A 72,089-nucleotide genomic window follows, 5' to 3' on the forward strand; every position below is an offset into this window, starting at 1 on the left:
GAGAAGACTCCATGCAAAGAGGTGAAGGCACAAAGGCTTCCTTGCCACAGATAGACACACTATAACCAAGCCTGAGAGATGGGGCAGATATTATGGGTATGGGACCAAAGCTAGAGTCCACAGCCCACACTGGGAACCAGTGCAAGGACTCCTGCCAGCACAAGATAACTTTCTCTCCTCTCCTCCTACTGTGCTCCCCACTCATGTTGACTCAGAGGGCAGGTCATGAAAACCCCCCAGAACTGAAATGAAGATGGGGAGATCATTCCGTTGGGCAGTCAGGAATTCAGGAACGTTTCTGTTAGCAACGCTGAATTCTTTCCACAATGTTAGATTTGTCAGATCATTTTTTGGGACGTTTGACAGCATTGAATAAACAGCAAATCAATTACTCACTCTGAGTAATCCTGAATTATTATTTTTTAAATGATGTTTAAAAAAGAAATATAACAAATTGAGAGAACAACAAAAGTTTATTCACTGCCTGAAAGCTAAGCACTCTCCCTCTTGTTAATATAGAAATTGAGGATCTGAAACAAACAGATGGATGGCTCTATCTTTCAAAACAGTTAATATTAAAATCATTAAAATGTTTGTTTTTTTAAGTAAAAGACATGGAAATGGCATAAACATTGTTATCATGGAACTGATTCATTCCCTCTGGAAGGCTCAAGAGGGTTTCACTTGGAGGCAGTTTGGTACAGAGGGTGGAACAATAATAATGAAGCCATGTTTTGGCTTTAGGGATTAATGTTTTCTTGACTGCTTCCCGGAACAGTACATTGAAATCTGTGGAGAAATGGATTTTCAGAGTGAAAGGAGAGGGAACATTACCTAAACTGAACTAAGTGGTTCTTAGGTTTCCACCCGAATGATGAGCTGCAGGTTGTTGTGGATCATGTGTGTGCGCATGTGTGTACAGGAAGAGAATGTTCATTTGCAGAATATAATTCATGTGAACTAAAATTCAATAGTTGCTAATTGTCTAAGGGACAAATTACATCTTGCACAGAAGACACTAGGGTGAATGTGCCCATGTTTGTTCATCTCAGTTTCCCATTTTCCTTACTTATTTTAAATCCTCCATATTTCCACATAGGTTTGTGCATTAGCATTTTACTACGAATTTCTCCTAATACAGTGGTACCTCAGGTTACAAACACCTTGGGTTACAAACACTTTGGGTTACAGACTCCGCTAACCCGGAGTAGTACCTCAGGTTCAGAACTTTACCTCAGGATGAGAACAGAAATCGTGCGGCAGTGGTGCGGCGGCTGCAGGAGACCCCATTAGCTAAAGTGGTGCCTCGGGTTAAGAACAGTTTCAGGTTAAGAACAGACCTCCAGAACGAATTAAGTCCTTAACCCTAGGTACCATTGTACACACATTTTTGTATTTACTTTTTGTACATTATAACAAATTTTGCAAAGCGATTTTCTCTCATATAAAGCACTTTTGCACGTCATTTTCACTAATATGGGCCTCTATATGCACACTTTTCACCAGCATATGCCCCTTTGCACTTGGTGGGAGAACTACATTGCAAAATTCAGAGGCGTGCGAATTTCAGAGGGTTTTGACATTCGAAGGTGGTTTTTTTTTCTACAATCAAGCGGTATTTACATTTTATGAAATGGGAAAGAAAATAAGGGATGCCTGTGTTTCTGTTCAGTGTTTTGAATTTTGTTTTGGAAAATGCAAATCAGACACATTCATTTTTAAAAGGTGAACTGAATCTTACTTTCCGACACATACTGAGCTGCCCTCCTGCAAGCGGCACCCAGAAATATTTGCTTGTGGTGATGGCAGTGTTGATGGTGTGTGTGTGTGTTTAGGGCAACTGGTGGCTGGGGAAACCCAGCCAGATGGGCGGGGTATAAATAATTTGTTGTTGTTGTTGTTACTAGTGCAATAGTTGGAGATAAATGAAGTGCTAACACCTCCCTGGGAGTCATTTGTTTTGAAGAGTATGTTCAATTTGACTAGCTCCTTCCTGTGACATGGCCAATTGTACACAGACCACCCAGTTACAAGGGCAAATCACCCTGTTTCCCTCCCAGTTTTTACTCTCTTCCAGCCTGGTCTCAGGCAGCTGCTGTTTTAAAAGCCGCTCTTGTTTTCCCAGCTGCTGACTGTGCCTGAAATGAGGTCGCTAAAAGCCAAGAGCGGGTTTAAGAAATAAAACAAAAGTATGAGTAGGCCCAGCAAGAGGGTCTTGTTGCTACTAGCAGCAGCGGGGGGAAGAAACTATGTTGGAAAAAGAGAGCTCCACAGAAGTCCATTTTTTTTCATGGGTCTGGATAAGGGCAGGAATGTATTAGCTCCCCTAAAGTTCTCCTCAAAGAATGTTGGTAACATGCATCTATACCTTCAACATTGACCTAGAATTTACAAATATATTTGAATATCTGTATTTGAAATTGTATTTCAGCATTTGCCAGTTGGACAGTTGTCGTTCAGTAGGGGACAGAGTTGTATAGATGACATGCAATGGCGTTTCGCAGCTTGTGAGGTTTCCTATGGGATGGACGCCAAAGAAATCAAAAGACGTCAAGTCCGAAAACCTGAGGTAATAATTCACATTCAGAATGTAAATCTGAACTTTGAAAATTCATATTCAAAACGTAAGTGAGAAATTGGCAATTTTTTTAAAAAAGGGAATAGCTAGAAAACTTTACCCAGTCTAGTCTGTCGAACAAGGGCCTCAAAGGACAAAATAGATTAAATTCTACTGCAATGTTTAAAAAAGGGAGAAATCTCCTGGAATAGCCGAGTCACCGCTGTGTATCCTTGAATAGCCCTGACTTGCTCGGGCACAACCACACCGCACATTTGAAGTGCACTCAAAACACACCAGTAGGGCTGCCATACGCTTGGAACTTCCCTGACATAGCTGGGAACCAGCCATCAGAAGAAGAAGAAGAAGAAGAAGAAGAAGAAGAAGAAGAAGAGTTTAGATTTGATATCCCACCTTTCACTCCCTTTAAGGAGTCTCAAAGCGGCTAACATTCTCCTTTCCCTTCCTCCCCCACAACAAACACTCTGTGAGGTGAGTGGGGCTGAGAGACTTCAGAGAAGTGTGACTGGCCCAAGGTCACCCAGCAGCTGCATGTGGAGGAGTGGAGATGCGAACCCGGTTCCCCAGATTACGAGACTACCGCTCTTAACCACTACACCACACTGGCTCTCACTGGCTCTCAGAAGCAGAAATCGCTGAAATGCACAGGAAAATCCAGACGTATGGGATTTGAGATATGGTGGAGGGGGGAGTTCTACAATTTTGTGTTCAAATTTTCACTTTTTGAAATACGGCAACCCTACACACCAGTTGCCCAAATGGATATTGGGAACTGTAGTTTAATCAGCAATCTACAGTTCCCAGTACCATTAAGAAACCGCAGTTCCCAGGATACTTTGGGGGAGGTCCCCTGCATGAAATGCATGTTGGTTGTGCTAATAATAATAATAATAATAATAATAATAATAATAATAATAATAATTTATACCCCGCCCATCTGGCTGGGTTTCCCCAGCCACTCTGGGCGGCTTCCAACAAAACACTAAAATACAATAACCTATTAAACATTAAAAGCTTCCCTAAACAGGGCTGCCTTTAGATGTCTTCTAAAAGTTTGGTAGTTATCTTTCTCTTTGACATCTGGTGGGAGGGCGTTCCACAGGACGGGCGCCACTACCGAGAAGGCCCTCTGCCTAGTTCCCTGTAACTTGGCTTCTCGCAGCGAGGGAACTGCCAGAAGGCCCTCAGCGCTGGGCCTCAGTGTCCAGGCAGAACGATGGAGGTGGAGACAATCCTTCAGGTATACTGGACCAAGGCAGTTTAGGGCTTTAAAGGTCAGCACCAACACTTTGAATTGTGCTCGGAAACGTACTAAATTCATGGTTCGGACCTGACCTGCTGCTGGAGCGAAGGAGATCGCAGAATCACAGATGGCAAGAGGGAGGTTGTGCAGGGAGGGCGATGCACAGCAGAAAAAAACAAAACCACTTTGGAGTGCATGCTACTTGATAGCTTCAACATTGCAATCAGGAGAAACTTCCTGGCTTCATATTTTCCATCTAAACACTCCCACCACTGGCTCGAGTTAATGGCTCCCTTAACTGCCGTGTAGAAGAGCTCGATTCACTCGATTGACGTCACCGATGCAGCGCGTTTCAGAGAAATGTGCTGAGCTTCCCTCATTTATATGTTTGACCCTAAACCTCCACCAGATGTTTCACTCGTTGTGCACACCGATGTGCGTGTGTGCATGCACAAAAACACACATGGCTGCCGGCTGGAAGCTTTCAGAAATCTGTACTGAAATGGAAATAAAATTTCTCTGGCAAAAGCTTTTCTTGTTTTTGTTTGAAGAGCTCAGCGCACCCTGCTGTGATGGGACGGGGAGGGGGAAAGGGGCTCTGTTCTGCCATCTCCCAGTATAAAGGATTTGTAAGTGTGAGGCAGGCCTGCTGTCAGGCAGGCGGGAAGGGATATGTGCAGCTGATCAGAGAGGAGCAAGCCCTTTCGCCAAATCCCATCGTTGCTGAAGTAAGATAGCTGCTTCCACGTCACCAAAGAGAGAAGAAATATATCAACAGAAAAGAGAAAGCCTGCGTACCAGATGGAGCTGGTAGACAGCTGCCCTGGACACAGAACTAACCTGCGTTAATAGTTTTAATGGATCATTAAAACAGATTATGAATTGGGCAAAATCTGTGACAAGATGAATCCTATTCCAACAAATCCATGGTGATGCAAAAGAAGGGTTTAATAATAAAATTGGCAAGAATTTGTCTTGCAAAGTGGCCTGTCAGTTTGCGAAATGAATAAATATATCGATTGTAATTCAGTGTAGCACTAAGTGGGCTTCTATGAGTAAAGCAGGCATCCCCAAACTCGGCCCTCCAGATGTTTTGGGACTACAACTCCCATCATCCCTAGCTAACAGGACCAGTGGTCAGGGATGATGGGAATTGTAGTCCCAAAACATCTGGAGGGCTGAGTTTGGGGGTGCCTGGAGTAAAGGATGAGATCTGCTCAGGCAATGAGACTTCCTGGCTACTCTTCCCTCCTTGCACCCATAGGTCTCCCTAAACGTGTTCTCAGCTTCCCCGCAACCCTCCAGAGCAGATTTGGGGAGTGGGGCCAGAGGGGGGAAGGGGGGAAGTCCCATTGCACAAGTCTCATTGCACATTCAGTAACTTAGCTCAATCCTGACCGGTGCCTGTAATCCATGTTGATTTTTTAATTTGAAAAACCCAGGCTGAGCTCCCTGCTCTACTGTTTGGTTAAAGGTAAAGGTAAAGGGACCCCTGACCATTAGGTCCAGTCGTGACCGACTCTGGGGTTGCGGCGCTCATCTCGCTATATTGGCCGAGGGAGCTGGCGTACAGCTTCCGGGTCATGTGGCCAGCATGACTAAGCCGCTTCTGGCGAACCAGAGCAGCGCACAGAAACGCCGTTTACCTTCCCGCTGGAGCGGTACCTATTTATCTACTTGCACTTTGACAAGCTTTTGAACTGCTCGGTTGGCAGGAGCCATAGCTGTCAACTTACAGATTTGAAAATAAGGGACCAGCAGCCTTGAAAATAAGGGACCAGCAGCCAAAATAAGTCAACCAGTTAAAAGGGATCAGATAATTTTGGAGAGCAGCACCGGTTTTTAGCCCTTCGTTTCCAGAGGTTGCTGCTCAAGACACCAGCCGATGAAACACTGCAATTAAATAACTACAAGCAGCAACCACTTTTCGCTCAAAACGAAGTCCAAGCTACGAAGATGCTGCTGCAGTTTTGTATTTTCTCTCTCGTGCTCCATCTGCAGCTCTCAATTCCATCAGGTGGGGCGGGAGGGGGGGGGAAATAGAGCCTGAAGTAAACCCGCAGATCAGACCTTCTATGCTAGTCTACCACTACAAATCTATAGGAGAAGCGCTTGCGGTCCTTCCCTTGTAGCCCTTGGAACACCTGCCCATGTCTCCGCCTCCTCCTCCTCTCTCTGAACTGCTTTCTCTATGGTTGCCCTCGCTCTCCTCTCAAGGCTCCTCATCAATTCATAGACCATGCCAGGCTGCCCATCTCATTCGGGTCCTTCGGCGGCACAGCCTAAGGACAGTACAGCCGCACAGCTGCAGTACAGCCTAGCGGGAGCGGGAGCGGCGGTGACGGGCAGAGGGGAGGCCCCAGGCAGAGACGCCCAGTTCAGGGCTGCAAGGAGGATGGTGGTGGAAGGGCCCAAGGCTCCCGCCAGTCCCGGCGGGGAGGGGTTCCTGGGGGCTGAGGCTGGTGAGAGGAGGCCGGAGGGGGGCGGGGCGGGCAGCCAAGCAACACAGTTGGAGCCTCCCTCCTCCCTGGCTGGCAGGGAGGGAGGGAGAAGAGCTGCTTCCTTTGAAACCTGGGAAATTTAAGGGACATCCATCAATAAGGGACAGCAGCGGGACATGGCACTGGGATAAGGGACTGTCCCTCCAAATAAGGGACGCTTGACAGCTATGACAGGAGCAGGGACCGAGCAACAGGAACTCACCCCGTTGCGGGGATTCGAACCGCCGACCTTCTGATCAGCAAGTACTAAGCTCTGCGGTTTAACCCACAGCGCCACCTGCGTCCCTACTGTTTGGTTATTCTCAACCAAATTCCTAGTTACACACTCTCTCTGCTTGATAATATATCATCACTCAATATGGACACAGAGAGTTAATCAGCCGCTTCTTAGATGAATAAAAAGACAGAATTTTAAAACTGAAATCTACACTTGACTACATGGAGATTCATCTTAAGAATATTTCTAAGATACTGATTTAATTCTACACCAGAGATAAGATTTGGATGTACTGTATTATGCTGGCTTGGCTTGTGAATGGACACAGAAAGTCAAACAGTGTGAAGACATGCCAATTTCAATAGACGCTTGTACTGGAAAAAGCAATGCTCCCTGCACAGTCCCTTGCTGTCGCAGGTTGATAGCCAGCCCATTCACGCAAATGCTTTTTATAGCAGGAAATCCTGGACCCTGACATCAAGATGGGAATGTAATCACACGCTGAGTTTTGACAAAAAGGTAGCATTTGGACTGAGGATACACTTAGTCCTGGGGCTTTAACTGTAGCAGGGGACAGGGAGGGGGAAATCCTTCACGTATGACCAGCTGATGAATGGGCCAAGTCTTGCAGCATGGGCCAAGTCCCATCAGCTTGCATCTTCTGTATTTGCTTTCACAAGCAGATCTTCATTGCTGCACCTTGCTGCAAGTCTTTGCTTTATGCTATATGGCGGAATCTAGAGAGGGAGAACAAATCTGCTGGAGGTTGGTGGGGTTTTTTAGGTCAGTTGCTACTTTTCCAGTGATGGGAAGCAAGCAAGACTCTAAAACGGCTGCCCTTGAGACTGACCCAGAAACTCCACCGGGTGCAGAATGCCGCGGCGAGACTCCTTACGGGGTCCTCGCTGCAGGATCACATTCACCCAGTGCTATACCAGCTGCACTGGCTCCCAGTGGAGTACAGGATCAGGTTTAAGCTGCTGGTTTTAACCTTTAAAGCCCTATACGGCCTAGGACCCTCGTACCTACAGGACCGCCTCTCCTGGTATGTCCCACGGAGGACCTTACAGCCTTCAAACAAAAACATCTTGGAAGTCCCAGGCCACAGAGGTTAGGCTGGCCTCAACCAGAGCCAGGGCTTTTTTGGCTGTGACTCCAATCTGGTGGAGACACTCTGTCACAAGAGACTAGGACCCTGCGGGACTTGACATCTTTCCGCAGGGCCTGCAAGACAGAGCTGTTCCACCAGGCCTTTGGCCAAGGCACAGCCTGACCCCCTCCTCTGGCAATCCTCACAGAACTCTAGCCCAATGGTTGCCACTAATTTGATTTGAACTGATTTTATAATGAACTGATTTTAGAATGTTGTATTATTGTACTGTTGTTAGCCGCTCTGAGCCCGGCTTTGGCTGGGGAGGGCGGGATATAAATAAGTTCTTCTTCTTCTTCTTATTCCATAGAACATGGCAGTGCCACAGGTAAACACAGCGGCCTAGCGCCTGGTGCAGACCCTAGTTGCCGAGCTTTTTTAAAGGAAGGTTGTTGTTTGATTCCATAGCTGCTGATTTCAGAGATGGCCCCCTTCTTGCAGTACCCAAAACATCAAGCAACTGCCACACAGTGATGGAGCCTCAGGCAATGATTGGTGGAGCTGCTCAGATCCTGGAAAGGTGTGCTGGTCCCGGGGGGGGGGGGTTACCGTGCAGCGTGGTCCAAATCTGGTCCTAGGTCAAGGGTATGGAGGCTGTCCATCAAGGGCAAAGCGAGGTCCAAGGCAAGGAGCCGGGCATGGTCAGGAACTCTGGAAGAGCAGGACAGGGTGCTGGCAGGAACAGGTTTCCAACGACGCAACCTGGGACTGGGCTGATTGGCCTTTATCTCCTCTGGGGCCTAGGGCGGTCCCGGCCCACAGGTGACTCGCCTCTCCTGGCCTTAAGGTGAGCACTCCTCCTGTGAGAATTTAGTTCCCTCCGCCTCTCCGCCCTGAGCCTCTGCCGCTCAGGAGAGGCTGGAGGGTTACTGGACCCAGAGGCAACCTCACCTTCCCCTGACAGGGCTGGGAGAGGAGACCTACAGGCAATGGGTCCTTGATCACCTCTGGAGCCAGAGCGGATTCAGCTGGTGTCTGCTCCTGAGGATCTGGCACAGGTGAGGGCCCTTCAGGTTCAAGCCCTTGCCCCAGCTCAGCCGGCCCTGGAGGCAGGGACTCCTGTTCAGGCTGGGATTCCTCAGGTTCAGCCTCTGAATCGGATTCCCAGGCCATCACAAAAGGTGAAAGAAGAACAGTCAGTTTCTGAGAAGGCAGCAGGGCAAGGAAGCAGAAGAGAGATCTGGAAGAGGTGGTGGCCCAGAGGGATGGGGGTAAGGGTGGAAAAGGCCCAAGAGAGGCGTCTTGAGAGGAGAAATAAATGGAGGGAAAGAACAGGCCAAAGGAGAGAGATACATGACCAAGAACTCAACCATCATGGAGAAAAGTTTTAATTTGGAAATAGCCTGCCAAATGTTTGGCTGCATACCTCTAGATTCCTCCTACTGTATATGTTAACAGTAGATTACACAGGTCTGCAATGTTATCCCCAGAGCAGGGGAACGTGTTGTTGATGCCTCAAATTGGCTCCGGCCTGCAGTAAACCAGAAGAACGGACCTGCCCTTCCTCTTGCTTCCTCCCAGATTTATTCAGCTGTGACATAATTACAAGTGTTTGACATTTAGAGTATTACACTTGGCACTCGGATCGAGCACCTCATGGAATGACTGGATAAATCCACGCAGCTGCGTCAAAGAGCCAAAGGGCCTTTACATTTGTTCTGCTCGCTTCATAGTGGGAGGGAACAGGTGAGGGAGGGAACAATGTAGAGAAGCTACAGCCATCCATGGGCGTAGCCAAGGGGGGCAGGGAGGGCCAGCTGCCCCCCAATCAACAAAAATCAAGAAAAATACATAGCTAACTGAGGTTCTGCCCCCCCCCCCACCAACAAAAGACCTGCCCACCTAGCAAAAATCCTGGCTATGCCCATGCAGCCATTGGCTTTCATTCCAATATATATACAACTACCTAGGTCTCCTGGCATGAGATGGACAAATCCCATTTTTCTGATCTTAAATTCAGTTCATTACATTTCCACATCAGTCTGCATTTTTTATTTTATTTATTTATTTTTTAAAAAAACAACCTTCACGAACATTTGTTAGCCTTCGACTGCACATTTCTCCTAACAGGCACATTTTTGTATGGTGGCTAATATACACATTTTGGCAAGCCATTTCCCTGACTACAATGCAATTATTTTCGTTAACACGTGCAATTTTGCACACACTTCCCCCTGTGTTTTTGAACACGTTTTCTCGGTTGGAGAACGGCGTCCCAAAATGCAGAGAAGTGCAAGTGTCAAAGGACCGCTATGTTTTGGTTCACATATTGCTTCAGGATGTGCCAATTACCGTACCTAATTTCTGCTCCATTTCATATTTCCATTTCCCTTTTAATTTGTATACCGCCTTTCTGTATTGCTATCCACAAGGCAGTTTACAAGCTGAAGCAACAACAAAACCTTCAGCAAAGATCACATGCCTTATAACAATCTGATCCAATACAAAAGTCACAATATAACTTTAAAATAAACAACTTGCATCAAATGAAGTAATAATGTCAGGTGAAGTGAGACAATGTTCCAGATAAAAGCTTTGAAGCTGGAGAAACACTATCATGATTGAGTAATAATAATTTATTATTTATACCCTGCCTATCTGGCTAGGTTGCCCCAGCCATTCTGGGCGGCTCCCAACAGAATATTAAAACCATGAGAAAACATCAAGCATTAACAACTTCCCTAAACAGGGCTGCCTTCAGATTTCTTCTAAAAGTCAGATAGTTGTTTCTTTCCTTGACATCTGAGGGGAGGGCGTTCCACAGAGCAGGCACCACTACCGAGAAGGCCCTCTGCCTTCTAACTAATAACCACACCTTCTGAAAGGAAAATAATTGCCCAAAGCCTAGGGGGTAACAAAGGATGGATATTGACTCCACCTCCTGGTGGAGGCACGTCCATTCCCAAAAGACTGTGATCTACTCCCAGTACAGTGGTACCTCCAGTTACGAACAGGATCCGTTCCGGAGGCCCAGCCATAGCCTGAAGATTTCATAACCGGAGGACCGCTTCTGCGCACATGCACGGTGCCACAGAGCACTTCTGCACATGAGCGAGGTGTGCAGAGTGCTTCTGCTCACACGCAAGCTGCAAACCCACTTCCAGGTTTGTCACGTTCACAACCCGAAGACTACATTACCTCAAGTAACGTAACCTGAGGATCCACTGTATAAAAAAATGGGCAGTGATCTACCCATTATCACTGGAGGGAAGAGGAGCGTGTGTGGGGTGGGTGGATTGCCCAGAGCTGTTGAGCTTTTTTAAGGAGGACATCTCTGGTCTAGGAGAAAGCAGAAACTTAAAGTAGCCAACTCTGTACTCCCAGATGGTGCTTGGCTTCAGCTTCTATCATTCCTATGTTGGCTGGGGATGATGTGATTTGTGGTCCAGCAACATCTGTAGGGCACCATGTTGGCTATTCCTGCTCTTAGGAGTTAGCAACAGCTGCAGCCCAACAGGGAACTCACATTAAATTGCCTTCACAGTCATAAATCTATGGCAGCTTGTCTCATGAAGAAGCTACCATACACAAAACCCAGACTTGTGTCTTTTGCTGGTCCCTACCGACTTACAGCTGCCGGTGGACATAGCTTCGACGAATCTGCCTGTAAGAAAAGCTGAAATACATTTGGGAAATGGGAAATCATTGCCTGGACAACAGAGTCTTCTGGCTCGTCTTCCGCTTAGCATCACCGGAGAAACGTTACTCCGAAAGCTTCACACCCATTCTCCCCCACGCACATGTGGACAGAGCTGTGACTCCATCGAAGGGTTCCTTCCAGACTTCCCAACTGGGGACATGATCAAACCTCAAAGAAAGCCCAATAAGGATGAGGAGATCCGGAGAAATTCATTCCTGCTTTTATTACACCCGGGCGCAATTACTGTAATCCCTTTTCCCGCTGGACTTCCTGCTGAGCTGTGATTTACGATCTGTTCCTACGAAATGCAGCTGTTTGGCTTCTTGCCAGCCTCTCCCTCCCTGATCTGGAAGGAACACCTCTTTGCACGAGGGTGGGGCTCCAGGCCTGAGAATAGGTGCGTGAGCTCTTAGTTCCCCCCCTTTGTCAACAGAAGCCCCCCGCTGCATCTTGTTGTTCTCACCAAAGATTTTGTGGCGATCACACAGGGTCCCCGGACGTTTAACGGTCTATTGATCCCTGTGCTCGCTTCCCCGCTGCCACCAACCCGTTACTCTCGGGTAAAACACTGAGTCCAGACAGTTGTTAAAAGTGAACCAAACATTTACAAACATTAACAAGTTTATGGTTTCTCAGATAATATTCCTGTCAGTATCTTAAACTTTAGTTTCTTTACCGGCCTATACCTTCCTAATACCTTCTGACTGATTATCTCAACTGTTTGACTGACTCCTCTTAACAAATTCTCTCACACCAGACTAGCCCAACCCACAGACTTATCTTCTCTCTCTCTTCTAACTCCAGACTGTCTTCTCAACCACCCTAACTCTAACTCCCCCCAAAAACCCTCTGTGCTTAAACCTTATACACAGTTAACTCTGCCCATTGGGTTCCCATTGGTTAGTCATTTTACAATTAGTTAACCCTTTCCTTATGAACCCAGTATGATGTCACACACTTAGGAGAGCAAATGCCACAGATGGGTATAAAATGATTAAAGTTCCAAAGCAGGAACAATGAGACCCAGATTCAAATAGCCACTCAAGCCATGAAACCCACTGGTGTCAGGAGCTAGAAGGAGAGTTATTTTGGCCCCTCTAGCCTGCTTTTTCTGGTATGTTTTTTCCCATCTCCAGGCCCCCTAAACATTCAGACATAGACAGATCATTTGCATGGGGTTGATTTGGCATAAAATGCAATGCATGGATGCCTGAACTTCTCATAAAATCTAGGGAACAGTCACAACCACTGCATGTACTGGAATTTGTACATGCAGAAAAGCACCACAATCACACATGGGCCTGGAGACTAAAACCCATTCACCTCACACATATTGCTTCTGCGCACATTGAAATCTGCCCGAATCAAACCCATGTCATGAAGACATACCATTCAGCCGTGGTCCAAAATATGTGAGTGGTGCTATGCAATTCTAGAATCCTGTGGATGAAAGAGATTTGAAATAAGCTGCTAGCTGAGAGTTTTGTTAGGCAGAGTACTGGTAAGGAGCCGAGAATGATTGGCTGAAGTTTCCTCAGGAGGAGGTAATAACGTGGTATGGCTCCAGGGCTAGAGGCAGAGGTAGGCATTATTGGGTACCTACTGAGGCAAATACATACCCTCCAACATTTCTGCACTGAAAATAGGGATGTCCTATTCAACAACAACAACAACAACAACAACTTATTATTTATACCCTGCCCATCTGGCTGGGTTTCCCCAGCCACTCTGGGCGACTCTCAAAAGAATATTAAAAACACGATAAAACATCAAACATTATAAACTTCCCTAAACAGGGCTGCCTTCAGATAGTTGTTTATATCTTTGACATCTGATGGGAGTGCCAAGGCGGGTGCCACTACCGAGAAGGCCCCCTGTCTGGTTACCTATAACCACACTTCTCGCAGTGAAGGAACTGCTAGAAGGCCCTTGGTGCTGGACCTCAGTGTCTGGGCTGAATGATGGGGATGAAGACGCTCCTTCAGGTAAACTGGGCCGAGGCCATTTAGGGCTTTAAGAATGAAATATACTCGGAGTCCTGTAGTGATTTCATGCTCTTTATTGCAGCTTGGAAAACAGTGATTGAATTGCCCCCCCCCCAAAAAAAAACATCACAAGTCCTGTCCGATTGGCTGGTTCTGCTTCCCTCCTGGAGCCTGATTGGTCTTTTCCTGCAGGCCAATCAGTTGTTGAAGGGCCTCAGAAATAGAAATTCCAGCATGCTGTTGTCAAAGCCACTGTTACAAGCCGGGCAAGGCCATTAGCAGGCAGACAAACAAAGCAACTGTTATGAGACAGGGAAGGCCGTAGCAGGCAGACAAACAAAGAATGAGTAAATTAAGAAGTGTTAACCCTCAAAAGGAGAAACATGGACTCATCTCCTCTTTCTTAGGAGAAAAATGAACTGGAAGAACCACTGTTCACCATTGGTCATTTTTCTCCTAAGAAAGAGGAGATGAGTCCAGAAGACTTGCGTCTAGTACGTAGGTCTGAAAGGGCGACCAAAGGCAGACCTCCAAAGAGATTTGCTGATGAGTTTGCTAAGACAGCAATTGCTGTTCTTAGTAGCTCAGAGAAGGTGTGGGAACCTTCAAGCTTCAAAGAGGTTCAGGAGTTAACCTCTAAAGATGCTGAGCCTTGGCTAAATGCCATGAAGGCTGAAGTTGATTCCTTGAACAGGAACCAAACTTGGGAACTGGTACCGGTAGTCCCAGGAATGAGACTGGTTGGCAGCAAATGGGTCTTCAAGGCCAAGACAGACCAGAATGGCAAGGTAGTCAGACACAAAGCCATATTGGTTGCCAGAGGTTTTTCACAGGTACCAGAACAGGATTACTACGAGACCTACTCACCCACAGTCAAATATGAGAGCATTCGGCTGATGCTCAAGATCGCTGCGGAGGAGAAACTGCATGTTTCCCATCATGACATTCATACAGCTTTTTTGTACGGGATTTTGAACGAGGAGCTGTTCATGCTTCCACCTGATGGGATGGAGATACAGAAGGGAATGGTCTGTAAACTGCGGAAATCCTTATATGGTCTTAAGCAGAGTGCCAGGTGTTGGAACACAAAACTCACTGAGACGTTGCTTTCTCTAGGTTTTCACCAGGGCAAAGCTGATCCATGTGTGTTTGTCAAGGAGGAGGGGCAAAACAAACTGTATTGTTTATGTTTTGTTGATGATCTTCTGATGTTTTGGAAGAATCAGGCTTTTTACCAAAGCACCCTAGCTCAGCTGAAGGAGCACTTTGACATGAAGGATCTTGGTGAGGTATCCAACTATCTTTCTCTGCAGGTGGAGAGAGACCAAGCAGGTAATTTTCTGGTACACCAAACACAGAAAATTGCTGGTGTATTAACCAGGTTGAATTTGGTTGATGCAAACCCAGCAGACACACCAATGGTGACAGGTTACCAGGTAGACAGTACTGCTGAAGCGTTTTCTGACACAACGCTATACAGATGCATTCTAGGCAAGCTGAATTTCATTGCCAGATGTTCAAGACCTGACATAGCTGTAAGCTGTAATCTGCTTAGCAGACATGCCAACAATCCTACGGTTCAGGATTGGAAAGCTCTGAAGCTCATAGCCCGCTATTTAAAAGGGACTATGCACTACAGGCTGAGGTTCACCAGTCAGAAGACTGGAGGTCTTGAAATCTTTGCAGATGCAAGTTTTGGAAGTGACACCACGGATGGTACAAGCACTTCTGGAGTATGCTACATGTACAACCACTGCCTGTTTGACTGGTTGTGCAGGAAGCAAACAACAGTGAGCCTAAGTTCCTGTGAAGCAGAACTCAATGCTCTGTCATTTTCACTCATGGATTGTGAATGGTTGATGCAACTGTTTAAGGACATCAGAGTGTCTGTGAAATGTCCTGTACAAGTGTATCAAGACAATAGATCGTGTTTGGCTTTGCTGAACTCCGAGAGTTGCAAGCAAAGAACCAAGTACTTGCAGATTAAGCTACATCGTGCAAGGGAGTGTATTCAGAAAGGACTGGTTCAGGTGTACTACATGCCAGGAAATGAAATTCCTGCTGATCTGTTGTCTAAGGTTGTTAACAGAGAACAACTTAAGGTTTATGTACAAAGGTTGCAATTGGGTTGAACCACAGGTACTACAGGTTACACGGAAAGGGGGAGGATGTTAGGATATTTCCGTTCCACCTTAAAGGGAGCAGGCTTTGTGAGTCACAGAGTCTGCGCATGTTCTGTTCACAGGATGTTTATGTTTGCTATTCCTTTCGATTTCAGTCAGTCGGTCAGAGACGCTGACTCAGAACGGACATGTTTTTCTTTGTTCTGTTCAACGCTAAATAAACTGTAAATATGCTCTTCTGCGGTGCAAGCTTTCTGGCTGTGTTTTTCTGCTGAAAGAGGGTGCACCAGCCTAGGAATGTGGCAATCTAAGGCTTTGTGCCCCTAATTGCTGATACTGCGTAACTGCGTGACTACGGGAGGCCGATGGATCGTCCGGCAGCCGGCTTGGGGGCTCAGATGGATGTTATCTCCCTGGCAGTATCCCAACAACAACCTGATTGGATAAGAATGTAAAGTCTCACTCTCTGTTTTTTTGTATGGTCTATAAAAAGTGGCTGCACCCTGACTGGGGTGTGCAGATTGCGAACTTATCGCTCTGTATCTTTGTTCTGCATATGCATAAATCCTGTTGAATCCTGCAAGGTTGGTTGCCACTTCGTGTGAATCTGTGCTCCGGGGACCCAATAGCAGATGGGGAAAATGTCCAACATTGTGGCATTCTATGATCCTACCAGCCTAACAGGTTGATTAACCCTGGATTCTGATTGGTCTTCTCCTGCAAGCCAATGAGTTGTTGCATTCTAGGATCCTACTTGCCTATTGTTCTAGGATCCAAGGTTAGTACATAAAAAGTCAGCACCAACACTTTGAACTGTGCTCAGAAATGTACTGGGAGCCAATGTACCAGTGTTATAACAATAATATTTATACCCCACTCATCTGACTCGGTTTCCCTGGCCACTCTGGGTGGCTTTGAACATATATCAAAACATAATAAAACATTAAACATTAAAAAAAAACTTCCCTGTACAGGGCTGTCTTCAGATGTCTCCTAAAGGCTGTATAGGTACTTCTCTCCTTGGCTTGGGAGTTGCATAACTCCATCCCCTCCAACATTTTTGCAATGAAAATAGGGGCATCCTAAGGAAAAGGGACGTGGGTGGTGCTGTGGGTTAAACCACACAGCCTAGGACTTGCTGATCAGAAGGTCGGCGCTTCAAATCCCCGCGACGGGGTGAGCTCCCGTTGCTCGGTTCCAGCTCCTGCCAACCTAGCAGTTTGAAAGCACGTCAAAGTGCAAGTAGATAAATAGGTACCGCTCCGGCGGGAAGGTAAACGGCGTTTCCGTGTACTGCTCTGGTTCGCCAGAAGCGGCTTAGTCATACTGGCCACATGACCCGGAAGCTGTACGCCGGCTCCCTCGGCCAATAAAGCGAGATGATCACCGCAACCCCAGAGTCGGTCACGACTGGACCTAATGGTCAGGGGTCCCTTTACCTTTAAGGAAAAGCAGGAGAATCTGGGATCAAAACAGAAACTGGGATGGCTTCTGTAAATCCGGGACTGTCCCTGGAAAATAGGGGCACTTGGAGGGTCTACAGACACCCCTGCAGGGTGCCCACTGCCATTCATATGAAAAGCCCTTCTGGATCAGGCCAAAGACCACCTTGTCCTGCATCCTGTTCTCACAGAGGCCCACTAGATGCCCATGGGAAGCTCAAAAGCGGGACATGAATGCAGTAGCACTGTGCCCACTTGTGATTCACAGCAATGGCCATTCATTATTTTTTTAAAATGATATTTATTGAAAAAAGAATTTTAAAAAAAATTACAAGGAAAAAAGACAAAAACAGAAAAAGAAAAAGAAAAAAATAGAACCATCATTTTCAAATTCTCCACTTTCATTACCTTCTTTCCATGACCTCCCCCTCCTCCCATCTCTTGTATCTTAATTAATAATTATCACAGCAAATCCTTTCCATAATTCATAATATTCTGTCATTACATTACCTTACTCTATTTTCATCTTATTTTATAAAAAAACCTTAAAATTTAAGACTTAAGTCTTATTTTTACCAACTTCTCATAACCATTACCTTTTTACCTAATTCTTTAAACATTTTTACGAGAGCCAAGTAATTTCATTTCAACATTTCTCCAACGTTCATCAATTTTATAAAACATTCCTAATGATAGAAAAAAGAAATAAAAACAATCCAATCTTCTTCCAGCGTCCCCTCCCCCCTGTCCCGGGATTATCAGTCCTTTTTATCCCATTAGTCTGGCACATTAACCTGATGATCTTATATCCGAGGCCTTCAAATCTCTTCCATGTCCCTTCCGCGGCTCTTCTTCATATTTTCCTTTCACTCGTGGGAACTCCAGCTTGGTAGTGTTTTTGACCCTTTCCAACAAATCAGCCCCTTTCCCATAGTCCAGACTAGACTCCATGTGGTATTTTTTCAAATTCCCACCAAAATTGGAAGCCCCAACAACTCCAAACCTCTGACGGCCCATTGCCAGACTCGGAAAGTCCAAACATCTCTGCATGGGGGGGCCAGTCCAACCCCCCATTTCCAAATCAATCCAAACTTTGTCTTTCCAAATCTGGTTTTTTCCAAGTTCATTTGTCAAATCCAAAAGCTCATTTTCCTGCTGGGCCAAAAGTCCCTCCATCTCTGGCGCCTGAGATTCTGCAACATCCTCTTCTCTCATCTGCTCTGTCAGGACACACTCCTGTTTAAGTTCCTGGGTGGGCTCCAAATAGTTTCCCACTACCTGTTCAAATGTTCTGGCCACATTAGTCATCAAATCTGTCTTCTGACTTAACTGATCCAATTTATTTTACAGAAAGCACCCGACAGTGCTTCTGAAAACATTGTCCTGCAAGGTCACAAGTCCTTTCCCACGGTTGTAATCTGTGGCAGCTGTAAGCTCCCTAGAACTTGTTACAGTTTCATAGTCCCCCTCTAGAGGGAAAACTTCTGGTTGTTCTTTCTTTTAAGGACAATAGCAACACAGTTTCTTTTTGGATATTTTGTCAATATTGTGAAAATTGTCAAAAATGTGAAAGGAAACAGTGGAATCACAATGTTACTCTTCTTTTAACTATCTGTCAAAAACATTTGTCTCTGGTCAATGAGCTTCAAAACGTCAATTCTGACACCCCGCTCCAGGGTCAGGACGGTGGAAAGTTACTTTACTTTAAACTCACTTCTGCAGGTTTAAACAGTCCAAAAAAAGATCCCCCTTCTTCTCCTGCTACCAAAGGGGGGTTCAACGATTTTAAATGGTGAAAACCGATCCTTTAAAAGTGATTTTCTAAGCTCTAGTGTACGTTATCTTTGCTTTCTTCTGACTACAAGGAAACGGAAGGCTGACTTCCTGTTTAGACCTTCCCGTTTCAGTACCAAATTAAGGTGAATTTTTAAGTCCAATTCCTTTCTAATTGCCAGTTCTTATTTGAAGTCCAATTGTTCAATGTTTAAGTACTCACGGGTGATTATTTTAGATGCCAAATTGTCCCAGGAAAAAGGCAGCACTCTCCGACAGCGGCTATGTGGCTTCACTCTACGGAAAAAGCAGTTGACTCACAGCACCGCGCCACTTCCCCCTCTTCGCTTCGGAGCCCGTTAGTGGGTTCCTTTGCGGGTTGGGGGGCGCTAAGGGTGCCCGCTGAGTCCCACGGTCACAGGCTTCATCCACCTGTGATTTCTAAAAGGGTCCCCGCTTCGCCGCAGCGGAAAGGACCCGTTTCACGCGGAGCTGGTCCCTCCGGTTCAGAGGGAGTCCGCCATTGCCGATGGCGCCACCCTGGAAGTCCCCACAGCAACGGCCATTCAGAGGCAGACTGTGTCCAACAGTGGAGGTAGAACATAGTCATTGTGTCTGGTAGCCACTGAAAGCCTTATCCCCCCCATGAATTTGTCCAACCCCCTTTTAAAGGACCCTTGTACCTATGGGACCGCCGGTATGCCCCACAGAGGACCTTAAGGTCCATAAATAGCAACACCCTAGAGGTCCCGGGCCCTAAGGAAGTCAGATTAGCCTCAACCAGAGCCAGGGCCTTTTCAACACTGGCTCCGGTCTGGTGGAACGCTCTGTCTCATGAGACCAGGGCCCTGCAGGATCTGATTTCTTTCCGCAGGGCCTGTAAGACAGAGTTGTTCCACCTGGCCTTTGGCTTGGAGCCAATTTGATTCCCCCCCCCCTCTTTCTGTTTCCTTTCTCCTCCTGTGATGAGGCTGCATTTTAACATTTTAATGTTTCAATATTTTAATGTTGTATTTTAATCTTGTTTTTAAGTTGTATTCATTCAACTTGTTTTTTATTATTGCTTGTTAGCTGCCCTGAGCCCGGCCTTGGCTGGGAAGGGCGGAGTATATATTATTATTATTATTATTATTATTATTATTATTATTATTATTATTATTAACTATCCCTACTTCTTGTAGGGTGGTGAATTTGGTATCTTAATTCTGCCCTCCTCTAAGTGTTCTGAGTCTTGGGCTCTTTGTGTTTACGAATATTAATTCAGACACATATCGCAAAGTTTGAGGAGCTTTTGTGTGTTGGTCGTATCTGATTTCGACAAAGGACTTAGCCTGGCTCACTTGCAGTGGATGTGTTCCTTTGACTCTGGGGCTATTGTTCTATGACATAATAGGGCAAAGTTTATAATGGTCCCTCTGGGATAGTATATGTACTGAGTGAAAGCTTGTTGTGTAATGCTGCCGGCTGCCCCCACTGTCTGCTATCAGACAAGCAAAAAGCTTGCTTATTTATATGGATTCCTCTTCAGCTGGTTTTCATCTGAGAACCATATAAATGTCAGCTTGTTAAAATGGCCTTGTTTCTATTTAGAACAGCCATTTTGGCTTCTTGTGTGGATGCACACAGCTCTCATCATGGCAAGTTCCTAACTCCACTTTCTTTCTTTTTAAGTATCTGCAACAACACTGCGGAAACCCAATTCCTGTGCATCTTATTTTCACGGGTGCCATTTTACTTTCACAATGTCAGTTGAGATTCTGGGCCCTCTCACAGTTTGACCCAGTTTCTTGCCGCCGGCATGATTGCAACTTTCCAGGTTCTAAGGAGGCACAAATTTTAGCTGTGACTAACAAACTATCAACAAGTTGGAAATACATTTCTGCTCCTCTACAAATTGAGATGTATTCTTTTTATGTAATATATTTGTTATGTACTGAAGTTCTCACCCTGGGCTGGCAGGAGGATACTGTAGATAGTTATGCAAATGAAGGATCGAAAGTGACGTTCAGTGATTGGATAGTTTGTATGCAAATGAAGGATCGAAAGTGACGTTCAGTGATTGGATAGTTTTAGAAAGTTGCTACAGTTACCGTTGTTCTGGAGCTCTATATAAGCAGGCTGACTGAGCTCTTCAGTTCAGTTCTGTTCCGGCCTTTGAATAAACAAGAGCTGTTTGAAGAATCGCTGTGTCATCTGATATGTTCGCCCACAACTTAACAATATTCTGTTTACAGTCGTACCTTGTTTTTTGAACAGCTTAGTTCTCGAACGTTTTGACTCCCAAACACCGCAAACCCAGAAGTGAGCGTTCCAGTTTGTGAATGTTTTTTGGAAGACGAATATCCAACACGGCTGCCGTGTCTTGCGAACATTTTTGGAAGTCGAATGGACTTCCGGAACGGATCCCCGCCGAGAACCATAGTACGACTGCATATCATTTTTATTGGTCTGTGTCTGTAACATACCCTCCAACATTTCTCCGATGAAAATAGAGACGTCCTAAGGAAAAGTGGGACATTCCGGGGTAAAATCAGAAACTTGGATGGCTTCTGTAAATCCAGGACTGTCCCTGGAAAACAGGGACACTTGGAGGGTCTGTGGTCTGGAGTGGGAATCTGACTCTTTGCAAAGAAGATGCAGGATAAATCTATAGGGAACCAGACAGATTTACAGGGAACCAGGCAGAGGGCCTTCTCGGTAGTGGCGCCTGCCCTGTGGAACGCCCTCCCATCAGATGTCAAAGAGATAAGCAGCTACCTAACATTTAGAAGACATCTGAAGGCAGCCCTGTTCAGGGAAGTTTTTAATGTGTGACATTTTAATGTATTTTTAATCTTTGTTGGAAGCTGACCAGAGTGGCTGGGGAAACCCAGCCAGATGGACGGGGTACAAATAATAAATTATTATTATTATTATTATTATTATTATTATTATTATTATTACCCTGGGCAGGACACAGACCACCTTTCACCACCTGAAACTAGAAAAGCCGTATTGAGATCATTATAGTTTTATGTGATTGTTCTTATGTTCTGCTTCACAATCTGTTTTGCTCTGTGATTCTTATGTGCTGTGTCCTTTTTATTTTTGGTCCGTTGATTTTGATGGATGGATTGGGTTAAACAAAAACCAAACCAGACTGCAGGGGCCTTGATACAGCCAGTAGTTGCCACTGGTGGCAAGAAGTTCAGCTTCAGCATGTTCCAGCAGCAGCAGTAGACGTGGTGGAGCTGTTTACGCAGCAGATAGATGCAGGTCCCTGGAGGCCGCAGGGTCTCTCCGGTTAAAACTGCCCGCACTTTAAGCAAGCAATGTGTTTGTCTCGAGTGTAGAGCCTTTTCCCCAGAGGATATCCTGTCTGAGATTATTAGGATGTAAAGGGCAGACTGGCATCTGAAGGGAAAGTCTAGCCAATGTGGAAAGCACAAAGGAGAATGGCCAACAGCACTGGTTCAACTGAGAATGCTGAGAATGTGGAAACCAGACCACATGCCTTTTGCCTGCCTGATTAGCCAGCATCCGCATTGTGAAGGGAGCACGCAGCTCAGTTTTATGTTGCATTGTGTTCTTTGCTGGCACTTCCAGCGAGCCCCACTTGACAAGGAACACTCAGGACAGGAGAGCACTTGAGAACTCTCAATTCTGGGAGAGATCATCAGGGGGTTTGGGCTGGGTGTTCATCAATATGCGGATGATACCCAGCTCCACCTCTCTTTTAAATCAGAACGCGTGAAGGTAGTGTAGGTCCTGGAGGCGGTTGGAGGATGGATGGTGGCTAACAGATTAAGATCAAATCCTGACAAGACAGAAGTATTGTTCTTGGTGGACAGGGGACGGGCTGGTATAGGGGACTCCCTGGTCCTGATTGGGGTAACTGTGCCCCTGAAGGATCAGGTACACAGCCTGGGAGTCATTTTGGACCCACAGCTGTCCATGGAGGCGCACATGTGCCCCACAGCATAGCCAACCATTGGCAGACCCTCCAAGTGCCCCTATTTTCCAGGGATAGTTCTGGATTTACAGAAGCCACTTGGTTTCTGATTTGATCCTGGAATGCCCTGGTTTGATCCTGGAATGTGATGTGCTTTCGAACTGCTAGGTTGGCAGGAGCAGGGACCGAGCAACGGGAGCTCACCCCGTCACGGGGATTCGAACCGCCGACCTTCTGATCAGCAAGTCCTAGGCTCTGTGATTTAACCCACAACGCCACCCGCATTCCTTATTATTATTAAACCACAGAACCTAGCAGTTTGAAAGCATGTCAAAGTGCAAGTAGATAAATAGGTACCGCTCTGGCGGGAAGGTAAACAGTGTTTCCGTGTGCTGCTCTGGTTCGCCAGAAGCAGCTTAGTCATGCTGGCCACATGACCCGGAAGCTGTATGCCGGCTTCCTCAGCCAATAAAGCGAGATGAGCATCGCGACCCCAGAGTCGGCCACGACCGGACCTAATGGTCAGGGGTCCCTATTTTCATCGGAGAAATGTTGGCGGGTATGCATTCGGGTTATAAGTCTTCTTTTAAGTCCACACTCCTGCCAGGGCTTTAAAATCCCCGGGAAAAAGAGAAACTCTGGAAGACCCCAGGGCAGCCGCACTTGTTTCTTTTATGTGACAATAGGATGGGCATATTCTTTTACAAGGCAATATGCTTCCTTGAGAGATAAACTTAGACTGAAGGTCGAGTCGTTTCTCTCAAGGAGGCAACTAGATGACGGCGCAGATAAACCGAGTGCCCACCCTATTGTTAGAGTCCCCGCTAGAAGTGAAAAGGAGGAAGGCAGCGACAATGTGGCGTTCGCTGGAGATTGTTTTAGGGAACTTGCGCAGCTCAGGCTGAGGTGTATGTTTACTCAGAAGTAAGTTCCTATTCAATGGAAGAAGACTCCTACGTATTGCATTCAATAAACACGACGTTTTGCCTTTCCACCGAACTATGACTCTTGCTAAACTTGGGTTTCTGAATTGTGTTCCTTCAGAGTGCCCTGTGTGGGAGTGAGAGAGGTCTCTGACCTTTATTTTTGAATTGTATTCCATTAATGCGGTGCTTTGCCTCCCCACCCTTAATCCACCTCATATAAGAGCCTCACGACATTATTTCAGGTCAGGCAATAGACTGACGAAATGCCCAGCAAGAGTGCATAAGAGGAAAGCCTTGGTATGTTATCGTTCCAGTGGTACAGTGGTACCTCAGGTTACATATGCTTCAGGTTACATACGCTTCAGGTTACAGACTCCGCTAACCCAGAAATAGTGCTTCAGGTTAAGAACCTTGCTTCAGGATGAGAACAGAAATCGTGCTCCGGCGGCGTGGCGGCAGCAGGAGGCCCCATTAGCTAAAGTGGTGCTTCAGGTTAAGAACAGTTTCAGGTTAAGAACGGACCTCCGGAATGAATTAAGTACTTAACCCGAGGTACCACTCTTATCGACACTTTTGGGAAACATTGCAGAATTCATTTGGCACATCTCATCCATGTATGGTTTAATCAAATGCATTAAAATCAGAATAAATCAGAATATTACTATAAGGCAGGGGTGGGGAAACTGAGGCCTGAGGGCCAAATGTAACTGTCCAAGACTCTCTTTCTGGCCCTTAGGACTCTCTTAAGAGAGGAGGCCATTTGGAGGGCCTTAGCTGTCTGAATTAGGCCCTTGGGCAAAGATTGGGATGACTGGGAAGTTGGGAAGCGGACTTTACAAGGCTTTCCAATTGCACTACCGTCTATTCCAGTGTTTCTCAACCTTGGGTCTCCAGCTGTTTTTGGACTACAACTCCCATCATCCCTATCTAGCAGGTCAGGGATGATGGGAATTGTAGTCCAAAAACAGCTGAAGACCTAAGTTTGGGAAACACTGGTCTAGTCACCTGGATTTCTGCACAGCAAAAGTTGTGATTAATGTGTGGGTATTCAGCGGGCAAAGCTGGTGGGGCGTGTGACATTAGGGGAAGCCTGCCTCTGTGAGGGTTACTGTGAGAATTGGGGCTGCCATCCCTTGGAAAAATATCTGTAGTTCAAGTTGCTGCTGGTGTCACAGGAGCAAGGGCTGCTAAAATGTTGGCAGCCTTCCTGCCGGGCCAGTCTAATTTCCGGAAGTTTCATTTAGGAAATCAAGGGGTGTTCCTAAAAAACAAGCAAAGCCCCAACCATGGGCAGCAAGGCAAAGCTGATGCTGAAATTATTGCCACCCGTCTCAGTCTGCTTCCTGCCTTCTGCAAAACCTCTCCCATCTGCAGAACACATGCTGCAAATAAAAAGGAATAACTGTATTTTATTAACGAGAGCCATTTGAGAGCTCTAAAGCGAAAGCCCTCCCAAGGCAAACGCTGAAGGCTGAGAGACAAACAAAGCCCCTAATGTCTGGGACTCATCAAATTATGCAACTGCCCAGTTGCACAGCAGAGTGGAGGACCAAAGAGCTGGCTTGCTTTTGTGTTTTTGTGTTTGGTTTTTTTGTTTTGAGAGAGAACACAATAGAGAAAATCTATCTCTCTCTCTCTCTCTCTCTCTCTCTCTCTCTCTCTCTCTCTCTGTGTGTGTGTGTTTCTGTCTCCCCCAGTCCAGAGGCAGGGATCCCTGTTTCTGCTCTGGTTTTATTCACAATTACATCACCGAGAGGAGCCCAAAGCAATGGCAAAATATTGTTACAAAAGCTTGATGCCCACCCCTCTCTCTGCCAAGCGGTGGCAAGAAGGCATGGGGCCACAGGCACACACACAGGGTCTGTGTCCCTTTGGAGAACAGAAGACATGGCGGGGACGGTCGTGCTTTAAGAAATATTGTTTATTCATCTATTTACACCTTCAGTCTGCATGGAGGGAGTCCAATGCCCAAAACATTGCAGGCAACCTTTCCTTCTCCCTCGCTGTTATGTACTGAGTTGAATAGGATCCAAATTGTAGCAGTCTAATTGGTCCTAGAACAATAGGATTCAGAATGCAGCAGTTTGATTGGTCCTAGAACAATAGGATCCAGAATGCAGCAGTCTGATTGGTCCTAGACGAATAGGATCCAGAATGCAGCAGTCTGATTGGTTCGCAGGAGCCCCCCAATCCAACTCCAGGTGGAAGTGAATCCGCAACCTGATTGGCCTACAGGAGAATCCTGGAATTAGCCAATCATGTGGGGACCATTGTGTAAATAATGTATATAAAGCAGACATTTCAGGGGAATTTCCATCACTCCTCACTACTATGAGCTGAATAAAGAGCATGAAATCCTCACTCGACTCCGAGTATATTTCACTCGCCAAGACAGATCTCAGCCTCCCTCCCTCCCTTCTTCTTCTGCCCAGAAACTATTGCTTCAAACCTCCCTTTTCCTGTGCCCTCAAACACACAGTTACCCCAGCAACCTTTGTGACATCTGACTCCCCAGGCCAAAAGATTCTTCTACATACTCTCCAACACTTCTCCGATGAAAATAGGGACGGCCCGTTCCATAATGACAATTGTACTATTTATACCCCATACATCTTACTGGTTTGCCCCAGCCACTCTGGGAGGCTTCCAACATATATAAAAACATAATTAAACATTTTTTAAAAAACTTTTCTATACAGGTTTGCCTTCAGACGGCTCAGGGGTCGGATAACTCCATACCCTCCATCATTTCTCCAATGAAAATAGGAACGTCCTAAGGGAAAGTGGCACATTCCGGGATCAAATCGGAAATCAGGGACATCCCTGGAAAATAGGTACACTTGAAGGGTCTGCTTCCAAGGTCCATCAACACCTTTTTGTAATGCTAACAGGTCTACTCTTCCCCTCAGCCAGACAGGCTGGTTTGCATAAGCCAGCCCAGGAATTCCTTTGCAGCTTGCATTTTCCCTTCATACCACAAATTACCCAAGTCCTAGCATTTATTAATTTCTAGGTTTATCCTCTTTATAACCATGGACTCACAGCTGTCCATGGAGGCGCAGGTTAATCCTGTGTCCAGGGCGGCTGTCTACCAGCTTCATCTGGTACGCAGGCAGAGACCCTACCTACCTGCGGTCTTGCCAGAGTGGTGCATGCTCTAGTTATCTCCCGCTTGGACTACTGCAATGCGCTCTACGTGGGGCTACCTTTGAAGGTGACCCGGAAACTGCAATTAATCCAGAATGTGGCAGCTAGACTGGTGACTGGGAGTGGCCACCGGGACCACATAAAACTGGTCCTGAGAGATCTGCATTGGCTCCCAGTACGTTTCCGAGCACAATTCAAAGTGTTGGTGCTGACCTTTAAAGCCCTAAATGGCCTCGGTCCTGTATACCTGAAGGAGCGTCTCCACCACCATCGCTCAGCCCGGACACTGAGATCCAGCTCCGAGGGCCTTCTGGCAGTTCCCTCATTGCGAGAAGTGAGGTTGCAGGGAACCAGGCAGAGGGCCTTCTCGGTAGTGGCACCCGCCCTGTGGAACGCCCTCCCTTCAGATGTGAAGGAAATATGCAGCTATCCCATCTTTAAAAGACATCTGAAGGCAGCCCTGTTTAGGGAAGTTTTTAATATTTAATGCTGTTTTGTTTTTAACACTTGATTGGAAGCCGCCTAGAGTGACTGGGGAGACTCAGCCAGATGGGCGGGGTATAAATAATAAATTGTTGTTGTTGTTGTTGTTGTTGTTGTTGTTGTTGTTGTTGTTGTTGTTGTTTTGCTCCCTGAAGGCCAGCAGCCAGGCAGGGAGGAGGAGAGGGGGAAAATTAGGCACGATATTCAAGCCTGTGTATTGCCGAACAAACAGTTAATGCAATTGCAAGCACGACTCTAACCCCCTTTTTTCTGATATGCCAAGCTTCGCAGCTGGATAGATGTGCAAGAGAGATAGTCGAGCACTCCCTGGAAGTGCATACTTTCTCCTCCAGTTTCAGTTTGCTGCGCATATTTGGAAGAAGTTAACAAAGCCTGTACTGTGTTCTCAATTAGTGAGCTGGCCTAAGTCATTGCAGATTGAGCTGTTCTGTAATGGAAAGACGTAGAGGTGTTGCCTTGCTGAATAACACCAGTAAAGTTGTGTGCTCCCCTTTTTGGGCAGTGCCATATGTATTTGTCCTGCATTTGAAAATACAAACTGTATTTTCATCAGAGAAATGTTGGAGGGTATGCCATTCGCCCCAGGGCCTGGGCCAGGCTAACAGCCCGTCAGCCATTGGTCAATTGGCAAGCAGGCTATAATCCACTTTCGAGGCCTGCATAAAGCCTGTTATAAGAATTCTAAGGTCCCAAAAATAAAATAAATATTATTAGTAGTATTAATTGAATTTATAGACTGCCCTATACCCGGGGGTCTCAGGGCGGTTCATAAATGTACAAGGCAAACACATACATAGGTATATAAACCATGTGTCTGAAATAGTACAGGAGAACAATGTTGTAGCCATTCTGACTCTCCCAAATTGACCTCAAATATTCCTCTGCAGTCAGGGAGGCAAATGGGGAAAGCCTTCCCATTGTCTTTTCGCTTACGAATCCTGTCTTAAGGGCATATTTGTGTATGAACAGGGTGAGCCTGTGACCTGGATTCAGGAACGAAAGTATTTATCATCACAAAAGAATGGCCAGGCTGCCCAGATAATGCAATCAGTGAGCATTATCAGGTATCCTGGCAGGCAGGATTTCTGCTGTAGACCGCCTCCTTCTGTGATGTATGTATGATATTTGGTGGTGGTGGTCTTGGGCTACAGGGTGGGCAATTTCAAGAGTCTATTTCAAGAGCTTGCGCACCATTGTTCAGGATTCCTCCTCCCTCCTACGTGTGGTGAGTGGGGACCCTGTTGCAACAGTTTAATAAAGATCAGGCTTACTAGCCGCTTTGCTTCTCAATATACAGTCATACCTCGGGTTACAGATGCTTCAGGTTGCATTTTTTGGGGTTACGGACACGCCAAAACCCGGAAGTACCGGAGCGGATTACCAGTGGCGTAGCGTGGGGGGTGCAGGGGGGGCTGGCTGCACCGGGCGCAACATCTGGGGGTTAGGGTTAGGGGGCGCAAATCCACAGGTTAGGGGGCGCAAATTACTTGCCTTGCCCCGGGTGCTGACAACCCACGCTACGCCACTGCGAATTACTTTTGGGTTTTGGCAGTTGCACATGCGCCGAAGTGTTAAATCGCGCTTTGCGCATGTGCAGAAGTGCCGAATTGCAACCTGCCCGTGCGCAGACGCAGCACTGCGGGTTGCGAATGCTGCGGGTTGTGAATGTGCCTCCCGTACTGGTCACGTTCGCAACCCGAGCGTCCACTGTACTCTGCATGACCTCTGTTATTTTCTCCTACCGATAGGGAACCCACTTAAATATTCTGTACAGGCTCTTGGATACCCCATAAGGGAAAAGGAGCAGGTTTTTCTTATAACAAGCCAGGTTCACACAGGCCCAGAAAAAACCCTCACCTCCAGCGAGCCCGATCCTGGGCTGGTACTGGCGCTGTCCCACAAGGGTGCCTGACCAGCAGGCAAGCATCATTACCAGGAAAATGTGGGGGAATGGGTCACTGGTAACCGTGTGTCCCCTCTAATATTTAGCTAGGTGGCTGTAAGTCACAACTGACTTGAGCTGTGTTGGGATGCTTGAATTGCTCATAGATGCTGGTTTTGGTATTTCTTGCTTCTTCTTTCTGTTGGCTCTGTTGAAACAGCCGCCTGAAGAGCATGGTTTGTGTCAACATAATTCCGTAAGGAAATGAGCCAGAATATGAAAAGAGAAAGTCTGTTATGCTATGTAAACTGGCATCTCGACAAGCAGATTAGAGCTGGAGGAGCCAAAGTCAATATATTTAATCTTAGCTGTTACACCGTGTGACCCATAGCTCATTAGCTGAAATGGAAAAAAAGATGCAGCGGAACTACATGAGCAAAGGAGATTCATAAACTGGCCGATTTGGTTGGGATCGCCGTTTCCAGCTTTCAGTGAAACGAGCCTTGCATGAACAGGAGGTTAGACATACGTTTATGGTTTGTCACGATGATTAGTGTGTTCAGCCTAGAGAAGAGACAGTTAAGACACGGCAGCTGTCTTCAGATATCTGAAGGGCTGTGCATCGCAGAAGGCGAAGCAAACTTGTTCTCTGCTGTTCCACAGGAGGGATAAAATGGGTGGGTGGAAATTATAGGAAAGCAGATTTTGGCTAAATATCAGGAGGAGGAACTTCATAATGGTTAGGCACACATTTAGATCGGTGCACAGTTACCTCCATGCATAAGATTTCATTACTCTGCTGTGAAAGTGTATTGGGGATCATATTTAGGGTGGAGAGATGTAGGGGTTGTGCCTCCCCTTTACTGCTGAATCGGACCAATCTCCATCTGTGGAAAACCTGATTGACATCTGCTCCAATTCAGTGGTAGATAGTGGTTTTCCTCAGTGGTAAATACTGGTTTTCCTCAGCCCGGAGTGCTCACTGGAAGGAAAGATTGTGAAGCTGAGGCTCCAATACTTTGGCCACCTCATGAGAAGAGAAGACTCCCTGGAAAAGACCCTGATGTTGGGAAAGATGGAGGGCACAAGGAGAAGGGGACGACAGAGGATGAGATGGTTGGACAGTGTTCTTGAAGCTACAAACATGAGTCTGACCAAACTGCGGGAGGCAGTGGAAGACAGGAGTGCCTGGCGTGCTCTGGTCCATGGGGTCACGAAGAGTCGGACATGACTAAACGACTAAACAACAACGAAGAGGTTTTCCGCGGGGGTGGGGGTAGCAGTGGGATAAGCGGAAGTGTAGACGAGCCCTTAATGTGTTTAGCATCAGACATCAGAAGCAAACTCCATCTTATTGCTCTGCAGCCATGACGGTGATTTCGTAGAAATGTAGAGTAAGGGAATTTTAAAAAGTGAACTTCACACGCTCAGAGAGTTTCCTTCTTTTAGGAATGAATAAATCAAGGGTTGGCAAACTGTTTTTATTCGTTTGTTTCTCTAATATATCAGGGACTCGGAAGCAGTTGCAAAGCACAGAATGACAGCAAGTGGGAGAAGAGAAATAGTAACTGTGTGGTTGTTAACTGAAGGAATGCACTTGTCTGTCTAAAGAGCCTCCCTCGCAAAGCCATTAAATACAAGGTCAAAAATTACCTAGCTGCACCTCAGGATTTTGGTGGAGCAACAACCCAGAAGCCCTTGCTTCTCTGGTCAATGTCAAGAAGAGGCCTAAGGGCCCGCCCTTGTTCTACGCCGAAGTAAGGCAATTCATTGAAGCAAATGCACAATTTGATAAGAAAAGGCAATGCTTTGTATAACAAGACCTGGTACAGACAGATATATATATATATATATATATATATATATATATATATATATATACATATATTTGTTTTCGTAGATTTTCACGGGTACAGGAATGCAGGTTTTGGTGTCCTCGGGTGTCTTCCCGTGTAAAAGTTGGGGTGTCTAGGCGACGTTTCGACGAGGTCCCACTCGTCATCTTCAGGCTGGTGCTTTCGGCTTCTTGTTACTGGAACAGAGCGGGATCTCAGTGTTTGAGTTCCTATAAATACTGTAGAGGGGTGTGGTGTATTGCCTCAAAAGTTCTGGGCAGAGGGGAAGTTCCCAGGCTAGTGTTCTTTTCTTCTTTTGTTCCTTAATTACTTGAGGGATATCTTGAGTGATTTCTTGAGTGATATTCTGAGTACCACTTAGGTGGGTCATTAGGTGTGGATTAGTTGCTAAAGTCTTCGTGTCTTGACCTCTTGAATTTGTGAAGAGTTTTTCTGGGAAGATGGCTGTACTGCACTTAGTTGTGCTTTGGCTTGGCTTCGTGTATAGGGGCGAGCTGTGGTTTTGTGCCCTGTGCCAGCCAGATCTGTGTAGGGATTGCAGGGGGGTGCAGCATCCGGAGGTGCCACTATGGTTTGGTTACTGGATGGTGTCTGTAATTTATCTGTGGAGAGGGTCTGGGTTTGGGTCTGGTGTGGTTGATTGGTGGTGGCGTTCTGTGTGCCTCTGGATCTGGTGTCGGTTTTTGTGGGGAGGGCTAATTTCCAGATGTCTGGCAGGCGGGACGTGTCGTCACGCTTGTTCATGTTGTGAGGGTGTTTCTCTATCTCGATGGCTTCCATGATTATTCTCTTGTGGTGATGTTCCATGTTAAAGAGCAATTTGGAATCTGCAAAATTAATTTCGTGTCCTGTTTCTTTCATGTGTTGGAAAAGAGAGGAAGATTTTTCTTCTTTTTTGACGGCATTCTTGTGTTCTGCGATACGTGCATTTATTCGTCTGTTTGTTTGTCCAATGTACGTGGCTGGGCAGACTTTGCAGGGTATTTCATAGACCCCTTGGTTTTCCAACTGGATTTTATCTTTGGGGTTTCTGAGGATATTGGCTATTTTTTGGTTGGTGCAAAAGGCTGTTTTGATATTGTGTTTATGGAGGATTTTGCTAATTTTATCTGTAGTGCCCTTGATATAAGGAAGGAGGGCCATGCCATTGTTTTCTTCCGTGTCTTGGTTTTTGGGGGGTGTTTCTTTTTGGATTAGCTTCTTAACCCTGTTTTGCTGGTATCCATTGGCGATTAACACATTTGAGAGATTCTGTAACTCAGTTGTCAAGTGGTCTTTGTCAGCCAGGCGTTTGGTTCTGGAGATGAGGGTCTTGGCTACGGAGTTTATTTGTGCAGGGTGGTGGTGTGATTGAGCATGTAAGTAGCGGTTGGTGTGTGTTTTTTTCCGGTAGATAGTGTGTCCTAGGGAGCCATCAGGTTTTTTGTAGATTAGGACGTCAAGGAAGGGAAGCTGGTTGTTGGCTTCTATTTCCATAGTGAATTGTATTTTGGGGTGTAGGCTGTTGAGATGTGTGAGGAAGCTATCTAGTTTTTCTTTCCCGTGTGGCCAAATTACAAAGGTGTCGTCAACATATCTGAGCCAAAGTTTGGGTTTGTGTTCTGACTTGTCTAAAGCATTGGTTTCAAAGTGTTCCATGTACAGATTTGCGATGACCGGTGAGAGGGGTGATCCCATAGGTGCTCCTTCTATCTGTTTGTATCTTTGTCCATTGTGGATGAAGTACGTGTTGGTTAGGCAGTGGTTGGTCAGGTCCAGGATGTATTCGGGGGGATTGTATTTGTTTTGAATGGCTGTCAAGGCTTCATTAATGGGCACTTGTGTGAAGAGAGATACAACATCGAAGCTCACAAGTAGGTCATCGGGATGTAGGTTTTGCTTCTTTATTGTTTCTATGAACTGGAAGGAGTGAAAATCTACGAAATCTACGTGAAAATCTACGAAAACAAATATCTCACCTCTACGGGGAGGAAACCTTCCAGCTGACAAGAACCTACGAGAAACTAGAAATCCGAAGAGCCACCATCTTATGTGATCTCTTGTTCCTACGCAACTGCCGAGACAACAACTTAATTCCCACATGCTTCCAACTTAAATTCCACTCTAAAACCCCAGCTACCGAAAGGATCCTGAAACGAACTGAACTATCCCTAATCAGAAACGAACTACATAAGAAAAGATACCTACTAAACCAAACCAACAAAGATCTGCTCACTCTTCACCTCAAACTCTGTAACAAAATCCACCCTGCACTCTGGGACAAATGCAAACAACTAGCCGTCTGGAGAGCTGAAACTGAGACCTCACATAAGACAGACACACACACCAACAAACTCCACAAACTAGAGAGACGCCAGAAGCCCAGCCACCCTCCACAACAACCCATGAAACAAACAGTACATAACATATCAGACAGGATCCTCACCTCAACTGAAACCAAAGTACTCTCCAAAGGTTTCAACTTTGCAGTTACCCCGAGACGCATCCCCACGGAAAACATCATATGCGGAGTCGAAGCTAGCCTAACCAAAATCAACCCAGATGAAGCCAATAAAATCAGACTTGAAGTCACCAACATCCTCTGCTCCAGCAAACCACCCAGAAGCAATTTACACAAAGAAGAACAGAAAGCACTCACCAACCTGAGGAAAGACAACAACATAATCATTCTCCCAGCAGACAAAGGTAATGCCACTGTTGTGATGAACACATCGGACTACCAAGCAAAACTATCAAATCTACTCCAAGACCCTACCTACCAACCTATAAAAACAGATCCCACCACCTATCTGGAAAAAACCACCAAATCCAAAATAAAAGCCTCTCCTATCAGTGAAGAAATCCAGCTAAGAATCATCCCCAGAGAAAAATCATCCAGATGCCCCAAACTCTACGGCCTCCCCAAGATACACAAAGAAGGAACACCACTCAGACCAATAGTCAGCTCCATAGGCTCACCTCTACAAAATCTCGCTAAATTTCTCGCTAAGCAACTTCAGCCCTATGCAGAATCCATCTCTTCACACGTTACAAACTCCTTCCAGTTCATAGAAACAATAAAGAAGCAAAACCTACATCCCGATGACCTACTTGTGAGCTTCGATGTTGTATCTCTCTTCACACAAGTGCCCATTAATGAAGCCTTGACAGCCATTCAAAACAAATACAATCCCCCCGAATACATCCTGGACCTGACCAACCACTGCCTAACCAACACGTACTTCATCCACAATGGACAAAGATACAAACAGATAGAAGGAGCACCTATGGGATCACCCCTCTCACCGGTCATCGCAAATCTGTACATGGAACACTTTGAAACCAATGCTTTAGACAAGTCAGAACACAAACCCAAACTTTGGCTCAGATATGTTGACGACACCTTTGTAATTTGGCCACACGGGAAAGAAAAACTAGATAGCTTCCTCACACATCTCAACAGCCTACACCCCAAAATACAATTCACTATGGAAATAGAAGCCAACAACCAGCTTCCCTTCCTTGACGTCCTAATCTACAAAAAACCTGATGGCTCCCTAGGACACACTATCTACCGGAAAAAAACACACACCAACCGCTACTTACATGCTCAATCACACCACCACCCTGCACAAATAAACTCCGTAGCCAAGACCCTCATCTCCAGAACCAAACGCCTGGCTGACAAAGACCACTTGACAACTGAGTTACAGAATCTCTCAAATGTGTTAATCGCCAATGGATACCAGCAAAACAGGGTTAAGAAGCTAATCCAAAAAGAAACACCCCCCAAAAACCAAGACACGGAAGAAAACAATGGCATGGCCCTCCTTCCTTATATCAAGGGCACTACAGATAAAATTAGCAAAATCCTCCATAAACACAATATCAAAACAGCCTTTTGCACCAACCAAAAAATAGCCAATATCCTCAGAAACCCCAAAGATAAAATCCAGTTGGAAAACCAAGGGGTCTATGAAATACCCTGCAAAGTCTGCCCAGCCACGTACATTGGACAAACAAACAGACGAATAAATGCACGTATCGCAGAACACAAGAATGCCGTCAAAAAAGAAGAAAAATCTTCCTCTCTTTTCCAACACATGAAAGAAACAGGACACGAAATTAATTTTGCAGATTCCAAATTGCTCTTTAACATGGAACATCACCACAAGAGAATAATCATGGAAGCCATCGAGATAGAGAAACACCCTCACAACATGAACAAGCGTGACGACACGTCCCGCCTGCCAGACATCTGGAAATTAGCCCTCCCCACAAAAACCGACACCAGATCCAGAGGCACACAGAACGCCACCACCAATCAACCACACCAGACCCAAACCCAGACCCTCTCCACAGATAAATTACAGACACCATCCAGTAACCAAACCATAGTGGCACCTCCGGATGCTGCACCCCCCTGCAATCCCTACACAGATCTGGCTGGCACAGGGCACAAAACCACAGCTCGCCCCTATACACGAAGCCAAGCCAAAGCACAACTAAGTGCAGTACAGCCATCTTCCCAGAAAAACTCTTCACAAATTCAAGAGGTCAAGACACGAAGACTTTAGCAACTAATCCACACCTAATGACCCACCTAAGTGGTACTCAGAATATCACTCAAGAAATCACTCAAGATATCCCTCAAGTAATTAAGGAACAAAAGAAGAAAAGAACACTAGCCTGGGAACTTCCCCTCTGCCCAGAACTTTTGAGGCAATACACCACACCCCTCTACAGTATTTATAGGAACTCAAACACTGAGATCCCGCTCTGTTCCAGTAACAAGAAGCCGAAAGCACCAGCCTGAAGATGACGAGTGGGACCTCGTCGAAACGTCGCCTAGACACCCCAACTTTTACACGGGAAGACACCCGAGGACACCAAAACCTGCATATACATATATATATATATATATATATATATATATATATATATATATATATGAAGATTTTCCACATTAAGAACTTGATCTCTGGATAACCTAAGAGGAAAAGTTTGTGTGCGCTTTGGGGAGAGGTTTCTAATGCTGGAAGTCATTACTGATTTAAGCAGTGAGTTATTGCTTTGAGGTGCTGAACCAACTTGGAAGATGGAAACAATCCTTGGCTTTCCAATAGCTTCCAATTTATAGTTGGCAGGATCTGACCGAGGCACCTCAGCTGAAGGAGTGGGAAAGGGAAGTTGCTTCTGATTTTGTTGGAATGGCTCCAAGTATACACTGGCAAAACCGAGGCAGGAACCCAAGACATTGTGAGTCACGTGTACGAAACATTTGCGCTCAGAGCGAGGGAACGGGCATGGGACACAAGAATGCTGCGAAAAGATATATAATGAATTGAAAAGGATGTTTAAAATAATGTTTGTAAAAAAAAGAAAGCTATGGGTGGCTGTTGAGAAGACCATAGCCTTAACCCAGGACATAGCCTTAACTCATCAGGCTGTATAAACAGGAAATGATCCCCCACAGCAATAGAAGGCACCGCACTGGACACCTCAGCTGGAACCGCAATGACCGCAGGATCCAAATCACTACACTGCTGAGTGACTGAATCCTCAAAGCGCCCTGTGAATGGATTCTAGTATGCTGCCAACAGTCCCAGAGGCTCACCCACCACTTCTGGCACAACCACCTGAAGCAACTCAGCTGGATGTCTCTCTGAAGACACAATTTACATCCATATTACACCATCGTGTTCTTCTTGTGTCATGTGTGAAGAAATGTTCTCTAACCAGGCGGAGGGCCTTCTCGGTAGTGGCGCCTTCCCTGTGGAATGCCCTCCCATCAGATGTCAAGGACATAAACAACTATCTGACTTTTAGAAGACATCTGAAGGTATATGGAAGTTTGTAAAAATGTTTAATGTTGGCTCCCATTACGTTTCTGAGCACAATTCAAAGTGTTGGTGCACAACTCAAACTCTGTGGTGCTTGCTTTCTTGGCCCAATATATCTAAAGGAGAGTCTCCACTCACATCATCCAGCCCGGACACTGAGGTCCAGCTCCGAGGGCCTAAGTTCTGGCAGTTCCCTCACTGGAAGAAATAAGTGAAGCTACAGGGAACCAGGCAGAGGACCTTCAGATGTCAAAGACATAAACAACTATCTGACTTTTAGAAGACACGTGAAGGCAGCCCTGTTTAGGGAGGTTTTTAATGTTTGATGTTTTATCGTCTTTTTAATATTCTGTTGGGAACCTCCCAGAGTGGCTGGGGAAATCCAGTCAGATGAGCGGGGCATAAATAATAAATAATAAATTATTAATCGTCATCATCACACTACAGTGGTATCTCAGGTTACAGACGCTTCAGGTTACAGACTCTGCTAACCCAGAAATAGTACCTTCTGAACCAATTTGATTGATTCATCCCATTCAAATGGGCATACAGTGGTACCTCAGGTTACATACGCTTCAGGTTACATACGCTTGAGGTTACAGACTCCGCTAACCCAGAAATAGTACCTCAGGTTAAGAACTTTGCTTCAGGATGAGAACAGAAATCACGCGTCGGCAGCAGGAGGCCCCATTAGCTAAAGTGGTGTCTCAGGTTAAGAACAGTTTCGGGTTAAGAACGGACCTCCAGAACGAATTAAGTTTCTCGGGCCCCCAAACTGCCTTTTGCATTTCTGTCCAGGAGTGTCAAGAAATATCTCCCACTTGGGGTCAGTCCCACCATGCTAAGGCTTGGCCATCCATGGCCTGTTTTATTCTGTTTGTATACAGTGGTGCCTCACAAGACGAAAAGAATCCGTTCTGTGATTCTCTTCGTCTAGCAGTTTTTTCGTCTTGCGAAGCAAGCCCATTGACGGATTAGCGGATTAGCGCTATTAGCGGCTTTTAGCGGCTTATCGGATCAGCTGATAAGCGGCTTAGCGGCTTAGAAAAAGGGGGGGAAGGAAAAAAACCCCGCAGGAACTCGCAAGACATTTTCGAAGCAAGCCCATAGGAGATTCGTTTTGCGAAGCACCTCCAAAACGGAAAACTCTTTCGTCTAGCGAGTTTTACGTCTTGCGAGGCATTCATCTTGCGGGGCACCACTGTACATGGTTACCTTTCAGCTTTTCAGTGCATGCAAACTCCTGCATTTGACATGCAGAATTGTGCTTAAATAAATACATGTTTAAAAGGCTTTCTAACTCGCAAAGGAAGGCATATCCCAGGCCCAGCTTTCAGGGCGTGGTGCACAATTTGTTGTCAGCCGGCTATGCAGGATGTTTAAGGAGGGGAGGCCCTCCGTCAAACTGACCAATGATATCATTGTAAAAACAAACAAACACAAGGCCAAAATCGGAGAGGAGCCCTTGAGAAAAAAAATTCTCACTTTCTTTCCAACTTCACTTTCCTATCACACAAAGCTAAAGGCACCAATTTCTTTTCTTCTTCTTTTTTCGTTCTCATTCTCACGTCTGTAATCAGTTTTCTTGAGAGTACAATCTCGGGGAGGGAGAGGGGAGAGACCGGTGCCTTAACGTGCATTGTCTTGAAAGGGGCTTAAAATGCGGAAATTGGGAGTTGGGTCAGCAATTGTAAATATCCTCTGGGTAATTCAATGTGTTTGTTCTGAAGCGCACTTCCAGCAGCCAGTGAGTTATCGGACACCCTGGCACCAGAGTTTTTGGTGGGAAAGATCAGCTGTTCAGATAACACCCGGAGACTCCACCCACTGACGCAGCTGACGAAAAAGAGAGGGAGAAACCTGGTGGCTTCATTAATTGCTTTTAAAGAGTGGTTAATGAGAATACAATGGGATAGAGGCAATAAAATGCCTTTTTGTTGCTGTGAGGAACAGGACTCCCCCGCCCTTTCTGATTATAATAAATCTTTTCTTGGAACTGTGCAAGCCTTGCATGAAATTGTTTAAGAATGAAATAAATTGCCCCGTTAGGATGCAAGAATAGGACTCTTTGGAAAGATCATTTCCCTTTCCTTTCATTTTTAATTGTAATACATTTCTAGTGTCGGAAACATAAGTTGCCTTCTACGTACAGTTTCTAATAGCATCTTATGCAGATTGACAACCCCAGATTGTTTTCCAAAGTCCACTAATAACGTGAGAGGCGATTATTTTGAAATCCCACTTGGTGATGTGCTGCTGAGAAGTCAAAAGGACAAGGGCATTGTATCAGTCAATCAATCGGGATTGAACTAGGGCTTCACAGCATGGTAGCATATGAAGGGAAATGGTGCAAAAGTGAAGTGTGGGGAGGTAAAAAGCAACCAACCTCCTCGGCTTTTAAGCATCTTTCCACAGCTGTTTCATACCCTCCAACATTTCTCTGTTGAAAAAAGGGAGGTCCTAAGGAAAAGTGGTCTGTATAGTTAAAGCTATGGTTTTCCCAGTAGTGATGTATGGAAGTGAGAGCTGGACCATAAAGAAGGCTGATCACCAATGAATTGATGCTTTTGAATTATGGTGCTGGAGGAGACTCTTGAGAGTCCCCTGGACTGCAAGAAGATCAAACCTCTCCATTCTGAAGGAAATCAGCCCTGAGTGCTCAGTGGAAGGACAGATCGTGAAGCTGAGGCTCCAGTACTTTGGCCACCTCATGAGAAGAGAAGACTCCTTGGAAAAGACCCTGATGTTGGGAAAGATGGAGGGCACAAGGAGAAGGGGACGACAGAGGACGAGATGGTTGGACAGTGTTCTCGAAGATACCTACATGAGTTGGACCAAACTGCGGGAGGCAGTTCAAGACAGGAGTGCCTGGCGTGCTCTGGTCCATGGGGTCACAAAGAGTCGGACATGAAGAGGCAGGACAAAACCTTCAAGAAATTAGCCCCCTCCTCTAAAAAATTTGGTGGAAAAGCCACATAGTCTCTGAAAGCGAAGAGTACAACCAGATGTCCCAAGGAAGGGCATTCAAAAGTTTGTTTGTTTATTTTTTGACATTCATATCCTGTGTGTCTCTCTGTGTAATTTGGGAAAGAGCCTATCCCAGACCTACCAGGAATTAAACCACATGCAATGCATGTAGACATCCAAGCCCTTACTGAAATAAATGTCACCAGTCTCCAGCCTTTGCAAGAAACTTGATTTGCATGGGATGTTCACATATTTCCAGTATACCTACAATTGGCTCCAATAACGGCACTGAAAATACAGCCGAAAGGATGAACTCCAAAAGTCGATACAGGTAATGGGATTACAGTTCCTCCTCCTACAGCAGCCTTCATTTCAATGAATGGGTGTTCCATAAATGATCCGCCTTGATGAAATGCTTATTGACATCGACCACACATTTCACACTTTGTTAGTGGAGTGTTCCTCTAAACCTGCTGAGAAACTGAGCAGGCTCTGTGCTGGTGATGTTGCCTTGTGTGTCCAAACTGAAATTATCATATCTAAGGATGCAGGAATATTTTATTCACACAGATTGCTTTAAAGGCTTTCAGAAGACAGGGAGTTCCTACGCTTTTGAAAGGTTAAACTGAAATGGTACCATTCATTACACATTTCTGGAGCGTAGAACCACTTCCCCCTTGGGTCGTATACAGTTGAGTTCTATTCCAAGTAGACCCCATTGAAATTAATAAACATAAATTACCTAGTAATGCCCCTTAATGTCAATGATTCTACTCTGAGTATTACATCAACATCATCATCATTTATTTATACCTCACCCATCTGGCTGGCTTTCCCCAGCCGCTCTGGGTGGCTCCCAACAGAATATTAAAAATATGACACAACATCAAACATTAAAAACTTCCCTAAACAGGGCTGCCTTCAGATGTCTTCTAAAAGTCAGATAGTTGTTTATTTCCTTGACATCTGATGGGAGGGCGTTCCAAAGGGCGGGCGCCACTACCGAGAAGGCCCTCTGCCTGGTTCCCTGTAACCTCACTTCTCTCAGTGAGGAAACTGCCAGAAGGCCCTCGGAGCTGGACCTCAGTGTCCGGGCTGAATGATGGGGGTGGAGATGTTCCTTCAGGTATACTGGGCCAAGGCCGTATAGAATTCTAGTATAGAATACAACCCTGGTTCTTTATCATATATTCCCCTGGTGATACTGCTGAGACCTAATAACAAAGATATATTGTGGAATAAAATACCTTGGCCTCATGCAGAAGTAATGCTATGCTCTGTCAAATACCTTCATGTAACTTCATTATTATTATTAATATTATTATTATTATTACTATTACCATTATTATTTGAAGGTTCTGAATTATTTAGTTATATAACTCCTTTCATTGTAAGATCTCAGGGCAGTTCACATATAATAATAATAATAATAATAATAATAATAATAATAATAATAATAAATTTATTTATACATAACAACAAGTTTAAAACACTTAACTGTAAAAGCAGCATAAAATGCAGTATAAAAACAGTATAAAAGCAGTATAAAAGCAGTATAAAAACATGAATAACAATAACATTCAAAGTTCAGAAATCAATTTAGGGGAAATCCATCTAATAAGCATTAGATAATCACCAGAGCTAGCTGGCTGAATTGTTCCTACTTGGGCCAGCAAGGAGGCCAGGATAAAATACAGGATAAAAACAAGTGAAGAAGTAAAAAACGAAACAGCAAAAGCAATAACGCCCCTTTTCCACAAGCACATTTAAAGGGCTGTAGAATATTAATCAGCCCGTGTAGTGCTGAATTGGAATTTGCTGTATAGAGCAAAGGAAATTCTGAGTGGCACTGCCATGGCCAGTGCTCTGGTTCTCTTAGAAGGAGAGCTGTGTTTATTTTGCAATGTCCTTTTCCATAGGAAGTGTGCCAGTAAAAATCTGGGGAAATTAAACGTTCTCTTTTCTTTGGAAATGCATCAAAGATAAGTGTGTTGTTTTAAGGAATTATTGTAGGAACAACATCTTGGTGTATGTGCCTCAGCAGTAATGCTGTGTGCTCTCCTGATGTAAATGATGAGACGTCTTACAGTTGGCTAGACTTCTTGGAAGCAAGTGTCTTCTGGAGCAATTGAAGAAGAAGAAGAAGAGGAGGAGGAGAAGTTTGGATTTGATACCCCGCTTTATCACTACCCTAAGGAGTCTCCAAGCGGCTAACAATCTCCTTTTCCCTTCCTCCCGCACAATAAACACTCTGTGAGGTGAGTGAGGCTGAGGGACTTCAGAGATGTGTGACTAGCCCAAGGTCACCCAGCAGCTGCATGTGGAGGAGCAGGAAATCGAACCCAGTTCACCAGATTATGAGTCCACCGCTCTTAACCACTACACCACACTACACCACACTTCTAACCATAGAAAGCATGGGTTTACACAGGTGAGGCATGCCACGGTGGTCAACATTTATGCATCTTGGAAGGGGTCATAATAACACAGTGGTACCACATGTGCTCTGCATGGAGAAGATTCCAAGTCTCATCCCTCATATTTCTGGTTAAATTGAGTCCCAGGAAGAGCATAAGAAGAGTCCGGCTGGATTAGACCCTATCCAGATCTAGTCCAGAATCCAGTTTCCCCTACACTGGCCAACCAGATGCTTCTGAGAAGTTTGCGAGAAGGACTTGGATCCAACAGCTCTTTCCCCGGTCACTGGTATTCAGAGACAAGCTGACTGTGGTTCCTCCTGATCACCATAATTAGCAACCATGGACAACTTCATCAGCCATGAATCTGTCTAATCCTATTTTGAAGCTATTTGAGACGAGGCCTGCAGCCAAACCATGGAGAACTACTTCCAGTTAGAGGAGACAGCAATATATAGATGGACCAACAGTCGACTTGAGAATAAGGCAGTTTCATCAAAATCCAATAATCTGAAAGGAGGGGGGGGGGTCTTTTTGATGGCCTCTTGGCATGGACTCTGATAGTTTTAGCATATGTATGAGCTCAGTTGGTAGAGAGTAAGATTCTTAATCTCAAGGTCATGGGTTTGATCCCCACATTGGGTAAAATATCCATTCATTGCAGAGGGTTGGACTAGATGATCCTCACAGTCCTTTCTAACTCTACGATTCTATGATTCTATTGTTTTCCTCTCCTGATCCTCATGAAGATCCTCATGAGAGTGAAGGCAGTGAAGATCCTGTGTGAGTGTCTGGAGGCGGTTGGAGGATGGATGGCGGCTAACAGATTGCAGTTGAATCCTGACAAGACAGAAGTACTGTTTTGGGGGGACAGGAGGCGGGCGGGTGTGGAGGACTCCCTGGTCCTGAATTGGGTAACTGTGCCCCTGAAGGACCAGGTGCACAGCGGGGGAGTCATTCTGGACTCACAGCTGTCCATGGAGGCGCAGGTCAGTTCTGTGTCCAGGGCAGCTGTTTATCAGCTCCACCTGGTACGCAGGCTGAGGCCCTATCTGCCTGTGGACTGTCTCGCCAGAGTGGTACATACTCTAGTTATCTCTCGCTTTGACTACTGCAATGGGCTCTATGTGGGGCTACCTTTGAAGGTGACCCGGAAACTACAACTATTCCAGAATGCAGCAGCTAGATTGGTGACTGGGAGCGGCTGCCGAGACCATATAACACCGGTCTTGAAAGATCTACACTGGCTCCCAGTACGTTTCCGAGCACAATTCAAAGTATTGGTGCTGACCTTTAAAGCCCTAAACGGCCTCGGTCCAGTATACCTGAAGGAGCGTCTCCACTTTCATCGTTCTGCCTGCACACTGAGATGCAGCGCTGAGGGCCTTCTGGCGGTTCCCTTGCTACGAGAAGCCAAGTTACAGGGAACCCAGCAGATGGCCTTCTCGGTAGTGGCAACCCCCCTGTGGAATTCCCTCCCACCAGATGTCAAAGAGAAAAATAATTACCAAACTTTTAGAAGACATCTGAAGGCAGCCCTGTTTAGAGAAGCTTTTAATGTTTAATAGGTTATTGTATTTTAGTGTTCTGTTGGAAGCAGCCCAGAGTGGCTGGGGTATAATAAAATTATTATTATTATTATTATTATTATTATTATTATTATTATTATTATTATTATTATATTATCTCTCTCCCCCCCCCCGTGACTCTTTGGACTCTTCAAACAGCTGTCATTTACATTTCTATGTCTATTGCCATGGTTTACACACTCTCTTTGCTTTGAAGAGACCTGGAACATTTACAGCATAATCCCCAAGAATGACAAATTGTTCCACATCAAGAGCACCCCCCTCCCAGCCCCTCTTGGCTTCCTCTCAGAGGTCAATTTTAAAGCTGCTCTGCAACCCTTTGGAGGCAGAGTGCCTGCAATCTGCCTGAGTGCACTCCAAGTGGAGCAATGTCCTTTGTATAGGCTCAGCTTCTTGGCAAATGGTGCTGGACACAGCTGGACTCTTGGCCCTACGCTACTGTCTCAGCCATGCATCAAGACTATGTAGCTGACTTTCCTCATGGAACAGGTAGCATTTCTGAGAACGACACCTTGGTTTTGGACTTTGCCTTCTTGCCGAGCAACCTAAATTTGCTGGGATTCTGGGAAAATATCTATAACGAACTGAAAAAGATGTTTAGATTTTCATTTGGGGGAAAAACCAGAATCCTTTCTCCTAGATATCATATCAGAGGAAATAAAAAGAATGGTCAGACCAATATTTATGTATGCAGCTACGGTGGCAAGGTTATTGACTGCCATAAATTGGAAAAGCAGCAGCGTCCCAACTAAAACAGACTAGTTATCTAATATGATGGAATACTTCCATATTGCCGAAATAACAGGGAGGATAAGAGGAGATATGGTACAAAAAGTGAATAAGGAGTGGGCTATCTTTAAGGAATACATCAAAATCTATGTGGAAAAGTAGAATTTCTGACAGATATTGAGTGAATCCAGAAAATGATTAGAGTGAAAGCAGAGTAAAGTCAAGGTAGAAGAAGAGATTAAAGAAATAATGAAATGTGTTTAAGCTAGTTGGAAAAATAAAGTAGCATAACAAGAATGGCTGGAAGTCAAGTCACTTGGTGGGTGTCCATGTGGGGGAGGAGTGTAGGTATGTTGATATGTACCGTATAGTTAGGTATTATATAGAGTACAGTGGTACCTCAGGTTAAGTACTTAATTTGTTCCGGAGGTCCGTTCTTAACCTGAAACTGTTCTTAACCTGAAGCACCACTTTAGCTAATGGGGCCTCCTGCTGCTGCCGCGCCGCTGGAGAGCATATTATAAAAATAAGGTAGTGTGTTATGTATGTGTATTGTGTAAATGTATATGTATGTGTTTTATATGTCAATTTAAAAAATTGCTTTCAGAGCCTCATATATCCCAGTGTATTTGGTACTGTCGTGTACCATGGCCCACTGACACTTTTGTTAAGTAACACACAATTATATTTGGGAGATCATCCCTACTTGGAAGATGGGCAAAACGTTACCTCTCACTGTTGCATCAGACCACACACACACAGGAACGGACCTTGAACAGACTTCTACCCGGTGGAATACACAGACTCTCAATTTCTTCACTCCCTTTCATCATCATCATCATCATCATCATTTATTATTTATACCCTGCCCATCTGGCTGGATTTCCCCAGTCACTCTGGGCAGCTCCCAACAGAATATTAAAAACAATAATAATAAAAGTGATAAAAGATCAAACATCAAAAACTTCCCTAAACAGAGCTGCCTTCAGATGTCTTCTAAAAGTCAGATAGTTGTTTATTTCCTTGACATCTGATGGGAGGCCGTTCCACAGGGTGGGTGCCACTACCGAGAAGGCACTCTGCCAGGTTCCCTGTAACATTACTTCTCGCAGAAGGCCCTCTGAGCTGGACCTCAGTGTCCGGGCAGAACGATGGGGGTGGAGACGCTCCTTCAGGTATACTGGACTGAGGCCATTAAGGCTTTAAAGGTGAGCACCAATACTTTGAATTGTGCTCTGAAACATACTGGGAGCCAATGTAGGTCTTTCAGGACCCATATTATATGGTCTAGTCACTGAAGTACTTTGTCACTGAAGTACTCTGTCCAAGCCAGCTACCAATGACAGTGTGGAGTCTAAGGCCTCCTCCACCCTTTTGCTTGTCCCATACCTAGAAAGCACAGGTCCAAGATACATTTTCATGCTCCAGAAGAATTGCTAGGCTCCCATTTCATGTAAGATTTAGTCTATCCCTTACAAGTTAGTCATCTGCCAAATGGGTTCTCTGCTGCTTTCCTTGCTCTTCATTTCTCTAGGCCTCTGTAAATAAACCTCTCTCCTTGTGAGTTCCTGTTTTTCCCAAATATTTGGGATGCTTATTCCAGGCTCTTTCAATAAATTATATTGTGCACTATATATAAGCACTGTGATGATATATACTGTCACCTGGAGGAACTGCATTGCACCTAGCACATGTTCAAAGGTTACATCTGGATAAGGCATATGGAATTCACCTGAGTGTAATAAGCGTTTGAGCATGACTAGGCCTATCTGGTTCCCTCTAAACAAATTTAAGTCTAGGCCGTGAAATTCTTGGAAGAGTTCTATGCAAGCTTTCTTTGGTTCCACGCGTGCATTTTTCCATGGAACCAGGGGATGTTACAGCACCTGTTTATAAACACTGCAAATCCAAAATTAGCAAGGATGGATGGAAGAATCATTTATCAGCCCCTGGCTTCCCAAACCATCTTTAAAAAATGTCACAGATACATTGACACTTCTGCTGATGATTTAAATAGCAACCACCATCCAGCGTCGACATCTCTACAAGAGGGCCCAGTACGTAAGGTTTCTGTCTGCATATCAGATGACTCATCAGCATGCCTGAGAAACTCCCTTTGACTACAGACTCCACTAGCAACACCCACAACAAACACTTGGCCAAGGCTTGGGATAGTAGATGGGCTTTAGGACATAATCCTCTCTCATTGCTCAGAGGATGGCAGCTAAAACTGGTGTGCATGTAGCTCTTGTTTTTCCAGGCTGTGCAAAGGCATGCGGATAGGAAGATCAGTCCTGTGACACCACCATTGCTCTCCCCAATCTCAAGGTTGTTGGGTTTGTGTACTTACTGTGATGACAGTCTTATGAATGGATCCTAGATATATTGAGCTGCTTCACTGCCAAAAGCTTGCTACGTTCTTAACCTCCACACACACCAACATCCCAACGTGGTTTTTGATTGCATGTTGGCAGAAGAAACCAACGCATATCAGCCTTGATCACAAGAACACTCCCAAGAGGTGTCACTTTGGTCTAAATCAGGGATGGTCTAAATCAGGCACAGGCAAACTCGGCCCTCCAGATGTTTTGGGACTACAACTCCCATCATCCCTGATCACTGGTCCTGTTAGCTAGGGATGATGGGAGTTGTAGTCCCAAAACATCTGGAGGGCTGAGTTTGCCTATGCCTGGTCTAAATCCTGGGTTGCCACTAAAAGGACAGGATGCTGGCGTAGACAGGCCTTTGGCCTGATCCAGCAGGCTCTTTTTATATAGATATTTGGGGACTCCATTAGCCCTATCTCATACACAGCAACATTTCTCTGGTGAAAATAGGGAGATCTGGTGCTCTTTTTCTGGGGGGGAAAAGGTGCCAGGACTCACAATGAACACCTCGTTCTCCACAGTGGCAATGGTGCCCACCTGAGAGGTGCCGAACTGAGTTCCATACCCTCCAACATTTCACAGATGAAAATAGGGACATCTTAAGGAAAAGTGGGACTTTCTAGGATCAAATCAGAAACCAGGGTGACTTCTGTAAATCCAGAACTGTCCCTGAAAGATGAGGACACGTGGAGGGACTGTTATCTGGCATAGCCAATGGTCAAGGATGATGAGAGCTGTAGCTCGACAGCCTAGGGAGAGGCACGGGTTCCCCATTCCTGTTCTAAATGTTCTAGCTAATGAACTCTACTATGCTCACGCCACCCTAAAATTATACAAGGCCAAAATGTTGGCACAGCTCCTTTATGGATCCTTTCTTGGCCTACCATCCTCTGCTTTCTCCCCCTTGAGAGATTGCAATCCAAACTCCTCAGAGCCTTCCTACAAGTCCCCAGATGCATATCAAACGCAAGGATCAGACGAGAAATGGGGATGATGAGAGGGAAGGCTCACATCAGCCTAACATCAGTCTATAAACAGCTGTCACTGAAATTGCTCCCCCGTGGTATAGCTCCACTAATCCTTTATGACCAGTTCCAGTCAGGCTGGCAGACAGCAGTCCTGAACACTCTCCTGAAACTGGGCTTTGCCCCTCAAGCCCTTCTAAGTCTGGGCTTGGGTCAGGCAAAAGCAATGGTTAGGCAAAGAATTATAGACACTGAGAGACAAGAGGACTGCTTAACGTACCCCGACTACAAAATTGTAGAAATCGAGAGAGATATAGCTGCCCAGGCAGCATCTCTCTTTTTTCTTGTATCTAAAAATGCAAGAAGGGCTTTTACACTTGCCAGAAGCTCGGCTCTGCCCTTGCCGGTCTTGGGAGCATCCTTTAAAAAAGTCCCATATGATCAGAGAATTTGCGCCTGTCCATTGGGGGATATAGGAAGCCCTGAACACCTATTTTTTAGATGTCCCTTTTATGATGAGGCATGTAGAGAAACCATTGACCCCCCTGCTGGTGAGGCTTGCTGACCTCCTGGTAAAGCAAAAATTTGATCTTCTCCTGTTAGGCGAAGACCACAAGATGACCTGGATTGTTGCCAGATTCTGTGCACAGATCTGTAGGCGCAGACCACCCCCCCCCCCCCGATTCAATCTAGTTCGTTAAGAAAATTCCCAAACCTGGACCCATGAGTGACTTTGGGTCATTTCTCTAAGGTAGTCTATTTTAAAGTTTTTATGTGTTCATATGGTGCTGGAGGAGACTCTTGAGAGTCCCACGGCCTGCAAGAAGATCAAACCTATCCATTCTGAAGGAAATCAGCCCTGAGTGCTCACTGGAAGGACAGATCCTGAAGCTGAGGCTCCAATACTTTGGCCACCTCGTGAGAAGAGAAGACTCCCTGGAAAAGACCCTGATGTTGGGAAAGATGGAGGGCACAAGGAGAAGGGGACAACAGAGGACGAGATGGTTGGACAGTGTTCTCGAAGCTACCAGCATGAGTTTGACCAAACTGCGGGAGGCAGTGGAAGACAGGAGTGCCTGGTCTATGGGGTCACGAAGAGTCGGACACGACTAAACGACTAAACAACAACAAAACAACAAATGCCTATCACACTTTTAAACTTAAAATCTATTGTTGTATATTGTTTTAAATGTTTGTTTTGCTATTGGGACTGTAGTTGCATTTGCGTTTCTCAAGCTGGTCTATGACTGTAATATATTTCACGTTCGTATGCTCACACCACATCCTTAAATCTTGTCCCCTTCTCTTGACTTGGCTGTTCATTCAGGGTCATTCCACTTGCCTTCTTCAGCCTCCAAGAAATGACACCCCACAGAGCTGAATTGGGAAAAGAAAGTTCCCTTGGTTTGTTTGATTTAGTAAATCAAACCAGCATACATCTCTATCAGTCCTGAAGAAAATGGTTGAGTGACCAGATCTGGATGAACTGTGAGATTGTGGGAAAGGGTTTAACATAAAGGGCAATCCTTCAGCCTTAGTTAATTTGTACCATTAAACCTTTAGTTGGGGTCCCAGTGTAGTTCCTTTGACCCAGAATTTCCTTCCTTTCCCAATTTAAGTCAAGCCCATCGTGTTATTTTAACACAGCCCTTTGCATGCAGTTTCCTTTACTTCTGAATGCAACGCAATGAAAGACCTTTCGCAGCTGTGTTCTAGCTAGGGGTCATTAACAGTCTCAGCCTATCCGCAGTGCTTCTGCAGGGTCTTTTTTCCACACAGACTGCAGTTATTGAATGAAGGCTGAACCTAAAAAGCTCCTTCACTTCAGCTGCCTATGTCCTATGCTGAGCCTTTCGCTGTATTTTTCATTTCAGTTCCTCTCTCCTAAACTGTCTTGTTTCCATCTTCTTGTCTCAGAGAATATTTAAGGCCAATTCAAGTGGACATGTTAAACTGCAATTTTAGTGATCTCCATGAAGTTTGACGCCTGGGGAGGAAGTAATGAAATTACTCCACCCTGTGCCCAGCTAGCAATTTATCCCTCTTACGAATGCATCCCTGCTCTCTTGGCATATGAATTGAGTTACAGGCAGACTAAGGAGCCTGTTTCATATGCCAAACTCTGCGTAGATCCATTCAATTCCTATTATTATTATTATTATTATTATTATTATTATTATTATTATTAAGCAATATGTATTTACTTCTGTAATAAAATGTGTGGTCTCAATTAACTATATCGGGTGGCACTGTGGTCTAAACCACTGAGCCACTTGGGCTTGCTGATCAGAAGGTTGGTGGTTCGATCCCCACGATGCGGTGAGCTCCCATTGCTCGGTCCCAGTTCCTGCCAACCTAGCCGTTAGAAAGCACGTCAAAGTGCAAGTAGATAAATAGGTACCACTCTGGCAGGAAGATAAATGGCGTTTCCGTGTGCTGCTCTGGTTTGCCAGAAGTGGCATAGTCATGCTGGCCACATGACACAGAGCCTGTACGCTGGCTTCCTCTGTCAATAAAGCGAGATGAGTACTGCAACCCCAGAGTCAGTCATGATTGGACCTAATGGTCAGGGGTCCCTTTACCTTTAATTACTCAATCATGTATACAGATTGTTAAGTCTTCTTCTGTTTTTGGTAGTTTCCAGCTGCTGTTCTGTTCTAGAAAAACCAAGGCATTTGTTAACATTTTGCTCCTTAATCTCTTGTAAGGAGGAGGATAGGGACCAAGCTAGGATGAGCCAGCTCTCCTCATCATTGGCTTTGGTTCCATCTACTGTAGATCTCTCTACCTTCTTCCCTACCAGTTCCAATGGTCCCAGCCAGTGCCGGATTTACGCATAAGCTAAACAAGCTATAGCTTAGGGCCCCATAAAAATTAAAGGGAAAAAGGGGGAAATTTAGAGTAGAGATGTAGCTGCTGTGTGTGATTTTGTTGCCTGCCATTGCCTGGCTCCAAATATCTCTGTTTCTCTTGCTCACTCACACCCCATAGCTGGCCTTTCATAAAACATGCCAAAATGTGTTTGCAGAGCCTGCACAGCCATTGGGCAGAGGGAGACAACCAGTGTCAGATTTACATATAAGCTAAACAAGCTATAGCTTAGGGCCCCACTCTTTTGGGGGCCCCCAAAAAAAATTAAAGGAAAAAACAACTGGATGTACATTTCCAAAATATAAGATAAAAAAGAAATAAAATAAAACCTACATACAGCAACAGTGTTTTGTGTTGTGTAGGCTCCTATGATGCAAGTAATGGGCCCCGCCTGCTATATAAAGGACCCCATTACCTTCAGTAACTGAGGGCCTCATCAAACCTAAATCCGGCCCTGCCCTCAGCCCACATTTAGCTCACTGGTGCAAATTTTGGAACCAGCCTGAATGATGACATAGTAATATATGAAGTTAAGCTGCAAATTGTGCTCATGGGAAGGCACTAGCACCACGAGTGCATCGTAGCAACCATCTGTCCCACCTGCATTCTTCTCAGAATGTTCCTCTGGTTTGTGTGAATCGGTCCTTGTTAAGCAAAGACAGTTGAAGGAAGCCCTTCTTGATCTTCACCGATGTCTGCATAATCAAAGCAATTAATTTTAGGAGAGAATGTTTTTGCTCATCCCCAGAAGTTCAAGACATCTCAGCAGCCATGCCTTCTTCTCCACTGAATGATAATAGGCACTGTTTTCAAGACAGGGTTGAGCCTGCAAGCTTTTCCCCCCTTATTCTCTCCCAACGCATGCTTCTGAGATGTGGTTGTCAAGCTGTGGGTGTGATAATTCTGCTTCCTGTTTGCAAATTGCTAAACAGATGACTCTTTTCGCCTTATCCAGTGATAGATAGGAGGGATGCTCCAAAACAAACACTTCTCTCATCGTGTGTGTGTGTGTGTGAGAGAGAGAGAGAGAGAGAGACAAAACTTCCCATTACATCATTGTTATCCACTTGTGTGACCCTTTGTAGCCAGATCTGGCACACCTTAACATTTTCCATCAGTGCAGTCTAAGGGCCTGATCCTGAAGCCCTCCTGCTTGAGGAAAAGATATATGAGTGAGACTTACCTTTGAAGCTAGTTTTGTAGGCAAGAGATCTCAATTTGTTGTGTTTTTGTTTCTTTCAAGGCTGCAGTCCTAGGTACGTTTATCTGGAAGGAAACCCCATTGGACACACTGGCCTGGTTTGCATGTAACGCTAAGGCAAACTATGGCTTTTTGAGAATAAGCAAGTGTGTGGGTACCCAGAGCAAAAATAATTTCTACTTTGTTTCTCCCTAGTTCCTGTCATGCTACCTGGGGCTAAGCCTAAAAAGCACAAGCTGAAACCAAGGGTTCTTCTTGACCTGCCACTTACGGTTTGCTTGGTGGAGTCAAACCAAAAGACAAAACATCGGGAGGGCAGAAAACAGTCTATAGCATCTGGTTTATGCTTGCAGCAGAACCAAGTGGTAGAATACTTAGCTTATAGAGTACGACTTTGGAGTACAAGGTCAGGAGATAGGAGATGCCATTTCTGAATGCTTCTTTGTTAAGATTGCAACTAACGCACCAGGAGGTTTTAGTCAAGCCCACTCATAGGGCTGATAGCTTTCTACTTGCCAGGAGCTTGGAGCATTCCAAAATGACGTGCCCCTACCTGCCTGCTGAAGTGGTACAATCCATTTTTAGCCCAGCGGATCCACCAGCCCATTCTCAGGTGTAGACCAGGCCTTTGAAGATGTCTTATGGGAAGAAGATCACCCTGTTTTCAATTGGCCTTTCGAGCTAAATCTAGAGGTGACTGGGCAGCCATGTGCATTTATGCACATTGTGGTTGTTGTTTAGACATGTCCGACCCTTCGTGACCCCATGGACCAGAGCACGGCAGGCACTCCTGTCTTCCACTGCCTCCTGCAGTTTAGTCAAACTCATGTTGGTAGCTTCAAGAACACTGTCCAACCATCTCGTCCTCTGTCGTCCCCTTCTCCTTGCGCCCTCCATCTTTCCCAACATCAGGGTCTTTTCTAGGGAGTCTTCTCTTCTCATGAGGTGGCCAAAGTATTGGAGCCTCAGCTTCAGGATAGAATCATAGAATAGAATCATAGAATCATAGAGTTGGAATAGACCACAAGGGCCATCGAGTCCAACCCCCTGCCAAGCAGGAAACACCATCAGAGCAATCCTGACATATGGTTGTCAAGCCTCTGCTTAAAGACCTCCAAAGAAGGAGACTCCACCACACTCCTTGGCAGAAAATTCCACTGTCGAACAGCTCTTACTGTCAGGAAGTTCTTCCTAATGCTTAGGTGGAATCTTCTTTCTTGTAGTTTGGATCCATTGCTCCGTGTCCGCTTCTCTGGAGCAGCAGAAAACAACCTTTCTCCCTCCTCTATATGGCATCCTTTTATATATTTGAACATGGCTATCATATCACCCCTTAACTTCCTCTTCTCCAGGCTAAACATGCCCAGCTCCCTTAGCCGTTCCTCATAAGGCATTGTTTCCAGGCCTTTGACCATTTGACCATTTTGGTTGCCCTCCTCTGGACACGTTCCAGTTTGTCAGTGCCCTTCTTGAACTGTGGTTCCCAGAACTGGACACAGTACTCCAGGTGAGGTCTGACCAGAGCAGAATACAGTGGCACTATTACTTCCCTTGATCTAGATGCTATACTCCTATTGATGCAGCCCAGGATCTGTCCTTCCAGTGAGCACTCAGGGCTGATTTGCCTAAGAATGGATAGGTTTGATCTTCTTGCAGTCCATGGGACTCTTAAGAGTCTCCTCCAGCACCATAATTCAAAAGCATCAATTTATGCACATACCTGCCCTATTTATGTATAAGACAGGGTGCCGGTGTTTTGCACCTGTTTCGCCCTGGCAGTCCAAGTAATCAAAAGGCTGCTGTTCACCCCCGATGGGGCCCTTTTACTGGGGCGTGCAGGTAGCACACTCCCAAGATAGTTTTCCCGGCTTCTTCAGTGGTCTAATCTCAAAGTCTTGATACATATATTGATATTCAGTGTTATAGAGAATACTCTTTCTTGGCTTAAGCTTAAGAGACTGATTTGCTTAGCATCTTCGGTACAGTGGTACCTCAGGTTACAGACGCTTTAGGTTACAGACTCTGCTAACCCAGAAATAGTACCTCGGGGTAAGAACTTTGCTTCAGGATGAGAACAGTGGCGGCAGCTGGAGGCCCCATTAGCTAAAGTGGTGCTTCAGGTTAAGAACAGTTTCAGGTTAAGAACGAGCCTCCAGAACGAATTAAGTTCTTAACCCGAGGTACCACTGTATTGTGAATATCACTGAACTTACGGTACCTTTTGTTGGTATCTTCATGAACTTATCTAAAAGACTGAGTTAAGCATTTGAAAAATCTATTGAAACCAGACATTATAAGTTCATTTTAGGCTGGGTAGTTTGCAAGTCTTTGTGGCTTTGTTTAATGTTTTGTATTTTTCTCAGAAGGTTGATAAAGTATGTATAATTATTGTTCAGTGTATATTAATCACCAGCGTGTTGCGTGTGTCGTACTACTTCTAACAGCAGCACAGGTTGCATTTTTCTAGCTATTTATGTATAAAACATGATATTGGGGAGGGGGGTCTCTCTCTCTTTTTTTTTTTACAAGAAAAATACTTTGTGAGAAGGGGAAACCAACTCTCCACCATGTTGTCGACCCCTGACCTAGAGCCAACACGCCCTTATTTGTTTCCTTTGCTATGCCACCCATAAACCATCACTTGTCCACCCACAATATAAAAGTTCATCCACTGAAAGAGTTCTAGTGTCACCACAAATTGAAATTTGGAATAGCCTCTCATTATTTTAGTTTCCAAAGATCACAAGCAGCTGACATCGTGCCTCCCACCATAGAATCATAGAATCATAGAGTTGGAAGAGACCACAAGGGCCATTGAGTCCAACCCCCTGCCAAGCAGGAAACACCATCAGAGCACTCCTGACATATGGTTGTCAAGCCTCTGCTTAAAGACCTCCAAAGAAGGAGACTCCACCACACTCCTTGGCAGCAAATTCCACTGCCAAACAGCTCTTACTGTCAGGAAGTTCTTCCGAATGTTTAGGTGGAATCTTCTTTCTTGTAGTTTGGATCCATTGCTCCGTGTCCGCTTCTCTGGAGCAGCAGAAAACAACCCTTCTCCCTCCTCTATGTGACATCCTTTTATATATTTGAACATGGCTATCATATCACCCCTTAACCTCCTCTTCTGCAGGCTAAACATGCCCAGCTCCCTTAGCCGTTCCTCATAAGGCATCGTTTCCAGACCTTTGACCATTTTGGTTGCCCTCCTCTGGACACGTTCCAGTTTGTCAGTGTCCTTCTTGAATTGTGGTGCCCAGAACTGGACACAGTACTCCAGGTGTGGTCTGACCAGAGCAGAATACAGTGGCACTATTACTTCCCTTGATCTAGTTTTGACAATTTCAGGAGGGCACTATGGTTACTACCAGAGAAGAGGAAATTCTGCTCTGAAGTGACCCAATTCAGAGATGTTTATGGCTGGACACCTGGAGGTCTTTATGTCCTCTGCATGAAAGGAGGCCGTCTTTCCCCCTTCTTCATCTTTCTAGATAGCAGAATCAAAAACAAGAGCCAGCTGCTTTTGGTCTGAACGGGACTGCGGTTTCAATCTCTGCCTCTTGCTCAAGCAAGCTTTTTCATTCCGTGCCTCCTGCCGAGACCATCTTGAGCCAGGAGGGTTCCTAATGAGCGTAGAGCACGATTTAATCCCTCCACATCCCCGCAGAGTAGATTTACGTAGATGGGACGGAGTTCACTTTCTTTGTTGCATCACACAGATGCACATCTCGCAGGCGACTGGGGCTCTTACAACAGTACTGCCAGCAGTTGGCTAACCGTGGGCTGGATTCTAGCCCAGAGCCTCCTGAAAGGGGGATTTCAGAGCGTGGCTTGCAATGAGGAGAAGCTGCTCATGCTGCTGGCAGGGGTTTGGGTCAAAACCAGCTCCTGCCTAGTCTTGGGAGGGTGGAGGTTCTGAAAGTAAGTTGATGGGAGCAGGGGCAAAACAAGGCTTTCTTTCAAAGATACAAACACACAGTGTGGGATCCTCAATTTTGCCCCTCTGGACGCTTCACCTGGAACAAAAAACCTGACTAGTCTGTCCCCCCCAGCTACGGTTCTGGGTGGGGGTGAGAGGAGGCAAGTCCAAAGCAAAGGCTGCAGCCAGGGAGAAGCAGGGAGTCCTTAGGAATCCCTGCGACGGGGTGAGCTCCTGTTGCTCCGTCCGAGCTCCTGCCAACCTAGCAGTTCAAAAGCATACCAGTGCAAGTAGATAAATAGGTACCACTGTGGCGGGAAGGTAAACGGCATTTCCATTCACTCTGGTTTCCGTCACGGTGTTCTGTTGTGCCAGAAGTCATTTAGTCATGCTGGCCACATGACCCGGAAAGCTGTCTGTGGGCAAACGCCGGCTCCCTCGGCCTGAAAGCGAGTGGGGCTACCTTTGAAGGTGACCTGGAAACTACAACTAATCCAGAATGTGGCAGTGAGACTGGTGACTGGGAGCGGCCGCCAAGACCACATAACACCGATCTTGAAAGACCTACACTGGCTCCCAGTACGTTTCTGAGCACAATTCAAAGTGTTGGTGCTGATCCTTAAAGCCCTAAACGGCCTCGGTCCAGTATACCCGAAGGAACATCTCCACCCCCATCGTTCTGCCCAGACATTGAGGTCAGCTCCAAGGGCCTTCTGGCGGTTCCCTCCCTGTGAGAAGCCAGGTTACAGGGAACCAGGCAGAGGGCCTTCTTGGTAGTGGCGCCCACCCTGTGGAACGCCCTCCCAACAGATGTCAAAGGAAAAAACAACTACCTGACTTTTAGAAGACATCTGGAGGCAGCCCTGTTTAGGGAAGCTTTTAATATTTGAAGGACTATTGTATTTTAATATTTTGTTGGGAGCTGCCCAGAGTGGCTGGGGAAACCCAGCCAGATGGGCAGGGTATAAATAATAAATTATTATTATTATTATTATTATTATTATTATTATTATTATTAACACCGCAACCCCATATTGGCCTTTGACTGGACAACCATCCTGGGGTCCTTTACCATTACCTTTTTTTTTTACTGCTCCAAACTAGGGATGCCATGAGAATTGAAGCAGGAAAACTCAAACAGCCTTGCCTGATTTCTGTGAGAATGGATGCAGGAAGCACAGCCCATCTGGAGGAGACTGCCCAACCTATTTCTTTTACTGCATCCCCCTTGCCAGTGCTATTTTTCTAGACAAAAGGGTGCTGGACCTTGAACACTTCCCTCATCCTCTTACAAGGGCAACAGCGCCCATCTGAGAGGCGCAAGAACTGAGTTCTGGCAAGGCTGAAAGTAAAGCCCTGCCCCTTGTAGATTTTGATGGTTGGGGTTGTGCTGTGGGGAGTGCTTTTTTTCTTTAAAAATATTTAGGGCTACTCTCATTTTGACTCAAGAAAATCACCATTTTATAGTTCAAATTGGGAAAAATAAATACAGTGGCACCTTGGCTTAAGTACTTACGGTAATTCGTTCCGGAGGTACGTTCTTAACCTGAAACTGTTCTTAACCTGAAGCACCACTTTAGCTCATGGGGCCTCCCACTGCCGACGTGCCGCCGGAGCACGATTTCTGTTCTCATCCTGAAGCAAAGTTCTTAACCCGAGGTACTATTTCTGGGTTAGCGGAGTCTGTAACCTGAAGCGTATGTAACCTGAAGCATATGTTACCCAAGGTACCACTGTACAGTAAATGGACAAAAGTACAAAGGTTCACAAAATGTTTACAGGTATACGTACCTCTGCATCTGTCCGTCCCCAGAAACAAAGCACTGGCTGTGGGTCTGTGAATTGGACAGTTTCAACTCCCTCCAAGTGGCTTTTATATTCACTCAGGCAGCTTGAGGTCTTTGTGATGCATTTTTTGGGGAAAGCAGGTTATTTTGTTTCCTCATCTCTACTCGAAACAGAGAGCAACACTGACCTCTAACATGACCTGCTCTGGCTAATTGTTATTTAGGAAGTCTGAATGGCAACCCTATAGAAAATGTGGTCTTTTCATCCAAGTTTTAGCCATGGTACCATACCGTCAAACATTTCTCTGATGAAAATAGGGACGTCCTATTCCATAATGATAATTTTAGTATTTATACCCCACACATCTTACTGGGTTGCCCCAGCTACTCTGGGAGGCTTCCAACATATATAAAAAAATAAACATTTTTTTTTTTAAAAAAAACTTTCCCTATACATGATTGCCTTCAGATGGCTCAGGTGCATAGCTGTCAACTTTTTCCTTTTCTTGTGAGGAATCCTATTCAGAATAAGGGAATTTCCCTTTTAAAAAAAGGAAACGTTGACAGCTTTGCTCAGGTGTTGGATAACTACATACCTTCTGACATTTCTCCAATGAAAATAGGGACATTCTAAGGAAAAGTGGGACATTCCGGGATCAATTAGGAAACCAGGACGGCTTCTGTAAATCAGGGACATCCCTGGAAAATAGGGACACCTGGAAAGTCTGTATCTATGGTCCATCAACCCCTTTTTGTAATGCTAACAGGTCTACTCTTCCCCCCAGCCAGGCAGGCTGGTTTGCATAAGCCAGCCCAGGAATTCTTTTGCAGCTTGCATTTTCCCTTCATACCACAAATTACTTAAATCCTAGCATTTATTAATTGCTAGGTTTATCCTGTTTATCACCATCTTTGCTCCCTGAAGGCCAGCAGCAGAGCAGGGGATCAAATCAGAAACTGGGATGGCTTCTCTAAATCAAGGTCGTCCCTGGAAAATAGGGGCACTTGGAAGGTACATGGTACTCAGTTTGAAACCTGACATTCCCCACAGCAGGGAAGCAAAGGGTTAAATCCCCCTCCCTGTGCCCTAGGTCCAGATAAAAATCAGCCCACACCCACTATTAATTGTTTTGAAAAAGATACAGCAGCAAGTGTCACGTTTAGCATCATGTCTGGATTCTTCTTCCTCGTCTTGATGCTGGTATTGGCAGCAACCGTCTCGGTTCCTGACGTACACAGATGAATGTCTTCAGCATATCAGCTAAGTACATGAGTGCTTCTAACCGCAACTCCTGTTTGTTCCATTCCATTATGTGAGCTGGTGTAGAAAGCCTTAGTTCACGACCCCCTTGCAAATCAGTGTGTAGGCTGTTGGGAACAGCATGTCCACGGTTTTTTGCCCTTGCAGATTAGTCATGTTACGTGTAAAGGGAACAGCGACGCTCTGCTTTATGTTAGGCTCATGTAACCTGGTTGAATTTGTGGAATTGTTCCAGCCTTTCTGCTGCTTGTTTTTGTTTTAAATGCTTGCAAGGCCTTTGAAAAAGAGTCCTCGTTAGTGACTTTAGGATGAAAGCAAGCCGTAATTTGCTGTGATTGCAGACCAAACAATTTCCTGTGTTTTGAGGAGGCTCGGTTTGCAAACCAGCTTTGCTCATTTTCCCCCTGTGGCTTACACATTTTGGCACACTTGCCATCGTGATCCTTGGCATATCCAGCGTCTTGTGGCCTCTCCAAGTAAAGAGGTGCACAGAGAGAGAGAGAGAGCAGAGAGGGGGGGGAGAGGGAGGGAGCGGATAGAGGAGGGTTTGTGTTTAGACTGCCTGGATGGTTTATGTACACTGCAGCGGACCTCACAGGCAGATGAATGTGATTATACGCTTCACAAATCTTTCCCTGACAGCACTAACTGACAAAGACATTTTAACCCTGACTTCACTACAAAGCACAAGTTTTATTTAACATAAAATTTAACGGGGGCTTAAAAGAAAAGCCATGTGGGATGCGGGTGGCGCTGTGGTCTAAACCACTGAGCCTCTTGGGCTTGCCGATCAGAAGGTCGGCAGTTCGAATCCCCGCGACAGGGTGAGTTCCCATTGCTCGGACCCTGCGCCTGCCAACCTAGCAGTTCGAAAGCATGCCAAAAAGTGCAAGTAGATAAATAGGTACCGCTCCAGCAGGAAGGTAAACGGTGTTTCCATGCGCTGCTCTGGTTTCACCAGAAGCAGTTTAGTCATGCTGGCCACATGACCCAGAAAAACTGTTTGCGGACAAACGCTGGCTCCCTCGGCCTGTAAAGCGAGATGAGCACCGCAACCCCATAGTCATCTGCGACTGGACCTAATGGTCAGGGGTCCTTTACCATTACCTTTTTAAAAAGAAAAGCCAGCATATTCTGAAGAAATATAGAAGATGTGCATGAAAAGAAGAAACATACTTCATTTTAATGAGATGAACAAGATGGTTTATATTACAGGTACAGTAGAACATATATTATCCAGTTTCCCCTTTGGGGTAGAAAAACCCCAAACAAACCTAGAAGAATCCCCCCCCCCCAAAAAAAAATAAGACCCCACCACCAACATTTTATTTGGCATCATAGGTTCCTACAGCCAGTGGTGTAGTGGGGGTGGGGCACATGGGCGGTTGCCCCAGGTGCAGAATTGTTAGGGGCACAAAGTTTCAACACCCAGTGCTGCCTCAATAGAATTGTGCACTTCCGTTGCTGGTCTCCGTTGCAAGCGGCTTCATAGTGCAAACCAGGAAGTGACCTCTCCAGCCAACATAATGAGTCTTCTTTTCTTATCTCTGCAGCTCCTAGGTGATCTCCTGGGTGACGTGGATGTTGTCAAGCAGTTGAATCTGCATGTGTACTCCGTCCATTTTCCTCCCTCCCATCCACCCCCATTCTGCGTGGCCCTGGGAGCTGGCAACCCACGCTACACCACTGCCTACAGCTGCTGTTTCTTCCTTCTCCCTGGACTAGGCACGTGGACGGTCCTGCTCAGCCAGGAATCGCAATGCAAGTGGGGGCAAATGTTGTCAATGGAGAGTAAGGGCAATCAAAATGAACAGGTGAAGATTTCCACAAGATGCGCTGACGAAGCATCAAAAAGCGAGGTGTGTTTTTCAGCACTGCCAAAATGTTCCTGAAAAACTGTGAGATGTTTCGGCTCATCCCTAATATAGGGGGTTGCCATATTTCTAGAAGTAAAATTCTGGCCATCAAAGTCAAAATTTCCAAAATTCTCTGGGAACAATATTTTCGCCAGTTAAATCCTGGACATTACAGACGTATGGCAACCCTACATAATAAATATATACTTGAATCATTTTCTCTTGTATGTCTAACTAATGAAGGCATTGGGAGCACTGGTTGGTCACATTACCTGTGACATTTCCTTTGCCCATCACCATCTCACCAGATTTCAGAACAGTTGCAGTAATAATAATAATAATAATAATAATAATAATAATAATAATAATAATTTATACCCCGCCCATCTGGCTGGTTTTCCCCTGCCACTCTGGGCAGCTTCCAACAAAGATTAAAAATACATTAAAATGTCACACATTAAATACTTCCCTGAACAGGGCTGCCTTCAGATGTCTTCTAAATGTCAGGTAGTTGTTTATCTCTTCGACATCTGATGGGAGGGCGTTCCACAGGGCAGGCGCCACTACCGAGAAGGCCCTCTACTAAGATATTGCCACAATGAGTAAAAAAATAATACAGTAATATGTTTTTGCTCCGTTCAAACATGCATCTTTATCAGCCAACGACTGCAACATGTCTGAAAGCAGCCTTTACAGGACCACTGCTATCACTTTCTTATCACTTGATATCACAAATGGTTGAGACATCAAGAAGAAGTGACAAAAGCTTTCATGGCTGGATCTAGACGCATAAAAAAAAGTTTCAGGAAAACGTGTTGTGAACCTCATAAGGGGAAATCACATTGCCAAAAGACCGAACTCGACAGCGCCATCTGGTGTCACAGTGTTATAACACATTTAAAATGCTTTCCCCCCTTTCTTTTTTTACGAATGTAGCTGAGTCCCGTGTGTGTTTGTGAATCAGGGCTTAGAGGTTGGGTGCTTGGCTGTATGTTCTGACAGAGAAAATGTCTGTTGTAACAGGCATCTGTCTTGTAAGCATGTGATGGCTTGCAAGCACAATTTTTCAATTTGATGAGTAGCAATAAAAAAACACCACCTGGCTCACTGGCCATTCCCAGCCCCCCTTCAGCTGGTTATTAACCACTGGAAGGCAGCCCGCAGTCCTAGTGGATTTGCACTGATATTCAGAAGTGTGCAAAGAATGTTGCACTAAGTACACATGATCTTTGTGGTAGAATTAGCCTGGATTACGTCAGGCATCCTGACTACCTATTGAAACAATTAATTCTGATATGTGCTTACTTACTATGATAGTTTTCAGTGAAATTGATGTGACAAGCTATGGTTGTTTTTATTACGGAATTTCCTTTTCAGAAGTTTCCCACACCCGGGACTTTAAACTCCTCCACATTAAAAAAGAAAGAAAGAAATATATCTTTTGCAATGACAGTATATACATATTGTTTCTTTGGTATTATTGTTCTGGGTGTTTATAATTATTCAATGCTTTTTTTGTAATTGTTGGGAGGGACTGATATTTGGTTCAGTTCATGATAACTTGTAATCTACGAAATGGTCTTATGAGTTTCATGTTTATGCATTTTAAATTGTTTCCCCCCCAGTTATACTGCTCATTATAATTTTTTTTAAATCAAATTGCCGATAATATGTGGGTTTTGTTGCATATTTTGTTATTCCTGCTAATTTTAAACTAGCTTCAATTTTAAAACGAAATGAAAACAGCAGTAGGGAGAGACTGGACGCAAAAACAATTTATATTGTTGATCAGTGCAAGAAAACAACTAATGTGTTGGTCCCAGCAGTGCCCCCAAAAATTAGGATTTGCATTGCCAAAAAAAAAAAAATGCTGAAAGAAGACACAAATCTGCATTAGTAATGTATATGCAAATTTGGAAATAATGACTCAGGACCAGATTTAACTAACTAGTTCTGCCAGTGAAAGCCCATGCAAAGATGCTTGCTAGGCAGAACTGGGTTGGAAGAACCCTCAAAACAGCATGGGTGGGAAGAAATGGTAGGTTGCCCCCCTTATTTGCTTGCTTGGTGGAACAATCTCCTTAGTGCTCCATCAAATTATAGCTAGGAGTCTTCCTAGCCCTACCTGAAGACTCCAGGAAATGAACCAGGGACCTTTTTTCATGAAAAGCATGTGCTCTATCACTGATCTATGGTCCATCCTGGTTTTCATTCTACAACATGGGCAGGCAAACTAAGGCCCAGGGGCCAGATCCGGCCCAATCACCTTCTAAATCCAGCTGGCAGATGGTCCAGGAATCAGTGGGTTTTTACATGAGTAGAATGTGTCCTTTTATTTAAAATGCACCTCTAGATTATTTGTGGGGCCTGCCTGGTGTTTTTATATGAGTAGAATGTGTGCATTTTTTTAAAAATGTGTCTCTGGGTTATTTGTGGGCATAGAAATTTGTTCATTCCCCCCCACCCAAAAAAAAATACAGTGGTACCTCGGGTTACAGACGCTTCAGGTTACAGACTTTGCTAACCCAGAAATAGTACCTCAGGTTAAGAACTTTGCTTCAGGATGAGAACAGAAATTGTGCGGTGGTGGCGTTGTGGCAGCGGGAGGCCCCATTTGCTAAAGTGGTGTCTCAGGTTAAGAACAGTTTCAGGTTAAGAACGGACCTCCAGAACAAATTAAAATCTTAACCCAGGGTACCACTGTATAGTCTGGCCCCCCCACAAGGTCTGAGGGACAGTGGACTGGCCCCCTGCTGAAAAAGTTTCCTGACCTAGAAGGTGCCTTCTTCAGACAGTATCAGGCTTTTTTTCCAGCTGGAACTCATTTCCGGCACCTCTCAGGCGGACGGCATTGCCGTTCTAAGAGAACGAGGAAGGTGTTCATGTTGAGTTCCAGCACCTCATTTTCTAGAAAAATAGCATGGGTCGAAGCCTAGAATCTCTCCACCCCTCATCACCTTGAAATGAACCATTGGTTTGAGAGACTACTTCACGGGGCCGTTTATAATCTAACAAGTCAACAACAACTGACCTCAGTTGACAGGATCTCAATAGTCTGCTGTTACGTCAACATCTACCGCTGAGGAAGTGTTTCTTGGGGTTAGGCTAATGTATCCGAAAGCTGGGTCCATAAACACCATGGAATGTTGATTTTCCTGTTGGTGATAGGCTGACATTTCACAGCCACCCCTTTGAGCAGCATTGACAGGCCTGGTTGTTTTCAACAGTGCAGTTGATTAGATTGTGGTTGAAATGACAAATGGGCGATGCCTTGGAGCCACTGTATGGCTGGAAGGATAGGGTTTACTGTGTGAATATGGCATGTGCAAGTCCCCCCCCCCCTCTGTTTTTAAGGGGGTTCTGGACATTTTAGAATATTCATTTAAAAACCCTAAGTATCAATGACTTCCATTCTTCTCTTTCCATGGTTCATTTTGCATAAAATAAATCTCTGCATATTTTACATAAACTAAACCATTTAGTATGGGACGTGGGTGGCACTGTGGGTTAAACCACAGAACCTAGGACTTGCTGATCAGAAGGTCAGTGGTTTGAATCCCCGCGACGGGGTGAGCTCCCGTTGCTCGGTCCCTGCTCCTGCCAACCTAGCAGTTTGAAAGCACGTCAAAGTGCAAGTAGATAAATAGGTACTGCTCCGGCGGGAAGGTAAACGGTGTTTCCGTGCGCTGCTCTGGTTTGCCAGAAGTGGCTTAGTCATGCTGGCCACATGACCGGAAGCTGTACGACGGCTCCCTCGGCCAGTAAAGCGAGATGAGTGCCGCAACCCCAGAGTTGTCCGCAACTGGACCTAACGGTCAGGGCATAGCTCCCAACGTTTCCCTTTCTTTAAGCGAAATTCCCTTATTCCGAATAGGATTCCTCGCAAGAAAAGGGAAAAGTTGACAGCTATGGTTCTGGAGCCAATTCAAATTCCTTTGCTTTTAAAGTGGGTAGAAAAACCCCACGTTGCTTCAGCTGGCGAGGCCATTGGTTGCTCTTTGCATAACGGTCAGTATCAAATTCCTGCAAAAAAACAGCAACCCACAAACAAGCGATAAGGAACTTTGGAACTTTGTACGCATTCCATTCTTCAGAGACACAGCTTGAAATAAAAAAATTAATCTGTCCATAATAAAAATGTCCTCCAACCACCGCCAAATGCATTCACTGCCTTCACTGGTTCTGATTTATCAAAGAAAAATGAAAGGAAAAAGAAACTATAACACACACATACTGGGAAAAGGTTGTGGTGTGGCCATTAGAGTGTTGTTGGACTAGGACCTGGGAGGTGAGTGTTCAGATCCACAGTGAGCTATGAACTTCATTGGGTGAGCTTGGACCAGTCATGGTCTCTCAGCTTAACCAGGGTTGTGTGAGAGGATAAAACTGAGAGTGGGAGAACCAAGGTTGCCATATTGTACTCCTTGGAAGGAAGGTTGTGTGGTGATGGGTTGGGGGGCAGCAATAGCCCATTTTATCCATGCCCATTCTACATCTTTGTCACAAGTCACATTTGACTTCTGTTCTATGGCTGAGGGCTAACAGACAAGCAAGTAGCATCACCTTGACATACATTCTGAAAAGCCATATTCTGTACGAGTAATCAGGGCCAGAGACAAGAATGTGGGCATTGGGGAGGGAAAGGGATGTTGAATCCTTCTCCAGCCCACTATTTCCCCACAACTGATTGTCCTTCAAGTTCACCTTTGCCCAATAAAGAATATGTAAATCATTCAAACTCACTGGCCAATCCAGCTTCTGCCTCTTTCCTGGATTTACCTAGTGGAGCATCTGCTCCACCTTTGCTGAGTTGTCAGATGGTACTGCCCCCCTCCTCCTCTTAAGGCTTGGAAGACACAGATGGTACAATGTGAACATCTATTTCTAGCCTAGGTTTTATTAACCCTTTGTCACATCAAGCTGTCACATCAATCAAGCGGCAACGATTTCGCGTCCAGATCAGGAAGCAATTGATCCAATTGCAGGAATTCTGACGAAAAACGGTCTATTTTTAGTTTAAGTGGCTAGGACAGCAGGAAGTCTATTTGCAAACTTATTTCAAGAAGCCAACCGTGTGACCGTGGTCTCAAACAGCCTTTTCTTCTTGCACGGTAGATAAAGATAGTGCTTTCTCGAAAATTGTAATTTGCCAGCAGGACATTTGAAAAGAGATCTACATTTTACTATTATGAAGGGGGCTGGTCCAGACTCGTTTAAAATGGTATGGTTACCAAGATGCAGAGGAATGCTATAGTGTTGGACAGAATCCAATGGGTTACTGTGTTCAAGACCATGTCCCTGGGCAGGATATCCTAGACCTAAAACATCCCTAACAGGTGTCTGTCCAGCTTGCTTTTGAAAGCCCCAGGCACAGAGATCCCACCCACAACCTTCCCAGTCAGCGAAGAGCCATTTTATGTATACAAAATCTATTAATCGTATAGGAACTAATAGAATCAATAAACACATAGTAGTCTAGATAGATATAGATAGATGATAGATAGATAGATAGATAGATAGATAGATAGATAGATAGATAGATATAGATAGATGATAGATAGATAGATAGAGATAGATAGATGATAGATGATAGATAGATAGATAGATAGATAGATGATAGATAGATAGATAGATAGATAGATAGATAGATAGATAGATAGATATGAGAGAGAGATGGTAGATTAGATAGATAGATAGATAGATGATAGATAGATAGATAGATAGATAGATAGATAGATAGATAGATAGATAGATAGATAGATAGATAAGACAGACAGACAGACAGATGATAGATCGATAGATCGATAGATTGATAGATTGATAGATCGATAGATCGATCGATCGATAGATAGATAGATAGATAGATAGATGATAGAGTGCTTTTTTCTTAAAAAAAAATGTTTAGGGGTACTCTCATTTTGACTCAAGAAAATTACCGGGAAAGGAAATGAAGCCACCATCGGAGGTGGCAACAACGATACTGACCAATCGCCATGCTAGATTCCAACTCCTACTTCACACATTAAATGCTAGCTTCCATCTGAGACTCAGGAAACACCGTGACAGGAAATGAGGCCGCCATCGGGGGTAGCAACGGAACGGATAATTCACCGTGCTTGAGAATATTTAGGGAGAATGTCACAAAATGTTTGGGGGTATGCGTACACCTGCGTACCGCCAGAAAAAAAGCACTAGACTAGATAGATAGATAGATAGATAGATAGATATATAGATGATAGATAGATGATAGATGATAGATAGATAGATAGATATAGATATAGATATAGATATAGATATAGATATAGATATAGATATAGATATAGATAGATAGATAGATAGATAGACGATAGCTAGCTAGCTAGCTAGCTAGATTAGATAGATAGATAGATAGATAGATAGATAGATAGATAGATAGATGATAGATAGATAGATAGATAGATGATAGATAGATAGAAAGAAAGATAGATAGATGATAGATAGATAGATAGATAGATAGATGATAGATGATAGATAGATAGATTAGATAGATGATAGATAGATAGATGATAGATAGATATAGATGATAGATAGATAGATAGATAGATAGATAGATAGATATAGATAGATGATACAGATAGATAGATAGATAGATAGATAGATAGATAGATAGATGATAGATAGATAGTTAGATATGGATAGATAATATGGTCAAACGTCTACTATCTTACTCTCAGCAGCGAAACACAAAATGTAGATTTTTCACTACTAGTGAGCAGGTTTATAGCAATAGCAGAACATGTTCGGTTTGGAGGCTTGCACCGCAGAGGCAAGCTTGAAGAGTAAGAGGCTGAACACAGATCAGGAGGGACCTTCAGAACAGGAGTGGAGGACTTATCTCCATACACATCCATGGACCAAGTCTGATGTCCAGTGACCCATTTTCAGCCCAAACCACTTGAAATCAAACCATGCCGGCAATAAAGTGTGTGCTGCACTTTCCAAGCACAAGCAACCAACTGGTATCCCGGAGGACCCTCATTGTCTGTGCTAAGGAAGTGTTGAACATAGAAGAGGAGGAGTTTGGATTTGATATACTGCTTTATCACTATCCTAAGGAATCTCAAAACGGCTAACATTCTCCTTCCCCTTACTCCCCCACAACAAACACGCTGTGAGGTGAGTGAGGCTGAGAGACTTCAGAGAAGTGTGACTGGCTCAAGGTCACCCAGCAGCTGCATGTGGAGGAGTGGAGACGCAAACCCGGTTCCCCAGATTACGAGACTACCGCTCTTAACCACTACACCACACTTCCTGCTCCTCCCTGGCTGAGCTCGGACGGAGCAACAGGAGCTCACCCCGTCGCGGGGATTCCTAAGGACTCCCTGCTTCTCCCTGGCTGCAGCCCTTGCTTTGGACTTGCCTCATCTCACCCCCACCCAGAACCATAGCTGGGGCGGCAATCAGGTTTTATGTTCCAGGTGAAGCCTCCAGAGGGGCACCAGTGAAGATCCCACCCTGTGTGTTTGTATCTTTGAAATAAAGCCTTGTTTTGCTCCTGCTCCCATCAACTTACTTTCAGAACCTCCACCCTCCCAAGACTAGGCAGGAGCTGGTTGTAATTGTAAGAACAATTTTGCTTTCTTGGGCTCCATGATCACGGCAGATGGTGACAGCAGTCACAAAATTAAAACACGCCTGCTTCTTGGGAGAAAAGCGATGACAAACCTAAACAGCATCTTAAAAAGCAGAGACCTCACCTTGCCAACAAAGGTCTGTATAGTGAAAGCTATGGTTTTCCCAGTAGTGACGTATGGAAGTGAGAGCTGGACCATAAAGAAGGCTGATCGCCAAAGAACTGATGCCTTTGAATTATGGTGCTGGAGGAGACTCTTGAGAGTCCCATGGACTGCAAGAAGATCAAACGTATCCATTCTTAAGGAAATCAGCCCTGAGTGCTCACTGGAAGGACAGATCGTGAAGCTGAGGCTCCAATACTTTGGCCACCTCATGAGAAGAGAAGACTCCCTGGAAAAGACCCTGATGTTGGGAAAGATGGAGGGCACAAGGAGAAGGGGATGACAGAGGATGAGATGGTTGGACAGTGTTCTCGAAGCTACCAGCATGAGTTTGACCAAACTGTGGGAGGCAGCAGAAGACAGGAGTGCCTGGCGTGCTCTGGTCCATGGGGTCACGAAGAGTCGGACATGACTAAACAACTAAACAACAACAGTCCCTGCTAAGGTTTTTCTACCTCCTTCATTATGGGTTTTTTTGGAGGAGTGCTGTGAGATGCCCCCCGTGTCTCATTGGGAAAGTTTAGCCCAACTTTCTCAGTGAAAGTGGTGGGTAGAGACGGGGGTGAAATTTTATTTTGTTTGCATTTTAACGAGAAACTACCTAACCACACTTTCAAAACTGATATGTGAACCTAAGCACAGCTATCCTTTTGAAATTCATGCTTCTCCAAAGTTGGTGATGCAGTTTTCCAGCCCACATATACAAAAAATTATATATTGGGAGAAATGTTATTAATAAATGCATGCGGTGAAATAAACTTACAAAAATGCATTATAACAGGAGGAAATGCATGCAGAAATGTGTATATTAGTCAAAACTGCATATTAAAATTTACATATTGGGAGAAAATGACACTACAGTGGTGCCTCGCAAGATGAAAATAATCCGTTCCGCGAGTCTTTTCGTCTAGCGGTTTCTTCGTCTTGCGAAGCAACCCTATTAGCGGCTTAGCGGATGAGCGCTACTAGCGGTTTACCGGCTATTAAATGCTTAGCGGCTTAGCGGCTAAAAGGCTATTAGCAGCTTAGCGGCTTAGAAAAATGGGGGGGAGCGAAAAAAATCACAAGACTCGCAAGACGTTTTCGTCTTGCGAAGCAAGCCGATAGGGAAATTCGTCTTGCGAAGCGCATCGAAAAACAGAAAACCCTTTCGTCTAGCAGGTTTTTCGTCTTGCGAGGCATTCGTCTTGCGGGGCACCACTCTAAAATGCTGATAAATTTTCCTGACTCCCCCCCCCTTCAAATTGTAGATTACTGTGGAATGGAGAGAACTGAAATTAAGATTTTAAAAATGAGAAACAAGCAGAAACTGAAATTGACAGCTCAATTGCCCACCAATTGGAGGGAGGGGGCAATAGTCCTTGGTTTGGGCTGGGTTATGCATGTTGCTTTCCTTTTTTCCATCACTTTTTAAAGCAGAGAACAAGACGTTGAAGACATTTCCAAAGGTTTGCTACTCTATCTTATGAGCCAAAAGGCAGGAGATAAAACATACAAGCAAAGGTTGTCCCCAAGTGTCCTTGTTCCTAGGAGAAATTGCTGCTTTGGAGTGTTTCAAACAATGTATACGACTGAACTAAAGTTAAGACCCATTGATTACAATGGGGAGATGTTTGGCACAGTTTGATGTCTACTTAATAGGATGTAGTATAAATCCTACTCTGTTCAAAAGGCCTTACCCCCAAATAAGGATAGGCTTGCATATTTGCGTGGCGAGTCCCCTCCCCCAGGTGGAACTAATGACACATGACATAATTATTAAGGTTAATGGGCTTTAAAAGGCCACAACTTTATTGGTTACAGGTGATGAGTGATATTGGCTTAGGCATTGGTCCGACTATATCTGACTTCAGCCTGTCCACTCAAAGTCCAGGAAGGGTTAACCACCGATAGGGGGAGTCCTGTTGATGCACATCAAATAGGAACTCCCCCCCCCAGGGTCACCGCTAGGGGGCGTTCCTTAGGCCCTAACCTCCCTAGGCCTCAGACAGGGACACACCCCCTGGAATCCTTTAACAGACTACCCTTCAATATATGGGGCAGGTGATGGCGCTTCCTCCCCTTTTCCAACTACAGAACAATACCAATGCCTAACCGCCAATACCCAGAAAGTTGTGATGATTTGCTATGAGCTAGGCGAAAACCAAGTGGCTGGTGCCAATTTGCCAAGTGGAAAAATTCCTACCAGGCCCCTCAACGGCGACCAAACAAGGTCCATAGCAAGGCCAAAGAACGAAAACTTACAGGGCGGGAGGGTGGGAAAAGCAGGAACAACTGGTGAGCGGCAAAGAGGGAGATCCCCGGCCGCGTCCTGCCTTTATAGGGCAGGCCACGCCCCCTGAACCGGCCAATTGGCCGGCCAGGGGGTGACGCGGCCAGGAATCCCCCCAATTGCGTGGGGGCTGGACTCCACCCTCCGCGCACATGGAGGGGCCATGAAGCCCGCAACCCCACCTCCTCCTTAGGGCGGAACTGGCTTTACTTCCTCATTAAAATCACTGGGTCTTGAAACTGCTTAAAGTTTTAAGCCAGGCTTCCTCAGCCTTGGCCCTCCAGATGTTTTGAGACTACTATTCCCATCGTCCCTGACCACTGGTCCTGCTAGCTAGGGATCATGGGTGTTGTAGGCCAAAAACATCTGGAGGGCCGAGCTCTGAGGAAGCTTGTTTTAAGCCATAAACTAACACTGGCCAGATTGCATCTAAATATGTATCCCAACTCACGAAGGTTTGGTGATGATTCACGAAGGTTCGTTCAATGCAGGACAGCCAACATCTGATCGGGTATCTTGTTTCATGACGAAAACATGAAACTTTATCTCAGAAGAGTCATGTTGGTCGGGCGACATTTTCTTCTTCTTCTTCCAGGAATGTGGCTCAGCAGGCGTGAGGAATTTAGGACAAAATTTCCCCGGGTTAATTTTGTGAATACCGTGTGTGGGCGTTTGAATGAGAAGGCTGCTTTTGCTTCTGAAAAGCCAAAGTATCTCGGGCAAAAAAAAAAAAAACTTCCAGTGATCCCAGTCTGGCACGCATCTCTCTCTGGGACGTGATTTGCCAGAACGAGGATTGCGGGATCAAACCCTCCGTAGTAGCAGCAGGACTAAATGCAGATGGATGATGGCTTGCTTACAAACAAACAGTTTCCTTTCAGCCGCAATCCCAGAATGCCATTCCGACATACCCTGGCTTCCTTCCACAAGCCCCGGAAATAAAGGTTCTTTTTTGGGTTGCATGCTTAGCATTGCCAAATGTTAGACAGACATCTCTGTATTTGCCTGGGGAAGCAGAGCTGCTTTCCTTTCTCCGACAGAATACAGAGCCAGGTTCATTGCGATTCCCGGTAGACTATATTTTCTGGCGCTGCATTTATTTCAATCTTCCATCCTGAAGTACACTGCTGGGTAATAAAGGAATAAGAAGAGAAGAGAAGCCTATGGACAACCAAGCTAGATACTACTCACATACAATCCCCCAAAGGTTAATCTCCATCACTAAAAAATTAAGCCAGCTGCAATAAGGAAGATTCATGGTGTTTCTAAATGGTTGGGAAGTCTTTGGAGAATTTATTTTCAAAACCGAAAAAGGAAAAATTACAAACATCAAATTCAACATCCATATTCATTTTCTAACATAAAGCTATTAC

General features: G+C 45.2%; 2 long non-coding RNA genes across 2 annotated transcripts in view; both read right to left on the reverse strand.

Moving 5' to 3' along the window:
* LOC310700674 overlaps positions 1-389 on the reverse strand; it is a 1,878-nt gene extending 1,489 nt beyond the window's left edge. Inside the window, exon 1 of the long non-coding RNA XR_014522698.1 lies at positions 1-389. This exon is cut by the window's left edge and continues 430 nt beyond it. This is a non-coding gene — a long non-coding RNA (uncharacterized lncRNA).
* Positions 390-51,487: 51,098 nt separating this feature from the next.
* On the reverse strand, positions 51,488-54,611 carry LOC310700767. The gene is made up of 2 exons (XR_014522805.1): positions 54,443-54,611; positions 51,488-51,828 (listed from the first exon to the last, which is right to left on the reverse strand). It is a non-coding gene; the product is annotated as an uncharacterized lncRNA (long non-coding RNA).
* Positions 54,612-72,089: the final 17,478 nt, after the last annotated feature.

The sequence above is a fragment of the Podarcis liolepis genome (genome assembly GCF_965112155.1).
Source record: "Podarcis liolepis genome assembly, chromosome: 2".
In the NCBI taxonomy this organism is placed as follows: Eukaryota; Metazoa; Chordata; class Lepidosauria; order Squamata; family Lacertidae; genus Podarcis; species Podarcis liolepis.